General features: G+C 42.9%; 1 protein-coding gene, 1 long non-coding RNA gene and 1 pseudogene across 2 annotated transcripts; all 3 read right to left on the minus strand.

Annotated features, from left to right (window-relative positions):
- Positions 1–5,357: 5,357 nt before the first annotated feature.
- Positions 5,358–29,785, minus strand: LOC147892058 (uncharacterized). The gene is made up of 2 exons (XR_015542523.1): positions 29,407–29,785; positions 5,358–5,786 (listed from the first exon to the last, which is right to left on the minus strand). It is a non-coding gene; the product is annotated as an uncharacterized LOC147892058 (long non-coding RNA).
- Positions 29,786–36,440: 6,655 nt separating this feature from the next.
- Positions 36,441–40,564, minus strand: LOC147892059 (uncharacterized). Its single transcript, XM_087388666.1, has 7 exons — positions 40,163–40,564; positions 38,905–39,830; positions 38,227–38,391; positions 38,048–38,113; positions 37,823–37,888; positions 37,664–37,732; positions 36,441–37,481 (listed from the first exon to the last, which is right to left on the minus strand). Exons 2-7 carry the CDS (start codon positions 39,610–39,612, stop codon positions 36,990–36,992), a joined length of 1,566 nt encoding a protein of 521 aa, XP_087244792.1. The 5' UTR covers positions 39,613–39,830; positions 40,163–40,564; the 3' UTR covers positions 36,441–36,989.
- Positions 39,736–59,966, minus strand: LOC147892060 (uncharacterized; annotated as a pseudogene).
- Positions 59,967–72,089: the final 12,123 nt, after the last annotated feature.

Here is a 72,089-nt window from a genome sequence, read left to right on the forward strand (position 1 = left end):
GGCGATGTAGGGATAGAGTGCATAAAACACATCAATGCCTTCTTAAAAATGTAAATAACAACTTGCAAGTGTTGTAATATTACTGCCACCACAAGAGCAACTTCTAATCCTCCTGGAAAATTAGAAGCACAACAAAAGAGGTCCATAAATCCTCCAACATTGAAAATATTGCAAAGAAAAGAGAGAATGCCTTTGGCAGCTTTCAAATTGGGCAAACCACAAGTAAAACATCTCTAGGAAAATACTACAAAATTTACTTTGGGCAATAAGAGCTTGAAGAGCATATTGATGCACAGAATTATTGAACACTAATAGCATTTGTAATAGTAATGATGATAGATGTTGAACAACCAATGAAAGAATTTAAAAAAATCTCTTGGAATGAATGGCATGGCTGTTGCAAACAAACTTCCATCCAACCAAGCTTCTTGAGAAAAAGGTGCTGACGCATACTTTTAGAGTTAGCTCCAAATGATGAACATTAGGCATATGGCTATTTAAAATAGGTAGATTAGTTGGCCTATAGGAGCAATAACTCATGGGTAGCAAAAAGGGGCTACAAATTCATCTCATAATCAAGATTTTGGCCTTAAGCACCTTGGAGTTCCTTTGTGGTGAGAGTAGGAGCACCTATTCAGTGCATAGAGTACCCTCACCAACTTGCACCAGCAGCTATAGGTGCTCAAGGCCTAGCTTGATCCTCTTGTTTGGGACTTGGCTCTGGTTTTCTCCTACAAGGATTAGTCCAAGCCTAGATCTAGTTGCTTCCCCTTCTAGGTGCTTTAACCTGCCTTTGATAGCCCTAGGTAGCATTTGTTATTGCCCTTTCAAAGTTTTTTTTTAGCTTTTTTTTATAAACCCTCTTTCCCTTCCATTCATCTCCTTTTTTCCTTTACCTCCACTACTTCAAGACAAATGGGAGTATGTCGATGGATCTACACCTAGACCATTGGACAATCCAACCAGCAGTAGCTCTACTCCACCTGTTGTCACATCACTAGCAGCAGGATCTACAATGGGATCTCTAGCTACACAAATAGTTTTCACACCTATAGCAGATCCTGCCATTGCCTGAGCACAGGTAGAATGGGACAAGAAAGACAAGTATGTGTATCATCTGATCAAGCAGAATGGCAAGATGTCATGCTAGGATAGCTCACCACCATCAAGACAATGAAAGAAGCATGGGATATGTTCATAGCTCTCTACGAGTCCAAGAACACTTCCAGGATTCTCACATTGAGAAACCAAATCAATCGGATTTTTCACAACAGCAGCGAAATCAGCTCATGCTTACGTACTCAGGATCAAAGATTACAACAATCAACTCATAGTAGCAGGAGAGACCATGAATCCAATAGAAATGGTTTAAGTCATCCTGAATGGACTAGGAGAGGGATATGAGAATCTAGTCTAGAGTATTGCCATCCAAGGGCAAATTTCGACACTGGAAGTACTTCAATCAATTTTACTTGGTGAAGAACTCAATACTCAAGCCATTCATGCATGCAAAGGTCATTCCAATGATCAAGCATTCACAACTTCAGATAGAAGTAGAGGCAGAGGTAGATCATTCTAGCAAAGTGGTCATCATCAACAACAAAATCATCATCAAAGTCAAAATCAGCATCATCCTCAACAACATCAGAATCAGCAAAGAGGAAATCATTCAAACCAAGGAAGATTCCAAGGATGAGGGATCCACCAATGTATCAAACATTCAGTGCAACTATTGTCATAAGTTTGGACACTATGAAAGAGATTGCCGCAAGAAGCAGTATGACCAAGGTGGTTAATCCAGTAGCAATTGCCTTGGTTGTCTTTCTTTAACTAGTTGGACTTTCATCATTCCTTCTTCTCAAGTGGTGATTCTTATTTATCTTGTAGAGGTGAGCACCCATAGGATATGGCTAGGATCTAGCTTGATCCTAGCTTGGATGCAAAACCTCCATCAGGACTTTAACTAGTACATGGTAGTATCCTTGACTTAGGAGGGCCATGCCTTTCATATTGACAAGGTCTCTGTAGCTTATCAGATACACATGCATAGTATTTTTCATATCAAGTTACATAAGATGATTCTGCGAGTCCAATAAAAACCTCTATTGGTCTTGGTAGAATATAAATTATACACTGTGTGCCATCCGAGAACATGGGGAATTGGATTCTAGAGTTACTTCCAAAAGATGGGAGTTGTTATTCAAGGCATGGTCTGTAGGAGTTTTCTACATCATCATGTCGCTAGAAATTTTGTTGGTTGTATAGTCCCCCCTAGTTGTTTGCCCCTATCCTTGAGACATGAGCTGGATTCTTTGGAGGCAGGCTGGCCTTTGCTAGGTAAGAAGGGGTTTCTCTTTTGTGATTCGTGCTTTTGGGATAGCCGACTTGTATTGTTTTTGTATTTCCAATAGAAAGTTACTTTTTTATTTCCAATAGAGAGTTGCTTTTTTTTTGTAATCACTATAGATGACATGGAGACAAGTCAGCAATCTGTTGTCTCTATGTCAACATGGACTTAAGTGGCTCAGAATGTGTTTGTAGAGTAGTGGCAAAGATCCTCTTATACTTGCATAAAATAATCTCTCTTAAGAATACTCAAAATGCAAGTTCTACATGCAAGTCCTACATTATACATGACACCAACCTGGAATCTTCGGGCGTCCCTCCCCTCGTCATGCTGCCCTGCATCCGGATCACCTCCGCTCGCCATGTCCGTCCGAGATGTCTGTATGAGATGTCCGTCAGTGATTTTTGTCAAAAACTTGTAATTGCCACCTTGATCCTAGTTTTGGACTAAACTCCAGACACGTGTCAACATCCCCGTGGTAATGACAATGGCTTATCATAGTAGTCAATTACCTCGATCGTGGTAATTGACAGGGCCAATCAGCATACCATATAATCAATACCTCAATAGCGGATTTGATGTGACATCCATGCATGCGAGGGATGTATGAACATACCACGATCGAGGTTTCTCTCACACGTATGCATGTGAGGCATGAAGAACCATACCTCGATTGAGGTTTTCATGCAACACCTATGCATGTGAAGGATCCATGAAACGACCACGATCGAGTTTTTTTTTGCCAACTCAGCATGCCAACTCACCTTGATCGAGGTACTTCTGCGACAAATCAATTTTTAAAAAAACCACACAAGCATACCACGTAGGATTTGCCTCGCCAAATGCTGAACATATGCCACATCAACATACCTCGTTCGAGGTAATTGGAATGCCAACTCACTGCCATGGGCGCAAGATGTATCATCCATGCATACCACGATCAAGGTATGAAATACCACAATTGAGGTATAAAATACCATGATTGAGGTATAAAATACCACGATCGAGGTATTTGGCTTGCCTAATCACTGCCACGGGTGCTCAGAGTGTCATGCCCAAATACCACAATCAGGGTTTTCGGATGTGCACGTAGGTTGCCACACACCTCGAACGAGGTAGGCACGCTGAATGACACATAATCACGTTCGAGGTTTTTGTCTACTGAGCTGTGATTCTGCACAATACCACGATTGAGCTTTTTGCTCCTCCTGAACCTCCACGTGTTGAAGTTCGATTGCATGCAGTACCACAATCGAGGTAGTGCAATCATTTATATTTGTGAGTTGGGGGTGTCACACTTTGCCTGGAGTGGTCAAAAAGTGAACACCCTTAGCTTGCTACCACCCTAGAAGCAATGCCTTAATATCTAGAGTGGATGAATTTATACATTTTGAGAAAGGAAAAGACATCAAAAGTTTTGTCCCTTAAGAATTAGATGATTTCAGTGCAATCATCTATGGAAGTGACATCTTATCAGAAGTGGATGAGTTCAGGGGTACTGCGAAGGCAAAAGATTTTAGAAGCGATGTCTTATCTCTACAGTCAATGAATTCACACACGTCGAGAAGGATAAAGATATCGTCAGTGTTGTCCCCTCAAACTTGGATGATTTCAATCCACATCTTATCAGAAATGGATGAGTTTAGGGACACTGTTAGGAAGGCCTACCATTTGATAAAGGACCTTGAGAAAATGCGAGAAAGAGAGAACGGCCTTTATTTTGACCAAATGTTGGTAACAACTTGCGCGGAGCTTGTGGTCTCTTTGAAAATGAGTTTGAATCGGTTCTGCCATGTCCATATTGTGGACTAAAGAAGAAAGAGTTTATGCCACAAATGGACATAGACATCCATTGTTTTGTTCTAGTTCTACCATCGGATGATGAACATGAGAACGTGAAGTTTTGGGTCACAAAAGTGGTGGACGTGAGCATGGATGACTAGGGGAGAGCTAGAACATTTACAACGCTATGGTATAAGCCACGAGATAGGAAGGAGAACCAGGATAACAATATATTGTATACTACTTATTTAAAAAAGGAATGGGTCCCAAACCATGAAACAGTTTCAAAGCTTTCCATAGAGACAGTATTAGTATCCTAGAAATCAAGGACGAAGAAAATAAATAAGCTCATGGGGTATGATGTAGAAGAAAAAATAAAAATACCACAACCAATCATTTTCCACATTACAAAGTTCTTAAAAATTCTCACTAAGGAGGAAGTAGAAGGAGATGCCGCAAATGAAGAATGCCCATGGTAACACCATTCAAGCATCAATAAAGACTAAAGATGACGGTCATCAGATAAGAGTGAATGAAGGTAGCACCCAAGCGACAAGTGACGATGAATTGGACATTCAAACAAGAAAATGTTAGGATTGCCCATTTGTACTTAACTCATTGTGAAGGCAGAAGACTCATCCAGAGCAATATTTCTTATAAACTTATGATAATCTAAAACTACAAGCATAGCTATAGCTATTTTTTAGAGTACAAAAGAGTCTTCCATGTCTCTTGTCTATATAAACATTTTAATTTCTTGAATCATAAAGAGTGTTATAGTTTTCTCCCAGTCTTTTACATTGAAATTTAAGTAGATTTGCATGGATTAAACCAATTTAATGTGTAACAGGGTACGCCCTTTCAATATTGGGCACCCCCTTTTGGACTACCCACACATTAAGCACCAATGAGAGGCTCTTAGGCGGTGTGTAACCAACCTAAGTCGAAGTGTTAAATCTCTCTGACTAATAGGTGAAGGAGGTGATCCTAAACTCTTGGTGCCAAATCAAGACTTGAACACAAGAGCAAGTATATCCATTAGTCATAAGATTTTTGTTACCTTACAATGGATATACCACTGTGTGCTTTTCCTCACTAACTAACTAGATGCCTAACTTCAAAAAAGGACAGATTTTCTTTTCAATGTGAACAAAAATAAAAAGCATATGCTATTTAATAATTACAAATAAGTATTATCCATGCTTCGTAATCCTATTCTCATAGAATCTATAATTGAGAGTCAATGAAATAATCATACTCGTAACAGTGGGGTGTAAAAATAAAGGAAGAGTCGTGTCTAATAAATTGCATAATTCATGGTTATCATACACCTATGATACTAGTACACCATGCAAGAATTTGTTCATGACTATCCCAACTAGAAAGCCTATTAAAAATGATATGTTACATAATTCTTCCAAGTCTTGAGAAGCCACCTTTTATACATATCAATTTCTAGAAAGGTTATGGGATCCAAGAAGAGCTTAAATATATTAAAGAACTCCTACACGAAGTCTACTAAAATTTATTAAAGATCTGCTACACGAAGTCTACTAAAAAAGTACTCATAGGAGCCATTGACTCCATTTGTTCCTTACAAAATCCATGCCAAAGATGTCCTAAAGCAAATATGTTGGAGAAGTGTGTCAACTCTCACCTGCATCCCCCCACAAACATAAACACATTAGAACATGCAAGCCAACGCAAAGTTGTTATCCATGTCCCTGCAACTACATTTGCAATATTCAAACTTTGGCATTCAATGATCCAACAAAATTGGCATTCTAACTAAATAGAGTAAGTGTACAAGAAATCCCAAAGTGTAGACAACTTTAATTAAAATAATCCAAAGTGTAGACAGCTTTTCCTTATACTCACTCTAATATTGCACCAAGGCTAAGGAGATGGATCACATTATTTTCATTCATATGGTCAACGAGCACAGAATCACATCCTTTCCTTAATCCTTCCATATCATTTTTTGTATGGACCTTATAGAATATCCCCAAAAAATTTATTTGTATAGCATATTGCAAAACTTAGGAAGTAGATCATCTTGAACTTCTTTGCATCATAAATCCGCTACTTCATCATTAGTACTAATACATGATTAGTACCAATTAATACATGCTTAGTACCAATTAGTACTAATACATGATTAGTACCAATTACATCATACTCGTAATCTTTCCATGTATTTTCTAAGGTGCAGAAAATCCAACGTGCAGAAACAATATACATTTACATGAGTCCCTCTCTTACCATAATGCAACTCTAAGGAAAAATTACAAACTTGTTACACCATTGGCGTATAATATATAATAATGTTTTAATGTCTACTAATCACGGATTAGTGATTTCTCTTGTCATGACACTCCCTCCTGCTTGAACGGGCAGAAGTCCTCTTCTCGATCCTCTCGTCTCTTTCTCTTGCGTACGCTTTTCTCTTTTACTTCTGCATTTGCATCTCCTCTTCATAATCTACAAATAGTCTTCTCGTGGTAGTACACGATCTCTTCTGAATAAGAACTTAAATTCAAGTTATGGTTCCTCTTGATGTTGAATATTCAAAATGCAGAAGTACCACTGCAATGCCTCTTCAATATCTATTCATACTCAGAATTCTCTTCTGAATACCAAGCTACTGAAATCTCTTTATAGTAACCTGCTCAATAAGCTGAAACATATTCTCAACAAACTGGTCAGTATTCAAAAGATGTTCTCTCACCCAAATGTGTTATTGAACTAGGTAGACCTTGGCTATAGATGACTTTGCGATGGAGAGCTACTTAGTCTATAGAAACTATAGACCTTCAATCTCTTTTTCCAACTCTTCTATTTCAGCTCTATTCCTCCTATCAGATGCTCTACACGGATTTTCCTCCGCCTATACTCTATAATGAATATGTCTACTCTCTATTCAGTTCACACATCCATACACCAGTGTTGGCTGAATGGATAGCATTTACTCTTGGTTCTATGTTCACCATAGAGTCTTGGGATGAGGAGGTAGAAGCCTCACCCTCCTGCTTGGATGCTTTGTCTTTCCGTTTTACAGAATTTGTTTTGGCAATTTTGGCTAATAGAGTGTTTCTTACATCCGAAACATTTACCCTCCTTAATTAGCTTTTTCTTCTCATCGTCAGTCATGGAAGGAAATGGTATCCATCCAGGATATGATTGGTTGTTAACATTTTGTACAATAGCTTTCTCCCTTCCTTTGTTGAAGGGTTTACGAGGATTCAATTTCCTCTCAACAATCTCAACCAATTTAGTGAGGTCTTTCAAGATGGTTGGGTTGAACATTTCAACCTCATACCTCACTTTCGGAGTTTGCTAAGTACTTCTTCCTTCTATCATCCTCGCTCTTCTCAAGTAACTCTAAAGAGAGTTTCCAGAACCTAGCTGTAAATTCAGTGTTACTCTCGTTATCGAATTGCCCGAACCTTTCCCAACAGAATGTCAATTCTTCTTCATGCCTTGGAGGCATGCAAGTGGCCTTAAGCTACTCTACAAATTTGGACCATTGAAGAATAAGCTCTTTTCCCATTTGTGACAAGGACCACCACATCAAAGCATCCTTCTGTAGATGTAGTGTAGCAAGAGCAAGCTTCTCGTGGTCGGTCTTATCTTGGTGGGTAAAATATAGCTCAAAATGGCGAATCCAATTGAGGATTTTATCCGCCTCTCTTGCTCCATCATACTTTGGGAATTCTATTCTCTCTCGAGGTTGAAATTTAGCTCTCTTTGAGGGGGTACTTAAATCATCATCCCTACAATTCAGCTCTCTTAGTTCCTAATTTTGTCATAATAGACTGTTCAATCATATGGCTAAGCTGAGAAACCAGCTTATCAACGGGAGACTCCTCTCTCCCTCTTGCACTTGGATTATAATCCATGTGTACGGGATTTTGAGTTAAAGGCGTAAACTCAGCACCTTGCTCTTGGATGGACTCATTTCTCCCTTCATTTCTGAAGGAAAACTCCCTATCAAGAGATTCTTGAAGGAGAGATGAAGGTAATTCTATACATGGGTTATCATACTCAATATGTGTAAAACTCTCATCTACATCATCCTCTTCAGGAGAAGGTGATGGTGTTCTCTTCCTATCTCCTTCTAGTAGTGGAGGAAAAAGGACAAGTTCATTATTAAATATCCCTTCCCCTTCCATTCTTTCCTTTTAGTAATACAAGAGAGAAAATGACTTGCTGTAATTTCAGAAAAAGGGGTTTATTTTACAGCAAAAGTCAAGTGTTGTAGAGTTGGTGATACTTATCCGACCCCCGCTTCGCTTGTGTCGAAAAACCACTTCAATTGACCTCTTCTTCCTTCTCTTTTAGCCTTTCTTCCTTGTTTTTATGCTGTAAACTGGAACACTCCATTTGGGCTACTTGCTTTGAGCGGATTGGTGCTCTAGATACCGTTGTAGGGGGTACTTGATGGGTGGATCATCCCCTTAAAATCTTGTTCCAATCCGACTTTCCATTGGGGAGAACGAGGGGGTCTCTTTTTCCCACGGTTTAAGGGTTTTAAGGGTCTATTCGCAGGGGGGGAGGGGGGGGGATCTCACCCCGTTCCCCGTCCAAAGACCACAAAATTCGGAGGAAGTCCTTATCTCAAGGCTTCTAAATTTGGGATATCGGTGGCTCAAAGCTTCGAGAACTAGAGCATGGCCTAGTTCGTGCGCAGATCTGCAGGCCTTCATGTGTCCCGTCCCTGTGTCGTGCATGGGTTTGCAGACCTCCGTGCGGGTGTGTCCCGCGTCCTTGCCTACGACCACCACTCCTCACGCGCGGCCTTCCTTGTCCCGTGCCCTTGCTTACGACCACCACTCCTCACGCGCGACCTTCCTTCTGCGTTCTTTGCCTATGCTTTCCATACAGCCTTCCCCTACGCATCGTCTCCTCTTGCGGCTCTCTTCCGCACAACCTTCTCGTGCTTGCTGTCCGTACCTCCGTCCCGCACACTCTTCTTCTGTCCCGATCGTGGATTGTTGCTGCTCTGATACCAAATGTGAAGAACCAGCTTTCGCAAGAATGCAAATGTGTGCAATGCATGCAGAATTTGAAAGCCAATTGGCCCTCCAATGGGAAAGAGCGCCCTAGTGAGAGTACTTGTTTCTAATTCAACCTACATGCAAGGTGTGTGTGAGAGAGGGCGGATGAATGCAAGGTGAAAGAAGAATGCTACGTGAGATTCACAATGAAAGGGTGATACCCTTTCATTAATGTCCCTTGAGATCACTCAAGTTCCATCTTCCCATTTACACCTACCCTTAGCCTATGACCCATGCATCTACCATTCAATGCACCTTAATGCACCCTTCCCTTCCTTTTGCCCCTAGGAACCAGACACGTGTGTGCACATTTTTTACTTACCGCTAAGGTACAGCTTAACTAATACTGAAAAGAAAGTCTTACAAACACTAATGGACAGAATTAGTGATGATTGGCCAACCAGTAGAACACTCAGAATGGGTAATGATTTCAATGGCATTGTGATTGCTTCAGGGAAGGAACTTAGCGAGTGTGCCATTAAGGACTTTAGAGCTATGCCTGAGCCATTCATTGCTGGACTGGCTCGTCAAAAGTGGAAAATGTGGCGCCTTTTGATAGCTGTGAGGTATGGAAATGCAGGCTGCTAAGGAGTTCAAAGGAAACTCCTTCATATAAAATAAATTTTCTGCTTTGGCGAGTTGTGTGCAAGCTTCCAATTAGGGAAAGGCTCTCTAAATGGCACCCGAGAGTTTCGCCCTTCTTCCCTCTCTGCCGTGTAAACAAATAAACTCATAGGCACATTATGTTGGCTTACCTGGCAGTGCGGAAAGTGTGGCGTGCAGTAATTTTTATGGCTGGAGGGCTTTCAGATTCACGCAACGTTAACATGGAAGATTGTTATCTTAGGAGAAAAGGGATCCCTTAATGATGTAGTTCATGAAGTTTGGCAACAAATTAGAGGCTTGATTATGTTGCAAATACGGACCTACAGAAACAAAGTTGTATTTCGAAAAGCTTCACCTGACAGTCTAAATGTCCAAGAGGTGATAAAAGGATGTAAGAGAGACATTCCTGTATTTTGGCAAGAAGCATAAGCAATATTGGGTAATAGCATCGCTAGTCAAGTAGATTTGGACCTCTAGTTAAAGAGGCAGCAATTTTCCCATCCTATATATTTTCCTTTCCTATAAATACAATTTTGAAACTTTTCCCGCAAAACATAAAAAATAAAAGCATAGAGGGGAGATAATAATAATCCGTGTATTTCCATAAAGGCTATATAATAATCCACACATATCAAGAGTAATTGATCCCCTGACCATATAAGTTATTTTCTTGGGGCAACCATTGCTCCAACCTTATGAGTTTTTCAGAGCCTCATTACGACAATCTATGTATGATGGTTGTCGTGAGGATGACTTGGATGTATCTTCTTTGGAGGTGTTTTCCCACTGCTTCTGATTTTTCTGAATAGTCTATTCTGTAGACTATTCTCATTGTAAAAATCTTTTCTAATATAAACACAGTGGTTTCAACCCAAAAAAAATGTGTGTGTGTGTGGTCAACTAATCCATGGTAGTAAAAATATTAACCATTATCAAGTAGCCCTTATGGGGCCGAAATCAAGGAGATCATAATTCTCATTAATCCACAAACTTAATGGGAGACCAAAGTTAGTTAATCCTATAATCATATAGGTCATTTTTTTATATTAGGCTTAGCACGTCGCCATAATTATCCAGTCGGTGCCTTGTCATCAAGCACCCTACTAGTGTAGAGGGATCAAAGCAAGGGGATGTGCGTGTGTGCATGTCTGTGTGTGTGTCTGTGTGTGTGTTGCAACATCTACCTTAATGGACTTACGACAACTTTACCTCTTTAAAAAGCCTTAACTCAACTTTCTCATGTATATAAACATATTCATGCATGCATGCATGTATATGAGATCTATGTTTACATATATGCTTCTGAAAATAACTTTTGGAAAGGTGGAAGTTTACTTTCAATTCACAGTAATACATAGATACACATGTGATCATGACCTATTTGACATGGATATGCATTTCTCTACATACTGATCAAACTCCCAAACACACTGAGCTACACTTCTCCACAGTGTCAATATCGATATATAGGCAGTACATCTTTCTCCGCTTTTACCTTAAGATGTCCCAACGCAAAATATTGAAAAACAAAATCAATTCTGTGCCCCTCCATGAGCCTGCTTTCTAAACCTGTCCCTTCACTCCCCACTGCTGCTCCCCCTTATCCCTCTCCTCCCTCCCCATCCCTGAGACCTCAGGCTGCTAGTCCTTCAAAGCCCATTTCTGTCAGCCCTTTCATGCCCTCTCTTCCCTCTCAAAACAGAAAAGAAACACACACACAAATGGAGGGAAAATTCTGCTTCCACAGGCCATCCGCCCACTCCCACCTCAGACAGTGCCCAGCCACAGTGTCAATATAGATATATAGGCAGTACATCTTTCTCAGCTTTTACCTTAAGATGTCCCAATGCAAAATATTGTAAACAAATCAATTTTGTGTCATTGCTTCCCCCTCCATGAGCCTTCTTTCCAAACCTGCCCCTTCCCTCCCCGCTGCTGCTCCCCCTCAGCCCTCTCCTCCCTCCCCATCCCTGAGGCCTCAGGCTGCTAGTCCTTCAAAGCCCTTTTCTCTTAGCCCTTTCACGCCCTCTCTTCCCTCTCAAAACAGGAAAGAAACACACACACGAATGGGGGAAAAACCCAGCTTCCACTCAGATCTTAGGCCATCCACCCACCCCCTCTTCAGACTGCGCCCAGCCAGTGTCAATATAGATACATAAGCAGCTACATCTTTCTCAGCTTTTACGTTGAGATGTCCCAATGCAAAATATTGAAAAACAAATCAATTCTGTGTCATTGCTTCCCCCTCCATGAGCCTGCTTTAGCTACATCTTTCTCAGCTTTTACGTTGAGATGGCCCAATGCAAAATATTGACAAACAAATCAATTCTGTGTCATTGCTTCCCCCTCTATGAACCTGCTTTCCAAACCTGCCCCTTCACTCCCCACTGCTGCTCCCCCTCAGCCCTCTCCTCCCTCCCCATCCCTGAGGCCTCAGGCTGCTAGTCCTTCAAAGCCCATTTCTCTCAGCCCTTTGACTCCCTCTCCTCCCTCTCAAACAGAAAGGAAATGCACATGCAAATGGAAAGAAAATTCTGCTTCCACTCAGCTCTTAGGCCATCCACCCACCCTCTCCTCAGACCGCACCCCCCTCCCCTCTTCCCATCCCCCCCCCCTTCTGCTTCAGCTTTGTGTCTAATCTTCCCCGCTTCCCCTCCTCACACCACTAGTGGGGAATCCCTCTCTCCTTCAGTCAGTCCTACAGCCTTCTGGGAAAAGCTAAATTGAAGCTACGTCAATTTCACTTTTCCCTTGTCTCTTCTACAATGTCAAGCCTTACGCTATTACAAGACTTAAAAACCGCCAGTGTTCTATGAGTTTATGCTAGGCATGAAGAGGAGTTTTGAAGATCATGGACCATAGGACCAGAGATATTGATAGATCTAGGAGGTTTTAGCCATGAAGAAAAAGATTTCCAAGGATGGCTTGCGAAGCTCACTGTTGATCTTTTGGGTTGAGGATAAGATGTTTCGTTGATAGCATCACGATGAAGGTGAGTATCTTCCCATAATCTTAGGAGTTTGTATCTCCAAGAGATAAATAAAGAGGATCCAGATAAGGAGGGTTCCTACCCTAGCTCCCAAATGTAAAGCTATGAGATTCTTCATCTTTAACCCTAAAAAATGTCTCAAGTGTGGATATACTCTCTCGCTGCAAGTTATCCATTCTTCCATAACTTTTTGGAGCATGTCAAACTTCCAAATTAAAGAAGGCAATCTAGAGCACACAAGGTGGTGTCGTAGCAGAACACCGATCCTAATCTTTCTTTTAAAGATATAGCTGATGCCTTAAACATGACAACTGAAGCAATTCTCATGCTACAAGGCAGATTTGTCATTAAACCCAATCCATACTCTATCCTCATGGTATAAGTGCCTGTTTCGTTTGTTTCAATAAAACACCTTTTTTTATGGTGCAATCAATAATATTGGCATCATTGCGTTTCAAGTAGCATATAAGCCATTCAAGTAATTCCTACAAACTTTGTTGTTCAGATCAAATAACCCAAAATGCAAGCTTCCTTACAGCAGCAAGGAATCACAAGAGCAGGCACGGGAGAAATCAACGTGCAGCTGATAGGAATTTCAAGAAGGTGACCGTTTTCCTACCTCCTAGGGGGACAAAATTCGTCCTACATTTCTTATTTCATAGTTGCAAATATGTATTTCAATCATGGTACATTTCTAGAACCAAGTTTCCACATACCAGATTACATTACATTCATCCGCATTACATTCATCCGCCATCTCTCTCCCACCTTGCATGTAGGTCGAAATAGAAACAAGTACTCTCACGAGGGCGCTCTTCCCCATTGGAGGGCCAATTGGCATTCAAATTATGCATGCATTGCACACATTTGCATTCTCGAAAAGTCTGGTTTTTCACATTTGGTATCAGAGCGGTGATGGTCCACGACCGGGACGAGAAGAGGACGAGAGAGGAACGCGTAGAATCGTGATGGACGTGGTGGAAGCACCAGTGGGAGGTACGATCCGCGACGGCTGCGGACGACGAAAGAGAAGCACAACGGGCGTTGGGAGCAGGCACGGAAGCTGCAGAAGAAGGCGTAGGAGAAGGCACAACCAGGAACGTTAAATAGCAGAAGAACGCGCGCACGATCAAGAAACGCATGCGAGACAATGAAATATTAGACGGGATGCACACATGCGATGAAGAGAAAGCAGCAAGCAATGCAAACAATTGCTCAACAGTTGTAATTCAGATTGCCAATATGCTGCGGACAATAGTCCACCATGCACAGATAGCATAATTTCCGGGTTGTAAACATCTCCTCCTTGGCCAATCCTTAATTCTTGAGGTTTTGAAACAAGGGATTTTTCTGAAAATTTTTTGTCTTGAACGGTGAACAGGGTGTCCTAACGGGGTGACCCCCCACACACATCCCCCCCGCGTGAATGTATCGTTAAAATCCTTAAACCGTGAGGAAAAGAGACCCCCCCGTTCTCCCCAACGGAAAGTCAGATCGGAACAAGATTTTAAGGAGGTGATCCACCCATACCCCTTCTAACGGTATCTAGAGCTTCAATTCGCTCAAAACAAGTAGCCCAAACGGAGCGTACTAGTTTACAGCAGAAATACAAGAAGAAAAGCTTAAAAGAGAGGGAAGAGGAGATCATTTTAAGTGTCTTCTCAACACAAACAAAGCGGGAGTCGGATAAGTACCACCAACTCTACAACACTTGAATTTTGCTATAAAATAAAGCCCTTTTTTTGAAATTACAGCAAGTCATTTTCTCTCTTGTATTACTAAAAGGAAAAAATGGAAGGGGAAGGGAGATATAACAATGAACTTATTCTTTTTCCTCCATTACCCCAAGGAGAGAGAGAAAAAACACCTTCACCCCCTCCTGAAGAGGATGGATTAGGTGAGAGTTACACACATCTTGAGTATGATAACCCACAAATAGATTTACAGCAATCTCACCTTCAAGAACCTCTTGATAGGGAGTTCTCCTTTCGTAATGAAAGAAGCAACGAGACCAACCAAGAACAAGGTGATGAGTTTACGCCTTTAACTCAAAACCCTGCACACATGGATAATAATCCAAGTGCAAAAGGAAGAGAGGAGACTCCTCTTGATAAGCTGATTTTCCAACTTGGCAATATGATTGAGCAGTCCATTATGACAAGATTAGGGACTAAGAAGACTTTAAACTTTGGGGATGAAGAGTTGAGTACCCCTTCTAAGAGGTCCAAATTCCAACCGCGAGAGAGAATTGAGTTTCCCAAATATGATGGGGCAAGGGAGGTTGACAAAATCCTCAATTGGATTCGTCATTTTGAGCTATACTTTGCCCATCAAGACAAGACCGAGCAAGAGAAGCTTGCTCTTGCTACATTGCATCTGCAGAAGGATGCTCTAATGTGGTGGTCTTTGTCACGAACAGGAAAAGAGCCTATTCATGAATGGGCTAAGTTTGTGGAGCAAGTGAAAGCCACTTTCATGCCACCGAGGCATGAAGAGAACCTAACCTTTCGTTGGGAGAGGTTCAGGCAGTTCGATAATGAGAGTAATGCAGATTTTACAGCCAGATTTTGGAAACTCTCTCTAGAGTTACCCGAAAAGAGTGAGGAAGATAGGAGAAAGAAGTATTTAGCAGCCTTACTCCCAAAAGTAAGGTACGAGGTTGAAATGTTTAACCCGACCACGCTTAAGGACCTCACTAAGCTGACTGAAATAGCCGAGAGGAAATTGAATCCTCGTAAACCCTTCAATAAGGAGGGTGGGTCATCATCTAAGACCAACAATATACCCACTTTTAGGAAACCAAACCGGTTTAAGAATAATAAAGGGAAGGGTAAAGCTCTTGTAAGGAATGTGAACAGCCAATCACGTCCTGGATGGGTGCCATTTCCTTCTATGACGGACGAAGAGAAGAGGAAGTTCATTAAGGAAGGAAAATGTTTCGGGTGTAGAAAACATAAGCCAGGGCACGTATGGCATAAGTGTCCCGTTCTCTTGGCTAAGATTGCCAAGACGAATTCAGTAAAAGGGAAAGCCAAGGCATCCAAGCAGGAGGGTGAGGCTTCTACCTTGTCACCCTCGAAATCTACCATGACTATTGAGCCAATAGTGAATGATGTCCATTCAGCCAATACCTTTGGGCCTCATGATCTTTTTAAGATGTATGGATTCGTGAATGGACAGAGAATAGTGGTTCTCCTAGACGATGGATGTAATTATGACTTAGTGAGTGATAGATTGAAAAAATTACTCCATCTTAAACCAAAACCTATAAAAAATATGTCGCTCTCAGGGGACACAATGAAGAAGATACATCCATAGTACGGAATATTCCTTTTCGTATACAAAAATATAGAGATTGAAGGGATTTTCTAGTAGCTCCTTTACAAGATATTGACATGATTCTAGGTAAACCATGGCGGTATAATTTTAATCCTACTATTCATCCTCATACTCATCATTGTTGCTTTGTCCATAAGGATGAAAACATAAGGATCGTAGGGGATCGAGACGTGTATACAATTCCACTAATTACTCCTACCCAAGCGAAAAGATTGGTAAAAAGAGAGGTAGATTGTAATCTTGTGTATATACGGGATTCACGAGATCTTCATATCTTAAAAGAAGATCGGAAGAGAAATGAGTTCCTTAGAGCTTATGAGGATCGATTTTCAAGAGATGACTCATTTGAATTGCCTATGGAGAGAGAGGATGATCATGCCATAGACTTAGAGCCAGGAGCTTCTCCTCCACGTAGAGCCCCATATAGGATGAACATGATAGAAATAGAGGTAGAAAAATTTTTTGAAGATCTATTGCAAAAAGGCCTGATTCGACCAAGCAGTTCTCCACTTGGAGCACCTATATTATTGGCAAGAAGAAGGATGTATCATATCGTATGTGTATAGATTACCGTGCTTTGAATAAACTTACGATTAAGAACCGGTATCCGATTCCAAGAGTGGATGATTTATTGGATATGCTTAAAGGTGCTAAAGTTTTTAGCAAATTGGATTTGAAATCTGGTTATCATCAACTTCGGATGAAAGCTGGGAATGAACATAAGACTGCTTTTCGCACTCTCACTGGACATTATGAGTTTTTGGTCATGCCTTTTGGCCTAACTAATGCTCCAGCCACTTTTAGTAGGCTGATGAGAAGGGTTTTACGACCCTACTTGGGAAAATTTGTCATAGTCTTCTTTGACGACATTTTAGTTTTCAACCAAAATGAGGAAGAGCATAAGGATCACCTTGCTAAGGTGATGGAGCTCCTAAGGAAGGATTGATTGTTCCTAAATACCAAGAAGAGTAAGTTCTTCAAGACAGAAATAGAGAATTTGGGACACATTGTGTCTGCTGAGGGAATTCGGATTGACCCTAAAAAGATCAAGGCCATAATTGAATGGCCAATACCCAAAAATATACATGAGCTGAGATCCTTCCTAGGGATGTGTAGTTATTATCGCAGATTCATTAAGAATTTCGCACGTCTTGCTTCTCCACTAACAGATTTGTTGAAGAAGCATTCCTTGTATGAGTGGGGAAAGGTTTACCAAGTAGCTTTTGGGAAGCTTAAGAGAACATTGGTCACTGCACCAATGTTAACACTTCCGGAAAAAATGTATTTTTTTTCATGAGAGAAAGAGAGAAAGGGAGAGGGGGGGAATTATAGTTTAAAAGGGTTTTTTAACAAAGAGTTCTTTGTTGTATGTACAGATGCGAGTGGTGCCTCGATTGGGGCAGTGTTGATGCAAGGAAGGCATCCCATTGCTTATGAGAGCAGAAAAGTTCCACGGGCTGAATTGAAATATATCACGTATGAGAAGGAGTTACTGGTAGTCATTCATGCTTTAAAGTTATGGAAGCATTATTTATATGGTTCTACTTTCAAGATTAAGACTGACCATCAAAGTATCAAGCACAAGTTTTCTCAACCCATTGTTTCTTCAAGGCAAATCAAATGGGCTGAATATATTCAATCCTTTGGGCAACCAAATATTGAATATCAGCCAGGAAAGGAGAATTTAGTAGCTGATGCTTTGAGTAGACGGCCCCAAGTTAATCACATTTTTGTGATTTAGGAGAAATCATTAGGAGCAATGGCTGAAGCTTATCCTTTAGATGAGGACTTCGCTGACATTTATGGGAAGATTCAGCGTAATGAGGTCGGGGGTTTAGAGGCTTATTCCATCGTGGATGGATACTTATTTTTGAGATGTGCCATGTGTACCCAAAACATTTCGGTATCTAGTCATGAGTGAGTTACATGCGAGCCCATATTCTGGACATAGAGGCATTAGAAGGACCATTTACAATATTGAGAGGTACTTCCATTGGCCTAAACTTCGCAAAGAAGTTTCGACCTTTGTTCAACAATGTGACGTATGTCAGCGCATTAAATCTGACACAAGTAAGACTGCTAGTCTTTTGCAGCCTTTGCCTATTCCCTCTGGAAGGTGGGAACACATTACAATGGATTTTGTTTCAGGTTTCCCCAAGGTTGGTCAGTTTGAGCAGATTTTCATTGTTATAGATAGGCTGAGTAAACAGGCTCATTTTATTCCTTGTAAAAAGGAGTTGTCTGCTCCTGAAACAGCAAGGTTATTCATTAGGGAAATCTTTAGGTTACATGGGTTACCAAAATCTATTGTATCCGATAATGATGGGCGTTTCATTAGCAACTTTTGGACAGCAGCCCTATTAGAGAATCTCGGAACCAAACTGAAATTTACTACAGCCTTCCATCCTCAAGGAGATGGACAAAGTGAGAATGCCAATCAAACCATAATTACTTTACTTCGAGCTTATGTCCATGACCAACCTAGAAGGTGGCCAGAGTTCTTACCCATGTTAGAGTTTGCTTATAATAACACTGTACATACTTCCACCAAGAAAGCCCCATTTGAAATCATCTATGGGCAATGTTTACCCACTCCAATAACACACTTGGGGGAGCGAATTTTTGCTGCTGACCAGTTTGCTGAGGATATGTCACAGGTTATTGAGCAGGTAAAAGAACATATTAAGAAAGCCCAGGTTCAACAATCCAAGGCAGCCAATAAAAAAAGAAAAGAAGTTTATTACAAGGAGGATGATTAGGTTTTACTGAAGATTGATAAAAGAAGAATCAAGTCAGTGAGAGGAAGTACAAAACATGTCAAGTTAGCACCTAAGTTTTATGGTCCATTTTAGATTTCAGCAGCTTTATATCCAGAAGAAGGATCCAAAGCGTATGAGCAGGTTTCAATCTCTTGTTCAACAACTCTCGAGCTTGAAGAGTCCACCTAGTGATGAAGATAAGATGGCTGTCCTTATGAAGAGAATGCACGGGATACCTCGTTTTGAGCAAACTCTAGATGTTCTACGCCTTGCCACTACCACGTTTGATGATATGGTGGCTCTACTCATTGAGAAGGACCGTCCTAAAATAAAGAATCTATTCTTGCCTTCGCTGGTGATCAAGCATTTGCATCCACAAGCAAATGGAAGACCAACAAGAATATTATTTGCATGTTGAGGCCAATTGCTTCAAGAAGAAGGAATAGGAACAAGAGAAGCACCATGCCAATGTTATTACTGAAGACCAAGCCAAACCTGAAGAGCCCCCTGAGGAGATACATGCAACCACAGCTGAGGTTCACGGCCTCTCTCTAAAGGAGTATTATGACTAGGATTATGGGCTTTCTAAGACCTATATGCTGTGTGTCTTTGTGTTGAGTCAATAAAGCTTCTCAGCCTTGAGTAGTCTCTCTAAAATGAATGTATTTGGAGTCAATAAGAGATACTCTGCCTTGGGTCACACACATACCATGTTTCCTTCATGTACCATCTTCAATATGGTTTACTTTCGCCGTCTTCAATATGGACTTGTTTACACCATCTTCAGTATAGTGATGGATCCATAATAGTCACATCCACTGACAGGATGTTGGAAGCTAGTGGATGAGGTGGACAAGTGTATTAAATAAGTGTGTATTGGATAAGGCCCCCCAATACACACTTATGATTATGGAATTACTCCAATTAGATTCCATGGGTCAAATAGCCGCGAACTCCCTTACAAATACACCATATTCCAAGCAACCATGCTCAATTGAGGGGTGAAGGCCACCACCTCCAACACCCCCCTGTGGATGAACCTCAAGGTACAACTGATCAAACCAAAGGAGACCCCCAACCAAAGCAAGGAGGGGCCAACCAAACAAGGCACATGGGACAAATCAAAGTCCATGTAGCCACCAAAGATCAATGTACACGAAAGCCCATGGGAGGCACAAATGAGCACGCGTCAAGGAGTTATGAGAGCCGCCGTCGCTATCATCATAATGTCGCACTTTGAGCCGCCGCACGGATCGCGACAATCCGCTGCCACACAATACAGAGAGCTGCAGAGCCGCCACGCGTCAATAGCCCGCGTGCACACAAGTCCATAGACTTCCCTGCTCTCATACCATGTTGATGCAAAAGGCTCCACGTGTGCACCAGGTATGGGGGTTCCCAAGCCCCTCCCCCTAGCCATGCAATGCCCCTCTGTCCCAAAAAATCCCGGGAGGGATAAAAGAGTGGGCAAATGAGGCCTTTATATCCAAGGCCTGTTGGAAAGGTCACCTCCCCATCTGTAAGCCCCCAAATGAGGAGTGCGTGGGGGAGGGAGACCTAGGGCAGGATGTGCCCAAGAGAGAAGAAAGAGAGAGGGGGCTGCCACATGGGCAGCACCTCACAAGAGAAGAAGGCTGCAAAGGACGGAACCTGTGGAAGGAGCAGAAGGCGGGGACAGCAAGCCCTAGATCTGACCTGGCAGGCCGTGATGACATCAGCAGTGTACGGCGCAGGATACGTGGCTGGGAAGAGGGCCTGGCAGAGGCACAGATATGGCAGGATGTGCAGGCCCAGATATGCAGCAGGAAATGTGGCTGTCAGTGGGCAGGAGGCAGGCCTTTTATAGGCTGGATACCTGCCTTGAATGGAGGGCCAAAGGACCCTGAAAGTTTGGGGCAAAAGCCTTGGGGTGTGTGCCCTTTTAGGGCTGGACCAGTCACAGACTGGTCGGCCAGTCTGTAACAGGCTGGTCAGTTTTTTGCCAGCCCCCTTGGGGCCTATAAAAGGAGAGGCCCTGGGCCTCATTTCACATCACTTGGAGCAGCAGAAAAGCCCCATCTGAAAGGAGCAGCAGGGAGCTTGTCTTGGGCCTCATCACTGGAGGAGAAGAGAGCATACAGTAGCTGCAGACTTAGCTGGGGGTGCTGCCCACCTAGGCTGGTGCAAAGACAGCAAGGTGGAAGGGATCTAGATGGAAAGTCTACTTACGCTCGAGGTGGAGCACGTGGGCTCGAGTCTAGAGATAGCCAGCACATAGGAGAAGGACCTTGTGGTAACATCAGAGGACCACATCATTGGTGGGACTCTGGATCTGTCTCTTTTGTATTGTGTCCATAGTTGTGGACGGAAATATATATATTTTGGTGGTTTCTCTCTCTGGTTGGTTCATTGTCTATTGATGAGTTTGCACATCTATGTGATGCACATTAAGTAAAGAAGTTTGTGATTCCACACCCACACCGCACACACACTGTGTGAGCTCCTGGGCATTACTATAAGTCTTCCGCTGCGTGTACCCTCTGTTGGGTATTTTCTAACATGGTATCAGAGCCCAAGTAGGAGGCTCACAGGTGTGGGAGCCTGAAGGCAGGGACCTTGCTGAAGGACGACCCTGATTCAGAAGCTCTAGGGAATCGACTTCCGCGACTGGAGGATTGTGCCCTTGCGAGAAGGTGACTCAGGTTCAGTCAGGTGCGTTCAGAGTTCTGGTTTACTGAAATTGAGTTTGGTTGACTTTGCTGTGTGGTATAAATAGCAGAGATGTCGACCTCTACAGCCTCTTCAGCCCCTGCTTTCCCTTCCTCCTCCCCCAGTTTTCTCTCTTTCACTACCCCTAATTTTGGAGAGTCTGGGAACCTGGACGGGACTAATTACCCGATCTGGAAAGTGAAGATCCGGAGTCATTTAGTGGCTCGGAAGTTGTGAAAGTTGACCACAGGAGAGGAGTCGAAGCCGGAGGACATGGTGGACAATAAAGGGGAGGTACTCATGGCAGTAGACAGAGAGGAGCTTGAAGCTTGGGAAGAAAGAGATGCCCATGCCATGGCAATAATCATAGGGACTACGGCGGACTCCGTTCTTCCGCATATCTAGCTGGCCGAGACGTCAGTAGAGGTGTGGGCCACCCTGAAGGATCTGTACGAGACAGACAATACCTCCCGGATTGTGCTTCTTCAGCATCAACTCTACAATCTTGATATGGAAGAAGGAGATACGGTACATAGCCATTTGACGAAGGTCAAGGTGGTGCGGGATCAGCTGGCAGCAATTGGTCAGAAGACAGACTCATGCCATCTGGCCTTGATGGTACTGAGGAGACTGCCTCGGAGTTTCAAGAGCTTTGTTACGGCTGTGACAGCAGGACAGAGGACCAAACCTCTGACGTTTGAGGAGTTGTGTCCATTACTGCTACAGGAGGAAGCTCAGGAGAAGCTCTATAACGAGGATAAAGATGACAAGGCGATGCTGGTGAAGGATTCCGCTGGCAAAGGAAAGGGCAAGCCTAACGGTGGCAAGTCCCATAAAGACGACTCTGACGACGAGGGGACTTCGAAGAGAAAGCACAAGAAGAAGTGTTTCTATTGTGATACGCCCGGACATTTTGCAAAGGACTGCAGAAAGAAAAAGGCGGATCTGAAAAACAAACAGGAGTCTGACTCAGATTCAGAGGGAAAGGCCAAAGCCAATGTGGTAATCGAAGAGTTGTTCCTGGTGACATCACCGAGTGTTACCGAGGTCAGATATGTTGATCCAGAAATCACAGTAAGGATGTCTGACATAGAGATGTGGGTCGACGAGGAGTCAGATGCCTTTGTGAAGGTGAAGGACAGCATGGAGCGCTTGGTACCTTCCAGGTGTGTGGCTGTTGACACGGAAACGAGGGTGGATTCCATGGAAAGCCCTGGGGTCTCATGGTCAGATGGATGCTGGAGTTCAGAAGGGGACAGTACAGGATTACACAAGCGCTTGGTGGGTGCCTCAATGAGAGTTTGCTTTCAGAGCGAACATTCAGGCAGTACAACAGTCTGGTATGTATTTGATATTCTGCATTTGAGCCTTTATAGCATGCTGTGGAGAGACTCTGCTCTTCATTTGTCTCAGGTGATAAGAGATTGGAAGGAATTGGCCTTCTTCGAAGGCAGAAGGGGAAGTATTGGTGCTTCTTCAAATCTTGGACGCAGATTGCTAGAAGGTGATGGACAAAAAGTACTGAAGCCAGAAGAGTACCTGCTTGAGAACTCAGCGAGAGTTCATGGTCCAGGTTATCTGGAAATATTCATTGGTTGCAGACCTTGCCAAAGGAAGGACGGGTTGAAACAGACCCTCAGAGCATGGTGCCTGGAAGACTCCAGGTTGTTCACTCATTATGAGGGGGACGACTGGAAGATCGTGACGGCTGGATTGCTCGAGTTCAGAGGCGGGAACGTGACTAAATGGAGGTGGTACCAAGAGGTGCTACCAAAGATGGACCTGTGTACCAGGAAGGTGTGCGGAAGCGGAACCAGACCTGGTGGAGCAGGAGCCACTGGATGAAAAGCCAGGAAAAGATTTCGACATCGAAGAGTTCCAGAGGACTATGACCAGGGAGTTACTGGAGCATCGTCATCGACATGTTGGCATTGGGCTGAGATGTGTCGGTGAGAGGGGATGTTGGAAAGGTCACCTCCCCATCTGTAAGCCCCCAAATGAGGAGTGCGTGGGGGAGGGAGACCTAGGGCAGGATGTGCCCAAGAGAGAAGAAAGAGAGAGGGGGCTGCCACATGGGCAGCACCTCACAAGAGAAGAAGGCTGCAAAGGACGGAACCTGTGGAAGGAGCAGAAGGCGGGGACAGCAAGCCCTAGATCTGACCTGGCAGGGCGCGATGACATCAGCAGTGTACGGCGCAGGACATGTGGCTGGGAAGAGGGCCTGGCAGAGGCACAGATATGGCAGGATGTGCAGGCCCAGATATGCAGCAGGAAATGTGGCTGTCAGTGGGCAGGAGGCAGGCCTTTTATAGGCTGGATACCTGCCTTGAATGGAGGGCCAAAGGACCCTGAAAGTTTGGGCCAAAAGCCCTAGGGTGTGTGCCCTTTTAGGGCTGGACCAGTCACAGACTGGTCGGCCAGTCTGGTCGGCCAGTCTGTAACAGGCTGGTCGGTTTTTTGCCAGCCCCCTTGGGGCCTATAAAAGGAGAGGCCCTGGGCCTCATTTCACATCACTTGGAGCAGCAGAAAAGCCCCATCTGAAAGGAGCAGCAGGGAGCTTGTCTTGGGCCTCATCACTGGAGGAGAAGAGAGCATACAGTAGCTGCAGACTTAGCTGAGGGTGCTGCCCGCCTAGGCTGGTGCAAAGACAGCAAGGTGGAAGGGATCTAGACGGAAAGTCTACTTACGCTCGAGGTGGAGCACGCGGGCTCGAGTCTAGAGATAGCCAGCACATAGGAGAAGAACCTTGTGGTAACATCAGAGGACCACATCATTGGTGGGACTCTGGATCTGTCTCTTTTGTATTGTGTCCATAGTTGTGGACGGAAATATATATATTTTGGTGGTTTCTCTCTCTGGTTGGTTCATTGTCTATTGATGAGTTTGCACATCTATGTGATCCACATTAAGTAAAGAAGTTTGTGATTCCACACCCACACCGCACACTGTGTGAGCTCCTGGGCATTACTATAAGTCTTCCGCTGCGTGTACCCTCTGTTGGGTATTTTCTAACAAGGCCCCCCAATACACACTTATGATTATGGAATTACTCCCATTAGATTCCACTTGTCAAATGAGTGGGCAAATGAGCCTTGAGGCCTTTATATCCAAGGCCCCCCAATACACACTTATGATTATGGGATTACTACCATTAGATTCCACGTGTCAAATAGCCGCGGACTTCCTTACAAATACACCATATTCCAAGCAACCATGCTCAATTGAGGGGTGAAGGCCACCACCTCCAACAATATGTTACCCCGGGTTCTATCCGAGGGTTTGCGTTACTGTTGTAATTGAAATTGAGCATCAATGTAATAAAAATATATACTGGGGATTAGCCAAGTAGGGGGTGCACCTCATTCACACCCCATCAAGTTCCGTACTCTTTTCCATTCTTTTTCCATTCCTTCGTGTGAAATTTGAATGATATGGCTATTTGAAGTTTGTAGTTCATTGAGTACTTCACTGTAAATTGCACTTTCGTATAAGCACAATTCTGACAACCAGTCTTTGTGCAGATACCCTTTCACACACATACCTTTTCAAGATGTCACTCGTCACTCTCTTTTTAAGCTACACGTGACATATGTCGGGAGGATGCTTGCAAAAGCATGATCCCAAACTCAATTAGTGTCTCCTTAACTGTGCATACAGAAGTCTAAAAGATGTAAAATTAAAGAGGGCACAAGGAGAGGAATGGCACATGTCGTGACAATCCCCGAGACAACTTTGATGAGTTCGCCATGCAAGCTGCATATTAGGTTTATCTAGGTCACCTCCCCACTTGTGAGCCCCCAATGAGAAGAGCATGTGGGAGGTGTACCAACAGCACATAGGGGATGCCACATGGGCAGAAAATTGGATTGCCACAGGGGCAAATCCCGGAAGGCAAGCAAGACTGCCAAATGGTCAGCATGCAAGCTGCCATGTGGGCAGCATAAGCAGCAATATCTTGGAGGGCAGTACAAGCCCTGAACTGTGTGGGCAGAAGGGCCCACACATGGGGCAAGATCTATGACCTGGACCAGCATCAAAGGCTGCTTGAAGGTGGGAAGGTTTGGAGCCACAAGGAAGGCTGAGACCTGCTACAGAGACGGGAGCAGATTGGAGCTGCAGGACAGATTGAGGCAGGCTGGAAATAGTCAGCAGACAGGCACAGGCACAGCGCTGCCATGTGGCAGCCAGGCGCAGGGCAAAAAGACAAAGGAGTGTCTGCAGACTGGTTGGCCAGCCTGTGAGCTGGTCGGGTGTTTTCCAGGACATTTCAGCCCTACAAAAGTGGCCTCAGCCCTGGAATCATTCCATACTACAAGGTCTTGATTCTGGGCTGTCTACCAGGGCAGCACAGAAAGCTGAGGACCTTCTAGAAGGTGATCACTACAGTCTGCAGATCACCTACAGGGGTGAAGAGCAGTACCCTGCACTTATGCTTTACAGGTTGTCAGGTTGGCTACAGTTCCAGAGCAGCAAACAGATCTGACGTTCGTGGAGCACTCATCTACAGGTCTTCTTCAGGAAGAGCTGCAGCAAGGAGTGTCCATGGAGTACCACTACACTGCCCACTGAAGCTCTAGGCGTGCACACATGCTGCGAGTGTTTTGAAGGTGCCACAACAAGATAGGAGAACAGTCTTGGAGTCACAGGGGTCCACATCTAGGCAGCATCCCCCTGCTAGATGGTGGCACACTGCACACATCTTTTGTACATGGTTTTGGTCCATCTTTGGGAAATATTACTGTTTCTATTCTCTCTATTGAGCACAGTTCAACTACTGTCTGCTGTTGGAATGGTTACCTCCCCATCTGTAAGCCCCCAAATGAGGAGAGCGTGGGGGAGGGAGACCTAGGGCAAGGTGTGCCCAAAGAGAGATTACCTGGATGTGTGGATCTGGGACAGATCAGGAGCATTCATGGTTGGTGGGGTATCCCAAGGATGAAAGGCTGCATCAGGAGCAGCTCATGTGCAGGAAGATGGCGGGGACACAGTGTCTTGGATCAGGCCTGGCATGAGGCACTCAGTGGACTGCAGCAGGACCCTATGAAAGGCGCAATGACATCAGCAATGTACGGAACTGTACGGCGCTGCATACGAGTGGCGCAGCAGAGGCGGGACAGACCAGCACATGGGTCAGTCAGGAGAGAGGCTGGTTGGGCTGCTTTGAGGCAGCCAACCAGGCCTTATATAGGGCTGACCTAGGGGCTGGGCCCTTGCCTTGATTGGAGGGCCACAAGCCCTAAAAGTGTGGGCCATAAAGGCCTAGTTTTGTCAGCCCTTAAAGGGCTGGTTGGGCTGAGCCAACCAGGTCGGTTGGGCCAGCCAACCTGGTCTGTCCAGTCGGCCCAGATTGGGACAGACTGGTCGGGTTTTCGACAGGCCCCTAGGCCTATAAAAGGAGGGGCTTCATGCCCCATTATTTATCCAACATCCAGCAGAAAGTGGAGCAGACAGGAGCAGCCTGAAGGCATTCCCTTTGGCCTCATCTTGGAGGTAAAGGAGAGTTGAAGGAGTGCTGCAGACTGAGTTCCCTAAGGGCTGGGACTTTGGCTGTCTTCTAGGGCAGCAAAGTGTTGTGATCATCATACCTTCTGGTTGGGCTGCTTTGAGGCAGCCAACCAGGCCTTATATAGGGCTGACCTAGGGGCTGGGCCCTTGCCTTGATTGGAGGGCCACAAGCCCTAAAAGTGTGGGCCATAAAGGCCTAGTTTTGTCAGCCCTTAAAGGGCTGGTTGGGCTGAGCCAACCAGGTCGGTTGGGCCAGCCAACCTGGTCTGTCCAGTCGGCCCAGATTGGGACAGACTGGTCGGGTTTTTGACAGGCCCCTAGGCCTATAAAAGGAGGGGCTTCATGCCCCATTATTTATCCAACATCCAGCAGAAAGTGGAGCAGACAGGAGCAGCCTGAAGGCATTCCCTTTGGCCTCATCTTGGAGGTAAAGGAGAGTTGAAGGAGTGCTGCAGACTGAGTTCCCTAAGGGCTGGGACCTTGGCTGTCTTCTAGGGCAGCAAAGTGTTGTGATCATCATACCTTTTGGAGCAGCCATTCACAAGCAGGTTGGAGCAGTGGAACAGGGACCTGTGTGCTGCAGACAAAGCTTGGCAGGGGCTGCCCACCTAGGCTGATTCACAGGAAGTAAGGTGGAGAACACACTGGACGGAAAGTCTACAGATGCTCGAGGTGGAGCACGCGGACTCGAGTCTAGAGATAGCCGGCAGATAGGAGAAGGACCTTGTGGTGAGATCAGAGGACCACACCATTGGTGGGACTCTGGATCTATCTCTTTTGTATTGTGTCCATAGTTTTGGACAGAAATATATAAGTTTTGGCAGTTTCTATATCTGGCTGGTTCATTGTCTATTGATGAGTCTGCACATCTATTGAATGCACATAAGTAAAGCAGTTTGTGATTCCACACCCACACCGCACACTGTGTGAGCTCCTGGGCATTACTATAAGTCTTCCGCTGTGCGTACCCTCTGTTGGGTAAATTCTAACATCTGCATCTCTGTCTCTCTATGCAATAGTATACATAAAGGAAAGAAGTGCAATTTGATTTAGCAATGTGTGGTTTCTGGGCATACGGTTACACCATCTTCCACTGCAAGAACCGCCACCTCTGTTTTAATTACAAATACTGTGAACGATGCTTGGATGCAGCTTCAAGATTTGCAAAAACTTCCTTCTGAGACAGCTTCGCAATTTTGGCATCAAGATTTCTCAGCTTTTGTTGAGGGTAGACAAAACATGCTGGAAAATCTTAAACTTTTTTCTAATGGCCACAATTGAAGCCTGAAATTTCTCAAAAGACCCAAGATCAAGGTCTGAAGACACTTAGCGAGGCATTGTTCGTAGCCCAACTCATAGTGTTCACTTCCTCCAAATTCAATGTTAAAGTTCCCGCATTACCTCCACTACTGCCTGACATGGAACTCTTTCCGTCCTAAGCATTCTTCCCAAGCAAGTGATAATTAGTTGCCAGATCACCACCCTCCTGTGTCGATTTTACTGCAACAAATTCCGACCACATCAAGAAATATTACCGTCTTCTACAAAAATCTATCGAGTATTTCATCATCCTCCTAAGCCATTGCTTTTGTAATTGAAGCTTGATGCAGAAACAATCCTCTTTTGGTCCTTGTCAATTCGGGAAATCCAATCACCTCATCTTTCAATTCTTTTATCCAAGATCATCAAATTCCTATGCACGCTTTGCTGTCAAATAAAGTAAGGTTTGGATATAATTAGAAGTCAGCAGAATCCTCTTCAGGTGCTTCTGTGGAATTACAGACAGGTGAAAAAACTTTAATTGTTCCCAATGTAATCTTGCCGCAACAGATCGTTCCGGTTACCCTGGGTGGTTATTGGTTGGGTGCACACGGTGCCGATAGCTTTTCAGAACAACTGTTTACATTTCACTGGATTACAACCAGTGCCATGATTGCATTCCAGAAGTATACAATCACTCTCCCTCTTTCCTAATGCATTTGCAGGTTCAATTCATATTGTGACTCTTGCTAACTAGCTTGCGTGCAAACGTGTCCTGGGTACACAGCCCGAGCGTGATAGGGCTTAATAGGGTTTAATATGAGAAATGTGTGCCAAGCTTAGCTGGCCTTGTAGGTAAACATGGCTCAGGTGGTTAGGCCGGGTTGTTGTAAGCCATACATGACCGTTGTAATTAGGCTGGATTTAAGGAAGAATAGACACGCTTTGCCCTTGCAGCTCCTCTCATGTGTTTTGCACTCTTCCTATTTTATGTGGCGTTATACTCTGAGGATACTGATTTGATAACGAGAATTTAAATGTGAATTTCCAATTATGAAGCACAAGAACCCATACCTGTAAGATGCTCTCACTGTAATCGGCGCTCGGACACCTTCCGGCCCGGTGCAGGTGGAGAGGAACAAGAAGACTTGAAGGCTTCGATGTGGACTTGGCACTTGCGCGAGTCTCCATTGTGCTCCTCCAAGCATTTCTTCAGCGCCTCCACCTCACAAGGCGAGATCTTCCGTTCTTGCTGTTGCTTGACCTCCATTGATCCACGCTCTTCCGAACGATGAATGAGCTTCTTGAATGGTGGAGCTTATTAGACAAGCAGCCCCTAGTTATTAATTTTTTGCCATTGGGGTTCATGCAACACAAACGCATGTACCAATGCTTCTTCTAGGCGCTCCTCATTGGGCGGTTTTGAACCAATAGGAGGCGAGTTTTTTAAGGATTGTCGGGCATCTCGTTACACACACGTCCCCAAAAAACCAGACCGTGTCCTCTCCAAGAGCTTCCATGAATACAATGGGCACCCTTCAAATTTGGCATCTGGTTACACCCCTCTCCCCAAGCCCTTCCGTGGACAGCCAAGCACCGATACCCTTCAAATATGCCAATCACCTAAAGATCCCACACATCATTGGCAATTTCCTTTAATTACAAAATCGTCATTAGGCGACGGTTGGGCAATGTGTAAATGGGTGGGCACTCCTTTTTTTTTAACCCACAATGTGTAATCCATTCCAGACTCCACAAGACTCTATTTGGGCGCCCACATGTTGGGAGGGCACCCTTTGGCGGTGTGTAAACAGTTCCACAAGATTTATGCCAACAAAAGCTAGCTATGAGAGTTGCGAATGTTGTAGGTTATTGACGGTGAGTGTTATGAAACCGTAGGAATATTTTACTGCTCTTGATTGATTCTACACAAAGCATTGACGTGTCAATTCATTTAGCCCTTATGTCTGTCCATGTTACTTGTTGCTGGACATTGACGTGTAAATTCGTTTAGCCCTTATGATGTATTTGAAATGTATGGCTCTTCTTTTGAACTCAACCAAGTTTAGGTATACTAATCTTCCCTTTGGCGGTGTGTAAATAGTTCCACAGGATTTATGCCAACAAAGGCTAGCTGTGAGAGTTGCGAATGTTGTAGGTTATTGACGGTGAGTGTTATGAAACCGTAGGAACATTTTATAGCTCTTGATTGATTCTACACAAAGCATTGACGTGTCAATTCATTTAGCCCTTATGTATGTCCATGTTACTTGTTGCTGGACATTGACGTGTAAATTCGTTTAGCCCTTATGATGTATTTGAAATCTATGGCTCTTCTTTTGAACTTAGCCAGGTTTAGGAATACAAATCTTCCCACTCGAACACCTCAAGCTCACGCTTTTTTGTAGTAGGAGGCTCCTCGCAAACAACCAAGTGGTAACAAGGGGAATTATGATACGTAAGAACATTGGCCGAAGATGGCAAGGATGTGCTAGATATAGCAGCAAGGATTGGGGGATAAGCCCATGCATGGATGGGCTTTTTAAAATGTCATGTCCACTAAAAATGGAGGCTTAATGTGAGATGAATTATTAAATTTAAGAATTAAGCTAAAATTAAAAGGTTACATGTTTAGGGTTTTGCAATTGTTTGCCCTACAACCAAAAAATTAAAATTAAAATTAATGTAAAATTGGAAGGATCATATGGTATTTGAATTGTTATTGAAATATTTTCAATTTTATAATAATAATTTGTAATAATATTTCCAAGTTTGTAATAATAATTTGTATGCCTTAGTCTAGGGCCTAAGTTACAGGTGTGAGTCTAGGGCCTGATTCATAAGGTGTGACTGTGTATGTTTTTGTAAGGCCAAGTTAAAACTGGGATAAAGAATAATGTGGAGTGCACACGTGAAAAATGATGGTTTGAACTTTGAATAATAGCAAAAGCAGCCAGCCCCATTACCCAGCATAGGGATTAATAATGTTATGGTAGTAGGGACTTAAATGAAACAGATTGGATTCCAAAGTAATTCAAGGTCTTTTAAGCTCAAATTTCGTCGGATTATTTTTTTTAAATTTAAGTTGTAAGGATACATTGCAAATTTGGCATGTAAAAGGATTTTGATTTGGTTTGAAAAATGTTTTTGGTGAACATTGGAAGTGATGCTATTTCCAATGTTTACGCTTAGCAATCGAGCACACTCATGTATTTTGACTCAACAAAAATAGCATTACATCCACAAGCTCTTATACTCCATCCACAAGCTCATTGTTCAACTAATGCAATGTCACTTCGATTGGCAAGAATCCATTGCACTTAGGATTCTTACATTATAGGAAGATCAATTCCATAGTGCTAATGCCAAGCGTTTAGAAATGGGCTTTTGAGGTAACGTAAAGAGACTCAATAAGGTGCAACCATCCTTGTACAATCTAGCTATATGTGTGACTACTTTTTAAGGGATTCATATTAGAGACTTGGGAAAAAGCCAATGCTTTAAGCATATTTTGACGATTTAGAAGCCAAAATCTATAGAAATAAGTCGATTTAGCGATTTTTAAGAGAACAAAGAAGGAGAATATAATTCACTAAAAGTAAAAGGTAGGTGGATTACCAAGATTGGTATCAAGCAAAAGTGACATTCATTGAAATCTATAAAGAGATAAAGATTTGCTAAATCAAAGAACACAAAGAAAGAGAAACTAATGCACTAAAAATAAAAGGTAGGGGATTACATTGGTATCAAATGAATGAGACATTCGTTGAAAGCTATGAAGAGATAAAGATAGCAATACTAAGCATTGAGTGGCTAGAACACGATTTGATAAGTTAATTTAGTAATCAAAGGGGAAAAAGAAAGAGAATCTAACGCAGTGAAAATAAAAGGTAGGTGGATTACCTAAGGATTGGTATCAACCAGAAGTTACATTCAATGAAAGCTATGAAGAGATAAAGACAGCAATACCAAGCATTTAGAGGCTAGAAGAGGAGCTATAAGAATCCATTTAGATGGTACTCATGTAATATTCACTCTTGCAAACAAGAGCTAGTAGAGTTCATTTTCTTAGACAATCCAACAAACTATAAGGCACAAAGCATGGATAGCAGAAGAGCTCACTAGATCCAAACTTAAGAAAAAGGCCACTAAGTTAGTGAAGGTCAAGGTAGGTAAAGGAGCATAAGTGGGTTGTTTGCCATGAGGCAAGACTCTTATTGGGGAGTTCATATTGAAACATATGTCTATAATTGCACTCTCTCTCTCTCTCTCTCTCTCTCTCTCTCTTCCCCCTTAATCTAGCCTATGTTTTGTAATAATATCCTCATTTTGCCTGTCAATTTTAGTGACATAGTAGCTAGAGTCACAACATCATAAGTCTTCACACAGAAGTGAATTTATTTTTGTACATTAGATCTAACCACTTTGTCCAAAGTGGTAGGAGATCCATACAATTCTGTCAAAAGTATGTCATGGTGGTCTGATCTGTATACATCCTATGAAGGTCTAATTCATATATATGCAGCACATTCATATTATATGGGAAGTCCCCCTCCCGTTGTAGGCAGCATAGGATTATCGACATCAAGACATTGTGGCTTTGTGGAGTCACCAAGGATATCATAGGGATTCCACTAGTCTTGATCTCAGTAGAGAAGAGGCATGGGCCTAAAGTCACAAGTACAAAGTAATTAATTGATCTTATAGCATACACATAATTGCAAGGGTTTAGAAGTTTACATACATTGTATCATCAATTTCCATGGCCTTCAACCTCCTCCTCATACCTTGATCGAGTATATGAACTTTCCTATCTTGCAAGCTCTATCTAGTTCTCTTGCAACCCATGAAAAAATGCATCACATCATGTGGTTCCATAGTTTAAATAAAGAAAGCAAAGGAAGAAATGAGAAATAATTTATGCTTATTAGGCAGCTAGCTTGTGAAAAGAAACAAGGGCTCACCTGAAATCTTCATGAGAGGAACCAAACTTGTGCATGTTTCAACTTCCAAAAGAGTCTAAGGAGCATGGAGAGCCATGGGGGAAATGCCTCGATGAGCAAGGAAGTGAGGGAAATAATATTCAAAATGAAGCAAGAAGGGAAAGAAGTCACGAATGCAAGCAAAGCAAATTTTGGGAGAATGTTCAAGTGGCAAGGTGAATGGGGTAGATGACCAAATGAGAAAGTTATTGAGCTTGCCCTCAAATTTATGCACACAATTATAGCACATTGTTGGAGACTCCTCAAACCATAGCAAATGTTCTCAATTGGTTTCCTCCTTTGGTTTGTGGGAAGATGAAGGAATGGACTTTCAAATAAACAATAGCTTCTATATATGTGTATAACAATGATTTGATGTTTTAAATTTTTTTGGATATCCTATACAATCCAAGTTGCATGCTTCATAGCATTTGCAATAGTTTAATGATCTCATTCAAGATGCCAATTTTGTAAAATTTTTATCTCGTTTTCAAGTTCAGAATTTATATATTATTTTAGACACCGAGTTTGTCGATTCCATTGAGAAATGCATAAGTTACAAATCCAGCAAGTTAGCCATATGCAATATAATACCTGAACTTCACCAAAGATGGTTTCGCCCAATCATGCATTGGAGCCCAACCAAATAAGACCTATTGCATAGATGCACAAGAGATTCATGTCGCTTTCTTCAAATGTATCAAAATACCCTCCACCAACCTATTTAGTTTTGCCTTCCATCCTCCAAGTAGTGACACAAAGCATTGGAAGTGGGTTCTTCAAGTGGTGGAAGCAAAATTTTATCCACATTACATTGATCATCTTTCATTGGAGGAGTGGTCTATCCCATTATTTGAAGGAAAAAGGGGTAGGCCACTCCTCCAATGAATGCCAATTTGTGTATTGAGTGTTACAACCTGTCACTTTGGGTTCCACAGAGTGGGATCCTCTAGTTTAGGCTGAACATTTAGTGCTCTTATTTTCTTTTCCCTTTTGCTTAGAGTGCATTATCGTGTTTTTGAAATACAACACCCTTGGATTTAGGACTGGTGTTCTCAAACCTGAGACCAACACATTGGTGTAGCCCATCCATGCTACCCAAATACTGTCAGTCTTTGGTTTGTAGCTCTCAACAATTGACATCCACTCCTATCTTCAATATTCAATTTCAAACTCACTTTTGCAAAGTGATATTTGCTGAATGCAAATTGCTAGCATCTATGCCCAAGGAGGCATATGCTCATTGGCCTTATAATTTTGGGAGAGGAAGCATGCCAATTCTCCCCAACCAAACATATGGTTATGTGCTAAATGGAAAGTGCTATGTGCAGAATTAAAAATGCTTACTAATTATATAATACAAACAAATCTACCCTTGTTTTCTATATTCAATTTCAAGATCACTTTTGCTATGTACTAAATGCAAATTGTTGCGTGTCGAAGGAAGGGCACGCTCCTTGGACTTATAATTTTAGAGAGGAAGCATGCCAACTCTTCTCCCACACAAACGTGTGTTTATGTGCTAATGTGCTAAATGCAAAAAAGTGAATGTGTGGGATGCAAAATGCGTTCCAATTATCTAATACAACAACATCTATTCTTATTTTCAATATCGAATTTCAAGCTCATTTTTGCAAAGTGCTATGTGCTTAAGGGCCATCACACGATCAAGTGTAGCTTATCACCAAACTATTTGTCAAGCAGTTTTCAAGCTGCATTGTGACACGTTGGTGGGCAAGATTTCAAATTTGGGGCAGGTTGGTGCTCTCGTTGAGTTTTTCCACGACTTTTTCGACCATCTTGATCTGAATGTTGTTGGAGCACTCCGATGGCCCTCCAAACCACATCTAAATGGAAGGGTGGCCTTGGTTTCTCTTTGTATATACCTGTATATTAATCTAGCCATAGCTTGGATGAGTGTAAGGCCTTGTTGGAGAATTGTTCATTGTGGCAATCCATGGTTGCTAGCATTTTCCCTAGTTTGAAACCTAGAACAAGAAGCACATGTCAGGGGGAGACCTGGGCTGAGAGTAAGCTTCTTTTTTTTTTTTGGCAACCTCATGTAGACATATTCTAAAGGGCTCATTCCGATGGAATTTGGCAAGCACATGAGTTGGTAACTCAACTAGATGGCGGTCAAGCGTTGTTAGAGAATTGTCCATGGTGGCAATCCATGGTTGCTAGCATTTTTCCTAGTTTGAAACCTAGGACAAGAAGCACATGTCAGGGGGAGACCTGGGCTGAGAGTAAACTTTTTTTTTTTTTTTGGGGCAACCTCATGTAGACATATTCTAAAGGGCTCATTCCGATGGAATTTGGCAAGCACATGATAGACGGTCCATTCATAGTGAAAAGCAACGATTTTAGGCTTGAGTGCAACCTAAGCCACATACCTCTTTTAAGGGTGTACAATAGGGTTTTATATTGAGAGTAAAGATTTATATGTTTTACCTCTTTTATTAGTTTGTCTCATATGAGCTCGACTTTATTGAGGACTTTGGTCATTTTTCTTGCTCCTTGTGGTACAGCCAACCTTTTGGTTAGGCCTTATGATGAATGACAAAAGTCATTCCTTTCTTTCACTTGTGAAACAAGACGAATTTCATTCATGTGGCCTGCCCTAGATGTTGAGCGGAAGAGGGGGCGAATTGCAAGCTCTGAGAGAGAGAGAGAGAGAGAGGGGAGAAAAAAATGGAGGATTTGAAGGGATGAAGAAGAAGAAGAGAGAGAGAGAGAGAGAGAGAGAAAGGTGGAGAATTTCATGGGATTTTCGTATGCTCCTCCCATCAATGCCAAAAAAAAAAGTGAACATAAAACCATTATTAAGGCCTACCCATTTCGGCAGGCCAAAAAAGCTTTGATACATAGGTGACAATTTACGCACACTCACCGATTCTCCTCTCAAACTGCCATGCTCATCCCTAGTTCGTGATTTGTATATCAACTTAAATCTTGACAAAGGTGCATGAGCACGTAACCTGAAGTTCTCAAATTATCCTCTTTTACGTAGCGTGTAGATTTAGAACGAATCCTTGCTATCTAAGGAAAATAAAGCGATCTGGCTCTGGTACAAGAAGTTGAAATGTATGTTCGCAGTAAATACGAGCATATAATGCTGATGAATGGATGAAACCATGTTCATGAAGGCCTCATTATAGCATATGCAGGATAAAGACATTGTAAGTTTGAAGAGTAGTGTCATCATTACCATACAAAGCTTGACCAGTTCGAAAGAGAAATCGCCACATGCTTAAGTTTTGTGAGCGCCCGCCGGATTACATGCGTCCGATAAGAGGTAAACTGAAGGAATAGCAAAGTTGGCCCTAATGATAAAAACGTGAATTTCAGCCGGAATTTCATGAGCTTGCGTGCCCTAAAATCCCTACATATTACAAGCTGGACTCAAGTGATCTCCCATACCAAAAAGAATGATGACAACGCTATGCCTGGTTGACCGGTACATAGAATTGGCCTGCAACTGAGGCTAATATGAAGAGCAACGCTGCCATAGTTGCTGCTCTATGGATCTTGCAAACACAGTAAAAGAAGACACTTCTGTCTATTGTGTACCACGTTCATGACGTCTTTAGGAGGTTACCTCATGCATACCCAACTTTGCCATACCTTCAGTCTACCTGATTGCATTGAGTTCAACTTTGATTATCTCCCTACTTTTCAATCCCTATTTTTTGGCTCACCCTTCAGTGTACTAGAAGGCAAGCCAAGGGATGTGTTAGATATTTTGTCATTTGCATCATCATCTATGAGCATATCTTTTATGGTTCTAGGCATATTGCCGCCTGGTTTAGCAATGTTTTCATTCACTGTTGCAGTAGCACCATTGCTAGCAAGTGCTGCAATCACAGCTGGAGTATTGTTACCACTTGAAGCCGCACCCTGCAATTCCATAGATTGCTCCTCAAGTCCTTGACCATCAGAATCCTTTGCAGGTGTGGCCTGCTGCCTTGCACCTGTGCTTGAAATTGCTGTTGCTAAGGAAATAGGCATCAGGCAAAGCCCTTTGCTTTGCAGATACTGCATGGCTGCACTCATATCCTCATCCATAAGTCGAGCCACTTGACGCTCTGCAAAGGCTATACCATCTTGAGATGGGCCAGCTGCCCCATTGGCTTGAGCAAGGCTTGCTGCCATGAAATTACCAGCTCCCTGGAAGGCAGCTAGAACAATTAGGCATCTCTCTCTCTCTCTCTCTCTCTCTCTGTTTATTTATCTATTTAATAAAAACCTGAAAGGAATACTCCATGAATTCGCTAATGCAAATAGACTAGTAATTTGCATGCATTGGAGGTGAGAAATGCATTCACTTAATCCAATATGAATATGATTACCTCAGCAGGGAGATCAGCAAACAGAGGGGCAGCTGCCCCAGCGCCACCAAGCCTGAACATGCTCAGACACTGAAGGAAAACATAGGTTATCAGTATGTTCTCTTTACACGTAAGGTTCCAATAAAGAAGCATTGGAAATCTGCAGAAATAAAGACCAACCTTCACTTGCATCTGCAAAAATTTGACATAACTGATAATTTCGTCCAGCATTGACGCTTTATCAGTCTGCACATGTTATAAAGGTAGTTCAATCAGTAACTACTTTATTAAAAGTACTAGAAGAAACTGTTGAGTATTCTCCCCCACAGCCAATGCTCAATGTGAATTATCTGGATGCTCATTATATCATAGGTAGCAATTTACAGTAGCTGGGAAGAGTCCCACCTTATTAGCATCTGGAACAAGCTCTTGAAGAGCTTTCATCCTCTCTGCAATCCTTTCTCTGCGATTCTGCCATAAAATGACATAAATTCAACCTAAGGTAAGGTCCTGAATGCAGCCTAAATATCCCCTTGGAAAGATCCTGCAGACTTTAAAACATTACAAAGCAGCATATATCTGACCCGCTCAGCAATGCTGTGTGGATCTGTAGCTTGACCTCGCCGGGCTCGTACACGAGGCTTTGTGCCACCATTTGCAGCAGCTCCATCAGGATTCTGACCAAGAGGTGACTGCTCCCTGTAGCCTTGCCCTGGCTGCACTAGCCCTTGTGATTGTGCAATATGAATCTGTGATTGAAATGGATGCCATATTACTCATGAAATCAAGAAACGACTCGGGAATTTAGTTAAAAAAGCTGCTTTAACTCACTTCTACCGGCCGCCCTGCTTCCCTCCTCCCAAATATAAGATGTGACGTAATTCGTAGTTATTTTGTCCCCATATAGAAAGTCAGCATTATGCCAGCCAATTGTTTGTTTGGCCTAGCCCGTAAATGTAAATTCTTGAAAAAGATGGAGTATATTTAAGTTTCTCATACTCCCTCGCTGGGTGTGCTTTCTCGTGAATTTCGAAAAGTTGTACTTCTCTAACAACAAATTGCGACTTTCCCCCCCCCCCCCGCGCGCCCCTTCTCTTTTCTCTCTGCGACATTCAGACACCCAGCTCCCTTTGCCCCGTCTCACCCATTTGGATGTTCAAGATTGAGTTCGCATATTCAGAGTAAGCTACCTGTTAAATCAACAAAATGCCATTTTGTTTAAAGACAGAAAGTTATGTATGATTTTAATGAAATCTCCTCACCATATTTCCCAGCCGATTTTCTCGTAACATATCTTCATCATCTCGGATTCTTTTCCCTAAATGCACTTCATTATTCACTCCTTCTTCATGCAATAAGAGGGTGTCTGGCTGCCCCTGGCCTAAAGCTGAAGGTATCGGTGGCATATTGCCAGGGAAGGGTTGTCTCCACGCTGGTGCCATCAAGTTTGACGATTGCAGATTGTGAGATGTCGAGTGATAACCAGAACCTTCAAAACCATTATTTTTCAGCACAGGGTGTCCTCTTGACGAACCTCCGCCAGAAGACAGAGGTTGTGAGACACTGTTGTTGAGCTGCAAAACAACCGGTCCGTTTGTACCTGCTCCTGCCTCGCTAAGTCTTGGCAATGAAATGTGAGTACTCTCTTGGGCTTGTGATCGAGATGAGTCATACAAGGCATCTCGATGCTCGAATTGGGGAGACAACGTACGATATTGTGTATTCTCTCCTGCATGTGCACTTCCATTGCCTTCTTGTGGAGCGCTATTTTTTTCCAGAGCTCCTACCAAATGGCCAGAAGGCATCAACGGCATTGTAGACATTTTTGATAGACCCTGTATTCCCCCGATAGAATCGATAATCATACCATTTACTGAACTCACAGCAGTTGCATCCCAAGTGCCTCTGTTCATGCCAACCCCATCTCCCCATGGCGTAGCAGAAAGCATCTGCTCCAAGAAATCATCCATGATTGTGTCGATTCTCTTTCAATATTATCGATTCTTCAGCGCATCTAAGACTAGGACGCGAGAACCTTTTGGTTACTTCGAGATGTTGGGGGCGTTCACAAATGTTTCTTACAGGATAATTTGCTATATACCAGCCAGCTTTCCTATATCCCTGAACAAAACCAGTACGAGAGTGCCTTGACCTCCCGTGTGGCTTTGATCAAGCGTTTTGGAAATGCCTGTAGTCACCAAAAGCTACAATTAGACGGCATTCAGCAGAGAGCGTACATCGGCTTCACAGAAAGCCAGTAAAAAAGCATTGTTAGAGGGGAGTTGCACCGAACAAAGAGATACCACTCGCTTCAGAAAAAGTTTTGGACGAAAGCCCAAGCAACAAATATTGTCAAGGGAAACAACAGGTAGAGACACGTAGCAGTTCCGGAACTCATGATCGACCTGCTTTTCCCATGAAACAAGCTATACTGCAGCTACAAATGCTCATCTCTCGATACCTTGAGAACTCGTTACCATGCATAAGTTTCAAGCTTTAACTTCGAAAAGAGCAACTTACAAAATGAGATTTTGTGCTAGATCGGGTGATCCGAAACGAGATAGATTGCTTCCTGGCATAATTCAAACCTCTCACCCTGTCGGTGGTGGAATCGGAGATAGTAGAGTGGGGGCAATACTACATTGCAGCTATGGACTCTCGTTTTCCGCCCCCTGAAAACAGCTTTGGACGTTTCGCTCCTTGGGAAATTAGAGTGTGGCAACCCAAGAGCAACAAGGCAACTGGAGTACTCGAAAGCAAGCTCTGGCGAGCCAGCTAAGCCACAAAATCCGTGCGGCGGGTTATCGGGAAATGATACAAGTCGATGGAAAGAAACCGTGGTGCCCTCTAGAGATACAAAAATGACTAGAGAGGCACTAGAAGGCAAGGAGCGAGGAAGAAATGAAAGGGAGGGAGGAGGGGGGGGGGTTTAATGAGGAAGGGAAGATGCGAAGGAGGTGGGGGAGGAGGAGAGAGGAGAAAGGTGGGGAGTGTGTGAAAGGAGGAGGGGCCAAGGAAGGAAGGAGGGAGAGAGGGAGGGGGAGAGAAGCTGAGATGTATGTGTGTGTGTGGGAGTTACAAGGCAGGGAGAGGAATGAGATATGGAGAAGCTGAGAGGGAGATGAATGAGGTCAGTTGTGTGATCCAAGGAGGGAGGAAGATTGGGAGAGAGAGAGAGAAGAAGAGGGGCGGGGGGGGGGGGGCGTTGACTGTTGTGTGATGGGGGGACAATAGAGGGTTAAACGAGAGAAGAAAAAATTAAAAAGTGAAGACCACGTACCCCCCCCCCCCCCCCCCCCCCTCCTTCCCGTCCCCTGTCGCTTCTTATTATTACTTCCCACCTCGGCACCTTTCCCGTCCGTCAAGTCTCCCATGCCTCACCCCCCCCCCCCCCCCCCTCACCACCTTGTCGCTCTTGACGTACTTCTTTCAGATCCTTCCTCCGTCACTCTCTCTCTCTCTTTTCACCTCCCTTGTCTTCTTGTTTTCGGCCGTCTTTCCAACCTTCCGGCCGTTTCCCCCCCTTGCCGGACTTGATGGGCTCCGATGTGGCCCGGCTCCCGGCACCCCCGCTTGACCGGATCGCTCTGCAATCGACGGAATTCCCCCGCCACCCCCGCTTGATGCGATTGATGGGCGCTGCGTTAATCAATCGACGGACTTGATGCGCGCTCTGACGCAATTCATGGGCTCCGTTACCTTGATTGGGAATTTGGGAACGTAATTCGTCGGATCCGTCACCTGTAGCCTTTCGCTCGTCGATCTCTGCCGGAATTCATGGGCTCGACACCCCCGCCTGACGGAATCAATGCGCGCAGTGACAGATTTGATGACTTGATTCATTAGATCCGTCCTCCGTCACTCCAGCAATTCAATCCGATCCCTCACCCGTCACTCCATTTGGACGTACCTTGCTCCTTCATTTTTGGCCCTCCGGCCGTCGCCCTTCGATGGGCTCCGACACCCCCGAGTGCCGGAATTTGCTGGGCGCGCAGTGACGGAACTGACGCGCTCCGTCACTTGATTGGGACCTCGGAGCAAGAATCATGATGCGCAAGCCCTGCCACGGTGGAAACTTCTTCCGGCAAAATCGCCGTCAACGGTAGGTAATTAATGATATGCGGATCCAGCGTTGCGTTTCGTCACATGATGCGAGGGTGATGAGGAAAAAGCGGCGGGGGGCGAGGAGCAGGCGATCGCGATCAGCGGTTGGACGGAAGCCAACAGGAGAAATCTCTCACAGATCGTCATGAGCTCTCAGCTGGCCAGGGTCAGAGCGGAGGGGAGAAGCGCACGCGTGCGATCTGCATTCATGGCTTTGGAAGCACCGTCCCGCCGCATCGCCCAAAATTCTCCCTGCCTTCTTTCCCCTTCTTTCCGTGCTGCGTTCTGCTGGAGCTTGGGCCCTGCAGCCTGGACCTTTTCCTTTCCTCCGACACTCTTTTGACCAGTCGGACCTCGCTGGCAATATCCCACCGTCCGGATTCAACTTCCAACTCCCTCCCTCCCAGCTCATCCCCCCGCGTCTCCCTCACCATATTCCCCTTCCCGTCACTCCCGTTCTTCTCGTGCTCGCAGACTCGCAGGCCTAAAAACCTTGTTTCCAAGCCTCCTCATCTTCACGACAGCTTTCCAGCCAAATCATGCACAGTACTATACATTTACCCATATCGTATATCGGTCTCTTTACACATATGCAGATTCTAGAATACATAATACAACCAACTTCATTTTGACTCGCTCCAAGAAGCTACCCCTTTTTCATGAACCTAAGCTAACTACAGCTCACTTGTTTTTCAGCAAGGAAATACCTTCTTGGTTTGCCCTTTGACATCTCCCATCAAGTGAGCATTGATTAAATGAGTAGCATGACCTCTCAGGCCTCTAGATGGGAACTTAAAAATTGTCAAGACACCCTCCACCACATAGGCACCACTTCGCTTTCAGCTTACTCAACGATTCGGCTAGATGAGCAACCATGTGATGTTGATGAGGGGCAAAGCATTCGCAAAAAAAATCATCCCCTCCCGCCCCAAACCACACTCCAAAGAGACATTCACTCTCTCTCTCTCTCTCTCTCTCTCTCTCTCTCTCTATATATATATATATATATATGCCAATGCATGCTTGCACACATACATACATAAACACTCAAACTTAGGAGACGAGCGCACACACACACACACACACGAATTTAGGCTCACTTTCTACCCATGGTAGCTTTTCCCTAATAAAAGTATAAATTAAATATCTTGTGTGTATGTGGCCTCGATTGTGCAACACACATGTAATTTTTTTAAAAATATTTTCTTTTTAAACATGCATGAAACCTTTTTTCCAACTAAAAGCAATGCTTAGGCTTTTTAAACATGCATGAAACGTTTTTGGCAAATAAAAGCAATGCTTAACGAACATCTCATCCAAAAATCACTCAAAAGAATTCAACTAGGTTGGGTAGGCCGTCTTTAGGTTAGAGTAGAAGACTAATTGTGCCATCAACAAAGCACAACACGAAAAAAGAGACAATAACACATTAAAAAAGAAGAAGATTATGGCTCTTGAAATGACTTTTTGAGTAGCGCAATGCCTAAGAGATGCTCACAAATTGCATTGGCTTATGATCACATCCTTTGTTCATCATTCATTCATTGATCCTGCCTATATTTCACAGTCTTTGGCATTCACTCATTATGCCACCTTGGGCTGCTCCCTATTTCTACTGAGACTTTTTGTTCTTTTTTGGCAGTAACATTTTTTGAAAGGCGCTTGATGTGTCATTATTTGCTTGGGTGTAGCTATTTTTTGTGAGGTTCAGGCAATTTTCTATATATAGGTATTTGCATGACCCATAATTTATGCATTTTTCAATGGAATTTGATAAAACTTTGTCTTCAAGTTGTAATACAAATTCCAAACTTGAACATGAGACAAAAAAATTATGGAATAATGATTTGGAACGAGACAGTTAAAGCATTACAAGTGTTATGTTGCATGTGAAGCATGCATCCTAAAGAGTATAGGAAATAGTAATTTATTTAAAAACATCAAATTTTTGTTCTATACATACATGCAACCAAGTAATCATTCAAAAGTACACTATGTGAGCTTCTCCTCAACCCAAGGACACACCTAAATGAGAACATTTGGTATGGGTTAATGGGCCTCCCGATGTTGTGCTAAAGTGATGCACACCCATTTGAGGGCACGCTCCATAACTTTTTTTTGTTTTATTGAAATTGAAAATTTGGAATCTAACTAGTGGAACTACTACATGGTGGTCTTAAAACATTGATAGTTGTTGATATTGGTATATAGATTCACCCTAAACTGAAAGATGTTAAAAATGTGCAATTTGTGCATGTGCAAAGATCTTTTAATAAATCCAACACTATTTACAATTTTGAGTTTTTCCTTTTTCCATGCACTTGTTTGCTATATGGCTTATAAGCATGCCAAAGGTCATTGCATTTCATAATACACAGCATCAAATCTGATAGCATGCCCTTTGGCCTATTTGTGTTTTGAAGCATTTTAGGCCACATTGCACTTGTTTGGAATATCTAATTTTGTGTATCACCGGAGGGGGAAAACCTAGCAACTGAAAATTTGCTACTTCCGTAAATTTTAAATTTTCACACTTCCCACTCATCAATTCTTGGAATAAGGTTTCCAAGGTGTCAGAAAAATGCCACGTGGCATAAGATAAGATGTAACTATGGTTGAGTTTGTAGTCAACTAAAGGAAACCATGGTTAGGGTAAGATTAGTAATTAAGTGCCTTTTAAGCACACAGCCTCTTGTTAAGCACAGTTTGAATTCTACATGTGAATCCCTGTGCCACATCATCAAGGCCCCCTCTTCTTCACAAAAGCTTCGACAAAGCGTAACTTCCAATCCAGGAAGAATTTGCACACGCTCCAAAAAGGAAAAGTGATTGTCTTTTCGAGCTCCGCGCATTTGTTAAATCAAAATCATTTTTAGTAATTAGACAATACCAATATTGAAAGAAATCAACTGGTAAGACCTTTGCAACAAATAGAAAAACAAAGTATGAATGCACACATTGCTGTCATAAGCATGCCAAAAGCACAAGTGTATGAGCCATAGCACAGAATATGGCATCCACACATAAAGCATTACATGGAAGAACAAAGCATCATGCATCAAGCAAAGAAGAGAACGCCATCGACAACATGTATTGAGAAAGCAAAAGCCTTACCACCTTCAACCCATATGTTTGTAAATCAAGCTTGACCACTTGAGAGTAGCCATGTAAGCACCCAGGGGAGGATTTGATCTTGTAATACCCACACTTGACCACCTTAAGTAGCAATGTATGCACTAAGGGGAGGTGATGGAATGTAACTCACATTTGACCACCTTGTAGTAGCCAAAGGATCATGGCACCAAGGGGAGGTGTTGAGATATGGTGCCATGAGCGCATGAATTAGAGGCAAAGGTATGTGCTAAGGAATGTATTAAAGTAGCCACCCTAGGATGTAGACTACATGATGTGGAGATGTGGATTGAGGATATCCACAAGGAGAGATATGGATTAGAGGATCCCACATGTATTGACTATTCAAAGGGCACTCTCTATATAAGAGGCCTATCATGTATTGTTGAGTATAAGTGAAAAATGCACATTCACTCAAGATTCTATTTATGAGTCGAAGCTAATCTATCTTGGTAACTAATTGACTTGAGGTACATGTCATAAGCATTCTCTTCATCATGTCTCCACATAGGTTCCATCCACCTTAGGGCGCTCCATGGATCCTGAGGCACACATGTTTTCTCAATTGTTTTGTTTTCCCATAGGTGGAAATTAGATTGCATTTTTGCACGTACTATGTTTTGTTTTGTTTTCCTCATAGCACTATACTGTTGCTCCCGCATGTTCGTGGGTCAGCAAATGGAGCTGTATCTCAAGTTTATGGATCATAATCTTGAAATTTCAATTAGGCAGAGGAGATTTGAGCATTGTAAGCCTTGGCACGTCAGGAAACTCAAAGACATGAATGCTTATTGTTAGACTTTGACTTGGACCAGTAAGCTATGAATGACTTAAGACCTGGTCGTGGTGGAGCATTGCTCCATGGGGATTAATGACCATGTCTTCCCGATGAATGCACGGTCTGTAGGCCACTTGGATCCTCATCATGTGTTGCAATGGAGACTAGGGTTTGTAGCCTAAGTTCTCTATGGGAGCTAGTGGTTTGTCCAAAGGGAGATCGTGAGCGGCACCGCATTGAATACATTTGTGGCACATGCAAGCATTAGAGTCCGAAGATAAAGAAGAGGCAATTTCATGTCTGTCCAAATGAAATGAGGGAAGATAACCCTTTTGCTCTAAAATGGAGGAGATTTGAAAATGTTAATGTTGAAGGATCTGACAAAAAAAGATGGCTACTATCATATAAGAGCACTCAGGCGAGGAAGTCTATAGGTCACTTGGTTCAATCCATCCCAAAATATTGTCTTCATAAATTCACAGCCAACTGGCAGGATAAGCAATTCATGATGTGCCTTGCCAATTTCCCCCATGGCACTATTGTCCCTCCATAGCATCATGGCCATTGTAGGGCTAGCTGGTGTCACTCGTCCCCAAGTAATTGAGAATGAAATCATTCAGCCCTCTCTTCTTAGGCAAGCCAAAGAGGGTGTGAAACCTAGCAAAAAGAAGCATAGGCTAGAGTGAAATGTGCCCTAAAAAGTTGATCCTTGTAAACTCACTCCGAGACTACAATTTTCAATTGATTTCTTTCTTTTCTATTATTACCTTTCTTTGAATTGCATGTAATTTAAATTGAGGTTGCAAACACAAAGGCAAAATATTATTTTTTGTTATTATTTCTTTTCTTTGAATTGCATGCCTGGTGGTCCATGCCCATGGTTGAACCAGCCCGATGTATAAGGAAAATCTGGGGCTCATTTTGGGGCCCTCAGAGAAACCCACTTAAGAATATTCTCTCAAAAAAGGGGGGGCATATAATTTTTTTTGCAAATTAGCTAAAAAATTGTTGGACTTGGCATATTTTGAACCTACTCTTTGAGAGCTTTCCAATCTTATAGGAATCTTCCCTGCATCTTTCCATTCCCATGTCCAAACCCCATCATGGTATATATGATTGGAAACCTCTCAAAGAGTAGGTTCAAAGTATGCAAAGTCCAACAAGTTTTGAGCTAATTTGCAAAAAAAATTACATGCCCCCCTTTTTGAGAGAATATTCTCAATTGATAAGGCTAAAAGGCCCAAAATGAGCTTCCTTTTTTCCTATTAGGGTTGGAACTTGTTATATCTTAATTAATAGTTATTAAATATTAATATTTAAAGCCAGCACGGTGGTTGGGACAACATGCTTAAAATTAATGTTTTAGACCAACCTGGTGGTTGGAGCGTGTTTAAAATTAATGTTTCAGTTAATCCTAAAACCACCGTGCTCGTTGTAGTTAGCTTATCCAACAAATCATAGACTTATTGTGGTCATAGTGCTAAAAGAGTGCTAAATATTGGTCAAACAATGTGTTTAAAATGAATATTTATCCTAAAACCACCATGCGGGTCGCAATTACACTTATCCAGTAAATCATAAACTTATTGTGGTCAAATAGTGCTGATAGACTTACTAAGAAAAGTGCACAAAAGTGCTTCAAAAGTGGTTGACAAGAGGATCTTAACAAGATGAATTTCTTTCATTAGGCCTTCCCTAGGGAAGTTGTCAAACATAGTATAGTCCAAAATAGGGGCAAAACCCGAGAGGAAAGAGAGAGATTGAGCACTGTTAGTGCTAAATATTGGCCAAATAATGCTAGGAAAGTGCCCAAAAATGGTCTTAAAGATCTTTAAAATGTTGAAAGATGTGAAGATGGAGAGGCTTGAGAGTGATGTAGAGAGGAAAAATGTATGATTGGATGGAGATGATTGTGATAGCCCATGATTGGGTAGAAGCATTCGGAAGGAGGAGATGGATAATGTAATTTGCCTATTTATAGAGGCATCACCTAATGGAAAGGTACTTGCTTTCTTGGTTCTATCTGCTCTGTTATTTTCCACTCCTTTTATCTTCCTTAGCTTCTAGGTTTTCTTGAGCCCAGAGTACTTGTTCCTCTTAGTTTTCCCTCTTAGCCGTTTCTTTGCTACCTTATGTTGGCACCACTAAGCAAGCTCACATCTCTGTATTAGAGCAAGGTTATAGGTCTTGGCTTCTTCTCTGAAGGCCGATTTCTTCTTTTGCTATTGCAACTGCCAGTCTACAGCTTGATTCTTCCTCGCAAATAGTGCTCTACAGTCATGTAGCCAGTGCTACTTTGGAACTGCTGCTTCTATTCTTATTTCTTTTTGTGAGTTGCAACAATAGGAGATAGTTCTTTTTTTTCTTTCTATAGTATTGTGCAAGGTAGCCAAGTACACATGGGGAAATTTTTATTGTGAGCTTTTTAATGAGAGCTTTTTTTGAAATTTATCAAAGTTTGTGAGCTTTTTTAGAGTCCCATAAAAAAAGGCCTACTAACAAAAAAATAACAAAGTAATTACTTATCTTGTATCTATGGATTTATCCTAGGAAACACCAAAGCAATTAGCAATTCTATGGACTAAAAAAGACAAAGCTATTAATCCAAGTAATTTATATTGCAAGTCAGTATCAAATGATATCATATATAAAAATGAGCCATCACAATACCAACAAATATGTATTATGCATTCAAGTCTATGGATTGTTGCTAAGGCAACAAAGGTTTAATGAAACTTCAAGTAAGCATATGCCAATTTTCATGTAGTTCTATTATTTGAAAAGGCCAAAGAAATTAGTAAAATGTTCCACATTAAGAACATTGTGTTGACTCAACACAACAAATTTTGAGCAATATGTATTGCATGTCGATGCAAAAATAGTGTCACATCAAAAAGTGGGCTATCATAACACCAACCAAGTTTATATTTTGCATTCAGGTCTATGGATTGATCCTAGGTCGGCTAAGGACTTATGAAACATCAATAGTGGAAAGGGTTGGTTGATGAATAAGCATATGTTGATTTGGATCCAATCCCAATACACAGATGAAGATGTAATAGATATGTTTGCATGCCAGGTAAGGTTTTTGACCCAACTCTCTTTTTTGAAAATCTGGACATGTACACATGGGTTCAGTCTTGATGTGCACATCATAAGACATCCGAGCCTTGTCAGACCCTGTTGTTCTCAAATGGAAAATACTATGATGAAGAAGCTCCACTGTCATTTCTCCCATGACAACAGCATGCATAGATTGAGCACTAGCTATTCTTTTTGCAGCCTCCTTAGATATGCCATGCCTCCATTTTGTGGTTCTTACCAATGTGTGTTGAGCTAGATTCCTTGGTATGGATGTCGACCCTCCATGTGCATCACAAAAATTAGTTGGCATCAGTGCCGATCCTTGAGGTACATTTGGTGTCCTCCAATTCACATGGGCTTGATCCACTATTTGCAGTCAAAAACCAGCCTTGATGAGATTGCCTATCTCCTCACTTGTGATGTTTGTTTCCACATCCACCTTCCACACAGATGGACGTTCAGGAACATGCATGATATTATGATCTGGGTGCGTATGAGTTATATCATCATTACAAAACCACATCCATTGTGCTTTTGGTCCTCCTACCCTTGGATGCCGCCGTTCAGAGTAGAAACAGGGTGCCACCACTCCTTGTGAATTGCTTTGTATATATCGATTACAATTAACCTTTCCATCTATGAATCTAAGACACTTCACTTTAGAGTTTTTGGAGGTCCTTCGAATTGCCCAAAAGGTACGGTGGATAGGCACCTCAACAATAGAGAGGCCACTAGGAAGGCCTCCTTGTCTCATAGGTGGAGCCGTTGGGGCTTGTTCTCTTGTGGGCATGGTCTCATTCTAAGATCCTTCAGCTTCCCCTACAGTGCCATGTTTTCCCCATGATGTTTTTGTAGACTCCCCTTGAACTCCACCTTGCTCCATTGTGGAAGCCCTAACATCCACTGGTTGGGTATTACCTTACGGTTTTATTGAATGCCAATCTCCACCTTCTATCTCGAACCTAATTTTTCTCAGCCGCCCTCTTTGCTTACGATCTCTGGTCTCCATCACATACCCTGGCTTATGTGAGGTGTTTTCTAAATGTATACTTGATGACTTGCTTCTCTTTCTTTCAACTGTTACCTTATCCCCATGTAATGGTCTTGGTTCTTCATACATTGGTGTCCCTACAACTGTTTCATGCACCATTTGTGCAACTTGTGCTGGTGAAGGTGTACTCCTTGAGGTCACTCTTTGCATTAAGGCTTCCAAGTTAGGACCATCCCCAACATGCCTGCCAATCATATATGCATATTGTTTGGCACTTTGTAATAGGGCATTTGCCATGTCCGAAATGCAACAATCATATAATTGTATCTTTGTCTTAAACCCTTCTCCTGCTAGCCAACTACCATGCATGCTTTCAACTAGATTTGACCTTGGAGTGTGTGCCTCCTCCAAGGAACTCTTTGTTACCTGTGGTAAAAAAGGAGGTGATTAGAATTGGATTATTACATTTTATTTAGCTTACTACATTTATCTACAAAATACATATTGCACTCATGAGATTCCCCCAATGGAAAATCCGCACATCCCACCAACTAAAGCATATGTCCATTGAAGGAATGTTAGCCTCACGGACATGTCCTGCATGCCACCACTTTTGAATGAGATTTGCTTGGTTGGTTCTTGCTTTGTCTTACATAATCTCCAATTCTTACACATGGTGATATGCTCATTCCTCATATCCTCTTTGACGAATTTCCTTGTGTGCTTATGCAAGCTTTATTCCCAATGGAAGAGACATGAGCGCTCTCTCCCAACAATTATATTGTTTGGACCCCCATTGAAAATAGTTCTCACAGCTATCAAATTCGCTCCAGCTTCATTAGACATGAAACCATGAAAATCTGCAGGGGGATACCCACATTGTTTCATTGTGGCATTCAACATCTCCCAAAATAGGTTTTGGCTTTCAGCATCTTCATCTTTCATCTCACATGTGACGATGGTCATTAATTCTTGCACACTGGTAGACAAAGCCAACATTATTAAATATTATACCACAACTCTCTTGATGATAGCAACATGGATACATAAGGATGGAGGGAAGTTATACCTAGGATCATAAACATGACATGCCATTGTGCTCCACCCATGCAAAGAGCATCACTAATCGCATGATGCCCTGCATACATAGGTTCATCAAGGAGCTCATCATCACTCACTCAATGGATGTGATCAAATTGTACCCATGAATTCCTCAAATCACCATTTCCTCGTCTTCTCATGCGATTGACAAGATCCACACCAGATGCTGGAACATTGGTTGACATTTTAAAAACAAAACATTTTTCATTTGGCAAGCCTTGCCCTGGAAAACGACTTCCATGGAAGAATGAATACATCGACCTTTTCTTTAGTAAAAGAAGGTTGTCATAGCCTTTCCCAACAGGTAACCTTGCCTTCTTCTCTTGTGCAACAATCCATTTGAATCAATAACATCACAAGTCAACTATTTAGAAGCTCCCTATGCCATTCTAAAGTTAAGTAAACTAAAGCAAATAGTTTACTTATAGTTTTCATCATGTCCAAACTGAGAGGTTGTGTGCTATGGAGTAAAAAGGTTGAGTGCAAGGGATTCTATAAGGGTGGCATCCATTTAAGTAAAATGTACCACCAAGCTTGCATGCATAGTAAGTAGCTGGCTGTCATGCATTGGATGCAAGGGGGAGTGTGCAAGAGCGACATCAGTTTAAGAATGTTACAAGTCAAAATTTGAGAAAGTAATGATTATTCAAAGTGAAATCACAAGTATAACAACTAGGCTTGCATGCAAACACCACCGAGCTTGAATGCAAAGTAGAGTGAGCATCTATGACAACCATCAGGCTTGCATGCATAGTAAGTAGACTGATCCATTACCAGTCAAGATGACAACCGCCTAGCTTCATATAGAGTAAGTAGAGTGAGCCATCACTCTAGCTTGCATGTAGAGTAAGTAGAGAGAGTAAGTAGAGTGAGCAGCTAATTGCATGCAGAGGAGATGCAGAGTAAGTTGAGTAGGCCAGTACCAGTCACATGATAACAACAACCAAAGCAAGTAGAGTGAGCCATTACTAGTCACAATGACAACCGTTGAGCTTGGATGCAGAGTAAGTAAAGCGAGGTGTCACTTTAGATCGCATGCAGAGCAAGTAAAGTGAATAGCTAATTATCGATCATCAAGGCTTAATTTGGCGACCCAGCCATTGGGAGTGGAGCCACTTGGTTGGCTTGCATTAGACGCAAGTATATGTCTCAAATTGAGTTTGTGCAAGGATGGCGTTAATTCAAGAATGTAATGATGATTCAAACTGTAACCATGATGACAACCATCTGACTGGCATGTACCACCGAGCTTGCCTGTAGAATAAGTAGAGTGAGCACTTAATTACCAGCCATTGAGACTTGATTTTGCATTATGAAGTAATCCACTGGCTAGCATGCCTTGGGCGCATGAGTGATCGATTGATTCATTAAAGGCAACTCATAATTAATTGGACATGCCACTAGGCTAGCATGTGACTAATTCCAAGGCCATTTTAATTGTTTAAAGGCCATTAATAATTTTTTGGACATGTCGTATTCTTAGAATAATAGAAGAGCAACCATGTCTTCATGCATTTAAAGATAGCATCTAACACTATTTCTCCAGTGCTCATTTGCTCCCCTCTTATGCTCCCACTGTTCATCGTCCAAAATTCTCTCGCTCTCTCGAATGCTATTTCTACATTGCTATTTCCACTTCTCATTAGCTCCCTTGGTGGTGCTATTTCTCTAATGCTATTTTTCACTTCTCATCATCAGCTCCTCTGGTTGCCATATAGAATTTTAATTCTCATTGCCTATTCTCCACCACTTGCTCCCTTATTCACCATGTGTGCTCTTATGTCAACTCCTGCTGCTACTATTACCTACATCATCCCTATTTTATCTTCTTCTTTCATCTAGGTGGTCGACCACATTCTAATGCGATATGTGGTGTTCAGGCTTCATGTTCAACAACGGTTCTCGATTGGTCTCAAGATCTAGGAGTTGAAATGCAAATGGCCTACATTAGTCCTTTTCTATGGATCCCATTCAAACACATCGATGAAGTAGTTCAAAAAATTTTGGAAGAGTTTACTCATTTGCCTCTTATGCTCATTAATGTCCCTTATTTATGTCCGACTAGCTTCAAGGCTTGTATGGCAGGGAAATATTTATTTTCTTTGGAGTGGAGCTTCACTAGTGGCCCTCTTCAAAGGGTTGCAAGGCAGGGCAATATTCCTTTTGAGCTAGAGGTGACCTATTTTATGTCCAACCTCCTTTAGGATGTACCGAGAGATGCAAATGACCAAAATTTCATATGTAGGACTCAATTATACACCTCATGATGCAAACGGCCAATTATCCATAGGGGCCAAGGCAGCCAAAATTTTGTCATATTTACAAATTTTGTAATAATACAAACATGTTTCCTCTTTTCTCATATTCTCTCAACACATGCCAAATGGTGAATCTACTTAGACTATTGTGATAAAAATGTAATAGTAGATTGGGCGTGCATGGCTGCCAAAATTTTGTAATATTTAGAAGTTTTTTAAATAGACAAACACATTTGTCTTTTCTCATATTCCTCAACTCGTGCCAAATTGTTAGATTGTTGTAAGAAAATTTTTATAATAGATTGGGCCAAAGGCTACCAAAATTTTGTTATATTTATAAATTTTATAATAATACAAACACGATTCTCTTTTCTCATATTCTCTCACCAAGTGTCAAATGGTGAATCTACTTAGATTCTTGTAATAATTTTTTTATAGTAGACTGTGATTTTGTAGTAGAGTATGCCACTATTGGGGTGCTAAGGAATTTCTAATATACCCTTGAGCACACATGATACTAGATAGTCTAGTTTTTGACATAAAATATGAGTGTCTCCATGCAATCATTTTTTTGCTTTGTGTTAGTCTCTGTGCGATCATGATAGTGCTCTAAAAGAGCTTAAAAAGTGCTCTAAAAAGTGTCCAAATTTGATCAAACAATGCTAAAAGTGCATTCCATCCACCACCATGGTTGGGGTGCTACTTGGGGTGCTAGGTTTGCATATTTGCCAGCCCTCCTAATGGTCAGTGAGATGTATCCCCATTGGGTTCCCATTGTATACTAGTTTGTAGGTTGGGATCCTCAAGGCAACATTTAACTTTAGAATTTTTTGCTTTATGCAACAGAGCATACAAATCGTGGCTTGATATAATGTTTGATACAAATTTTTCTTCTTTATGTAATGGGGCATACAAATACTTGCTTGATATAATGAACTTGATTTACTTCTTTGCGCCAAAATAATAAGCTCTCAAGTCCAACGCTCTAGTTTAAATCTTAATTCTAAAGTAGCTCTCTTGTTGAACAAATGCAATGGTCATTGTAAGCCAATGTGGTGGTGGTGCACAAGAACCAATAAGCCGATTTCACTATTTTGCAGACCACCATGTGTCATACAATATATTGTTGTCCAATAACGACATGTATTCCTATGTTCCTCGCTAGTAAAGGTAGTGGCACATGTATTTCTCTACACTATGCTTAGAATGTCTATATGCCCGTGGATTGCCATGTGTCAAGCTATGCACCATGTTTGGAATGGATATATGCTCATGGATTAAGGCCTGGAGTGACATGTGTCGAGCTCTACATGATGTTCAGAATAATCACACTAGCAAGTGTTGACAGGTCGTATCTGACTATTACGCTGATGTGACATCGTGGAAAAACTTAGCGAGAGCACCAACCTGCCCCAAATTTGAAATCTTGCCCACCAACGTGTCACAATGCAGCTTGAAAAATGCTTGACAAATAGTTTGGTGATAAGCTACACTTGATCATGTGATGGCCCTTAAGCACATAGCACTTTGCAAAAATGAGCTTGAAATTGGATATTGAAAATAAGAATAGATGTTGTTGTATTAGATAATTGGAACGCATTTTGCATCCCACACATTTCACTTTTTTGCATTTAGCACATAAACACACGTTTGTGTCGGAGAAGAGTTGGCATGCTTCCTCTCTAAAATTATAAGTCCAAGGAGCGTGCCCTTCCTTCGACACGCAACAATTTGCATTTAGTACATAGCAAAAGTGATCTTGAAATTGAATATAGAAAACAAGGGTAGATTTGTTTGTATTATATAATTAGTAAGCATTTTTCATTCTGATCTTGAAATTGAATATAGAAAACAAGGGTAGGTTTTTTTGTATTATATAATTAGTAAGCATTTTTCATTCTGCACATAGCACTTTGCATTTAGCACATAACCATATGTTTGGATGGGAGAGTTGGCATGATTCCTCTCCAAAAATTATAAGAACAAGGAGCATACCCCTCCTTGGGCACATGCTAGCAATGTGCATTCAGCAAATATCACTTTGCAAAAGTGAGCTTGAAATTGAATATTGAAGATAGGAGTGGATGTTATTGTGTTAAACAATTGGGAAAGCATTTTATATTCTACACATAGCTAAGTAGACACTCTCCCACACAATCATTGAGAGTGTAGAGGAGGGGGAACGGGGAAGGAGAAGAAGGCCACGGAGGGCAAGGTGAGAATGAGTGGAAAGGGGGGGGAGAGGGTAGAGTGAACTAGGTAGGGGAAGTGCACAGGAGAGGAGGAGCAGAAGTGATGTAGATTCGATGTCAAATCAATACGTACCTTACAAATCTTTTGGGGTTGACTTATATAGTCCCCCACAATTCCCTTCCTATTTTCCCACCTATTTCCCACATAAAAACCGTCCTTTTCCCACCTTCATTACAGCCATCCCTTCCCAAAGAATTTTGCCCTAAAAATTTCCATGAGGCTGCCTAAAATGGAAAAATACAGCAGAACCCGATCAGCTTTGTAGGAGATAGGGGTAGTCCTGCACAATGCTCTCGAGTTGCCAAGAATTCTCATCTTCAGATAAACCTTTCCATTTGATGAGGTATTCTATGTAAGCCTTGTTCCTGAGCACATGATCTCTGAAGCCTTTGATTTGCTCTGGCACATAAATGATGTGGCCCTCTTCATCCATAGGCGGCAACTGAGGAAGAACCTGGACATACTGTCCTACATGTGGTTTCAGCAAGGATACATGGAAAACATTATGGATCCTGGAGGTCCTGGGTAGTTCCAACTGATATGCTACCTTCCCAACTCTGCAGATGATTTTGTAGGGACCATAATACCTATGGGCAAGCTTTGTGTTGGTATTACCTTTCAACGAGGCTTATCGATTCTTATGGAGACGTAAATGCACATAATCCCCTTCTTCAAAAGATAAGTACCTACTTTGTTAATCCGCATACTTCTTCTGCTTGGCTTGGGCATCCTGCATATTCTTCTTAGCCAACTGCAGAAGGGCATCCATACTCTCCAAGTCATTTCTTGCTTGCTGATTTTTCATAGCCAAGTCTGCAACCCTAGAAGGCATTCCCACTTTGCATCCATACATTGCCTCGAATGGACTCATGCCAATAGAGAGGTGTTTGGTGCTGTTGTAACAAAATTCAGCCAATGCTAACCATTTGTCCCAAGACTTTTGTGTGTCATGACAGTAATGCCTTAAATATTCCTCCAGCCATTTGTTCACCCTCTCTGATTGTCCATCCGTTTGGGGATGATAAGCAGTACTAGGCGCAAGGGAAGTACCAACTGTAGTGAATAACTCCTGCCAAAAGTGACCCATAAACTTAGCATCCCTATCACTAACAATCTCTTGAGGAAAACCATGGTGCTTGAACACATTCTCAATGAATTGCCAGGCAACCTATGAAGCAGAGCACCGAGTCCTAGTCGGTAAGAAATGGGCCTGCTTGGTCATCCTTTCAACCACTACGAATATGCTATCCCAACCCTTATCTATAGAAGGCAAGCTTGTAATGAAATCCATGGCAATGTGAGTCCATTTGCCTTCAGGAATGGTAGCAGTTGCAGAAGGCCTGCGGGTAACCGGCTGTCCACTTTATTTTGTTGGTAGGGCAAACATTCACTGACATACTTAACCACATCTCACCACAAGCCATCCCACATAAAGCTTTCTTTGACCTTCTCATATGTTTTGGTGATACCCGTATGCCCTGACATAGGAGATGAGTGCATTTCCTGTAAGACCAACAACCTGTACTTGGAGTCTGGTACAAGATAAATTCTATCCTTGCACCATAACAGTCCATTGCAGAGCTGAAATCGAACATGTTCTTGGCTGGACGGACTCTGTAACTCCACAAAGATAGGGGCTGCATCAGAATTTTGCATGTATTCCTCCTGAATCCCAAGTATCCACTCCTGATGAAGCATGGAAATGGCAGACAGTTTGCATGACCACATCTTGGACAAGGCATCAGCAACCACATTCTCTTTCCCTTTTCTATACTCAATGTCAAAGTCATAGGACTGAACTGCAGCCAACCATCTCTTCTGCTTCATGGATAAATTAGGCTGCGTTAAAAAGTACTTGAGTGTCCTGTGATCCATTTTGACCTTAATCTTGCTACCGTACAGGTAGTGGTGCCATTTTGCAAAAGCATGCAAGATTGCCAGCATCTCCTGATCGTAGACATGATAATTCATTTCCCTGGCATTAAACTTCCTACTCTCAAATGCAATCACCCCATGCTCCTGTCTTAGGACAGCCCCTAAAACTTTGCCACTGGCATCCATCTCAACAATGAAAGAACGTGAGAAATCAGGGCACACCAATATAGGTGCATTGCTAAGGGCATACTTGAGATTCTCAAAACTGAGTTGTGCTGCTTCTGACCATTGGAAGGCATCCTTTTTCAGCAAATCAGTGAGAGGGGCAGCCCTTTTGGCAAAGTGTCTGATGAACCTCCTGTAAAAAGAAGCAAGACCCAAAAAACCCCTGAGCTGCGTGGTATTATGTGGTTGCGGCCACTCCTTAATGCATTTCACCTTAGTTGGGTCTACCCTGATTCCATGCCTGCTTACAACATGTCCAAGATATTCAACCTCATCTGCCATAAATGTGCACTTACTGGCCTTGGCATAAAGCTGATGCATCCTCAAGATTTCTAGCACTTGTCGGACATGGCCTATGTGTTCTTGTGCATCCTTATTGTAAATGAGAATGTCATAAAAAAATACCAGCACACATTTGAAAAGAAGGGGGTGTAAAATCTTGTTCATGAGTGCCTGGAAGGTGGCTGGTGCATTAGTCAAACCAAAAGGCATCACCTTGAACTCATATAATCCTCTTTCTATACGAAAGGCAGTCTTATGCTCATCACCCTCTTTCATCTTGATCTGATGGTAACCTGACCTCAAATCAATCTTTGTGAAATACTGAGCACCCTTGAGTTCATCCAGTAGGTCATCAATCCTGGGAATAGGAAACCTGTTCTTAATGGTGGTCTTATTCAAATCCCTGTAATCAATGCACATGCGGAAAGAGCCATCCTCCTTCTTCACTAGGAGTACTAGAGATGCAAATGGCGAGGTGCTATGAGCAATGAAGTTTTTCTCAAGCAAATCTCGCACCTGTGTTGCCACTTCTTCCCGTTCAACCTTAGAGAGTCGGTACGGGGCCTTGTTTATTGGTTTACTACCATGTTCCAGGACTATGGCATGATCAACATCTCTTTTTGGGGGCAACTGAGATGGCATATTAGCAAACACATTCCCAAATTCTAAGAGCAATTTTTGCATTTCACAATTATCCACATGGGGAATGCCACCTTCCTGAGGTATAGAGACATTCAATGCATATATCGCACTTTCTTTCTTGAGCTCCCTGCAATTTTCGAGTTACCACGCCCTGCAATGTAACCGATCTACCCTTGTGGCAAAATTCAAGAGATAAGGCATTCAAATCTATGGTGATTTTCCCCAATGATTTCAGCCAATCACACCCCAGGACAGCATCTATTGGCCCCATATCCAATGCCAGAAGATCACCTGCAAACTCATAGTCTTCAGAGAACTTGATCTTGGCATCCTGGCAACAATGTCTGCTGATCATATGCTGTCCATTAGCTATCTGTACTTTCAGGCCATGGTCTATCTTAGTAGCAATCAATCCCACTCTTTGCAATGTCCTGCAATTAATGAAACTGTGAGTGCTACCACTGTCTACCAATACATGAACAGATCTGCCATTAATCATTCCTTTCAACCTAATTGTGTCAGCACTTTTGGCACCCATCAAGGCATGAAGTGAGATGGTATACAGCTTAGACTGGGCATCCCAATAAATCTGCTCATCATCCATAGGAACATTACCATTAGCATCACCTCTGACATGAAAAGGCATTGTAAGTTGATGCTCCATCTGAGAGAATGTTGGCTTACAGCCTTTCCTGCTACATGTAGGCTGAATATCAATCTCATGCAACACATGAGTGGCTTGCTCAATAGCCCCACCCGGGTCAAAGGGAAATGCAGTCCCCTTTGTGGCTGCTGTGTCAGGAGCTTCATCTGCATCATGAGCTCCTGTCAATTCCTCATGAGGGACATCATGGGGGTCTGCAACATCAGTGACTTCCTCATCATCTGAGAATTCAATTATCATGCTGAGTTTGGCTGAGCTGACATTCACACATCTCGATGCTCAGGTGTCCATTTCTCTCCACATCTAAAGCATAGATTAGCCTTTTTCCTGCTGTCCATTATGGCCCTGGAGTGTTGTTTAAGATCTGATTTGTCAGAACTTGCACTGGGTTTGACACTTGGCATTGCGTCCGTGGGCCGGTATGGCTTGGCATATGGCATTTTACTCCCTGTAACCGTTGGATATCGTGGAAAGGGGGTAACTGCTGATTTCCTATCAGCCCAATCAGCAAACTTTGACTTCTTGTTAGCCTCATAAATAGCACCATAAGAGCTACTTGACACAAGCTTGTACTTGCCCGCATATTTTGGCTCAAACACCTCAGCTAGCTGGGCTGCCCGCTCAATGGTTTGGGGATTATGAGCTCTCACATCAGTAGCCAGAGGGGAATTTAAGCCTTGATTCATAAAACACAGCAGCTTCCCCTTCTCAGAAATGTCTTGTACAAACAAGGAAAGTCTCCAAAAACGCTGCAAGTACTCCTGGACCGTACCCGTCTGAGATAGTGCATAAAACTCAGCAAGGTACTGCTCGAGGATTAGGGCCGAGACGAAAGTCGTGACCATAAGCTCCTTGAAGTATTTCCATGTGGTCGGCTTCTGAGGTGACTCTCTCATGTACCGCCACCATGTATGTGCATAATCCTGTAAATGCATACTAGCAAAAATGATCCTGTCCTCATCGTTCTTAGGGTAGAACCAGAAATAATCTTCCAGCTTCATGAGCCACTCCTCCAACTCATTGGGAGTGCGAGTGTCCCCTTTAAACTTGTGCACAGAGAGCTTGTCTTTCACATCTTTGGCTGCATTATTCCTGAAGTGACCACCAACATATCTAGCATCCTCATGCTTAAAGCTTACATATTGTGAAAAGGGCATTTCATCACGTACATCCTCAGGCAAGGCCCTGTATGAATGTAAGGCATCTAAGAACATATCATCCATGTTTGCATGCTGCCCAATTCCAGCATCCTGCTGGATAGGAGAACCACTCCCCTGATGCACAAAATGCGTCTGGCTAAAAGCATTACCTCCCTGATACACAGGCTGAGTTTGACTGAATGTGTTCACAGGAGGTGTCATCGAAGCATGCAATCCCTGCTAAGTTTGTCTACCAAAAACATCACGGTGAGTGGGTGGCATAGAGAAAGGCTGAGAAGAGGATTGGCCTCTCTCCCAACTACCTCGAAAACCAACACCCAATCCAGGCATGCTCGCCGTGGGCGGAAATGTGCCAGTAGGCCGGCCCAAAATGGATGGCTCAGCCAATGAAATTTGCGAGCCAAATGGCAGCTTGGCATCAAACAATGAAGTGCTCGGTAGCACGGGCAAGGCATCACCCATATCAACATAATCCCCATGCTGGGGTGCATGCATAGAACCAGAATCATAAGTGCAATAGGCATCAGCCATAAACCCCCTGCGCGGGTCAAGAAAATCACCCTGGCTATCCGACTGATCCCCTTGCTGGGGTGCGGGCTGCTTGCCCTTATCATGCATAGTGATGGCAATAGTGATCTACTGCCCAATGTGCTAACCCATCTGGGTGATAGGTGTATCGTGCATAGCCATAGCAGTGGTGAGCTGCTACCCCAACTACTGACCCATTTGTTGAAAAGCCCCCTGAAGCATCGAGGCCAATGCATCTAGAAACTGTGTGTCGGTAGGCATACTAGAAACTGGCTGTGAAGGAGATACACCCTCTGTAACTGGCATCTGCTCTTGCTGAGCAACATCATCGCCATGCTGAGACGTCTCATCTGATCGGGGTGCACACTTGGGGGCCATGAGTGCGCGATGTAGTCGATGAAGAGGCTTGAAGAAAACTTGGTGAAGGGGATGGAGAGAATGCTCGAAATGAGCCAAAAAAAGTGGCTGAGAAGGACCCAGAACAGGGCTGTAGAAGTGCCCTAAAAGAGGTTTTTTTTTTTGGGAAAGCCCTAGGACTGTCCTAGCCTAGCTAGGACTGCTAAGACTGTCCTAGCCTATCTAGGACCGTTAGGACTGTCTTAGCCTAACTAGGACTGTTAGGACTAGACTAACTAAACTAACCCACAACTAACGAGTTAACTACCCCCCAGGTTAACTAACCTTACTAACTTTAGGAAATAGATTAGAAAATTATTCTAAGGTATGAAAGCGGTGGTGGAAGCGGTGGCCAGCAAGAGGCGCGGGCAGGTGACGGAACCGGTGGTGATGGAAGGGGGAACAAAAACGGGACGACGGAAGGCGATGGCTGTGGCGGAGGAGATGCACGACGGAGACGGAAACGGTGGGCACGACGGAGGCTGTGTGGCTGTGGCAGAGACGGCGGAAAGTGATGGTGATAGCTGTGGCAGAGACGGAAAGCGATGGTGATGAGATGTGTTTCGTTCGACGATGGCGGAGATGCGATGGTGGAATGACGCGAGGGTGGTGGAGATGTGGAAATTCTCGTGGTTGTCTGTTGGCCCGTGTCAGCTTCTACGACGAAGCTATGCAATCGAGCCTATGTATGGAGAGGTGGCGAGGAGAAAAGAAAAACGAGCTTGAGCTGGAGCGATGGACGGTAGAGTTGGAGGCGCAACGGATGGCAGAGTTCCATCTTCCCTTTTCTGCTTCAGCTTATCTCCTTCATGTTCATCAGCACCACGATAACCTGCGTCTCTTCCCGCGAAGGAGAACCAAAAAGAAGACGGATGTCGATTGGGTTACGGTGTGACCCTGGCAGTATAAATGAAAATGACATCGAAGTATGCAGCACTTGAGATGTCTTCTCCCACAATAGGCCCGAGAACTGCTCTGATACCAATGTAGAGGAGGGGGAACGGGGAAGGAGAAGAAGGCCATGGAGGGCAGGGTGAGAATGAGTGGAAAGGGGGGGGAGAGGGTAGAGTAAACTAGGTAGGGGAAGTGCACAGGAGAGGAGGAGCAGAAGTGATGTAGATTCGATGTCAAATCAATACGTACCTTACAAATCTTTTGGGGTTGACTTATATAGTCCCCCTTATTCCCCACAATTCCCTTCCTATTTTCCCACCTATTTCCCACATAAAACCCGTCCTTTTCCCACCTTCATTACAGAGAGCTACAAAATCAAAGAATCTAACAATATTTGGGTAGCATGGATGGGCTACACCAATGTGTTAGTCTCCTCAAGGCCTAAATTGAAGGCTACTAACTTGATGCTTAACATCACCTGATTTTGTGATATTAACAAGGCTCTATATTTTATTGAATTTGAGATGCAAAAGGTAGGAAAAAACATTTGAGAACACCACTCCTAAATCCAAGGGTGTTGTATTTCATCAACATGATAATGCACTCTAAGCAAAAGGGAAAAGAAAATAAGTGCACTAAATGTTAAGCCTAAACTAGAGGATCCCACTCTGTGGAACCCAAAGTGATAGGTTGTAACACTCAATACACAAATTGGCATCCATTGGAGAAGTGGCCTACCCCTTTTTTCTTCAAATAATGGGATAGACCACTCCTCCAATGGAAGATGATCAATGTGATGTGGATAGAATTCTGCTTCCACCACTTGAAGAACCCACTTCCAATGCTTTGTGTCACTACTTCGACGATGGAAGGAAAAACTAAACAGGTTGGTAGAGGGTATTTTGATGCATTTGTAGAAAAAGACATGAATCTCTTGTGCATATATGCAATAAGTCTTATTTGGTTGGGGTCCAATGCATGATTGGGCAAAACCATTTTTGGTGAAGCTCAGCTATTATATTCAATATGGCTAACTTGTAGGATTTGTAACTTATGCATTTCTCGATGGAGTCAAAAAGGCAATTTTTTGAAAAAATGTACATACTTATGCAACTAGTGCATGGTGGTCTAAAATTTTTGATATGTAGCTTAGTTTACCCATAAATGGATGCACTAGGAAAAACTAAATTCATACATGTGCAATGCTCTTTGAATAAATCCTACATTTTTGCATTGATTTATTTTAGAGTCACTACCTTGCAATGAGGTGCATAAGCAGTCAATGGTGGTTCCATTTCTTAAGTCACAACATCAAACCCACTAGCAAACCATTTTTCCTTTTTCTTTTTTAGCCAATTTGGGCGTCTTTGCACTCATTTAAGGGGCACAAGTTGGTGACATTACCATCGGAAGAGGTAAAACATGGCAGCCAAATTTTTCCAAATTTTGACAAATCTTGCTATTGAATTCAAAATTTTTTTTAAATTTACTTGTCTTGCAGCGGTATGTCCTAAATAAAGTACACAATGCACACCCATGTATCACTTGTGTCTTGCCCCATTCACCCTGCCACCTGAACATTCTCCTAGAATTTGATTTGCTTGCATCCACGTGACTTCTTTCCCTTCTTGGTTCATTTTGAATATTATTTCCCTCACTTCCTTGCTCATCGATGCATTTTCCCGTGTGGCTCTCCATGCTCCTTAGACTCTCTTGGAAGTTGAAACATGCACAAGTTTTGATTCCTCTCATGAAGCTTTCAGGCAAGCCCTTCTTTCTCTTCACAAGCTAGCTGCCTAATAAGCATAAATCATTTCTTGTTTCTTCATTCAATTCCTTTATTTAAACTATGGAACCTCATGGTGTGATGCCGTTTTTCATGGGTTGCAAGAGAACTAGATAGAGGCTACAAGATAGGAAAGTTCATATACTCGATCAAGGTAAAAGGAGGAGTTTAAAGGCTGAGGTTGAAGGCCATGGAAATTGATGATACAATATCCAAACAACAACGGAAGACACATTTGCAATGAATGCGAAGCGAGAGAGAATGCTAGGAAAAATGCCTCCTTGCTGTGAGCAGCTAGCCTCGGAGGTAGTAGAAACACCAACTCAAGTAGTGAAATTAAAACAAAGAACATGACCTGTGGTTTAAAAATTGCCAGAAGCATTCAAGGAAACAACATCAGGTTATTTGGGGGCTCGTGTCCTAAGAAGCTTTACCCTACACCCGAGGGTTCACTGAGTGTCCCCTCTTCTAATGCCTTGCGAGTTGCATGCCTAAGAAGTCATACTCTCTAACTTGAGGGATGGCCTCAACAAATTGAAAGGGGTGCATAGCTTAGATTAGGTAGTTGCAAACACAATGACATTAGCTATGTTATTTTCATTTAATACAAACACCAAAACATCTTGGGCACACAATGTCAAAGATGTTGTCAATTAGAAGGACAAACATTATTCCAACGATTGGCCATTGAGTGGAACGGATGCAGCATGATCGGTGGTCATCAATTAACTGCAAGAAAAGGAGAGATTGCCCAAGTGAGGAAGTCATTACTTGCAAGAAAAGAAGAGACTGCCCAAGTGAGGAAGTAATCTCTACAATGACATTGTTCTGGCATAATAACACGAGAGCTTTTCCAAACAAGGACATATGTAGGCTACAGATTGGATCATGCATGTAGCAAGAGGAGCACATCATAACACACTTAACACAACATAGGTCAATCAAACTTTTAATGCCATCTTTAGCTATCTTTGTTCTTCGCAAATCATTATGTTGGTACATTTTCATTTGCATCTTATTAAAGAGAGAGAGAGAGAGAGAGAGAGAGAGAGAGGCAATTTTTTTTTCACAATAGTAGTTCGTGATGATATGATAGTTTTTGATGATGTAGCACTACATGATGACATGCAATTTTTGATGATGTGGCAATCCAAATGTCATGGTAGTCTTGTTGATATGGTATTCTAGAGGGCATGGTATTCTTGATGATGTGGCATTGGGGGTGATGATATGGTAGTTTGGATAATGAGGCTTAGATGATGTGGTTGTGCTAATGTCCTTTCTAATCTCTTTTTGATGTGGTTGCATAGATGTGGAAATAGACATGGTTGCACAAACATGGCAATCGACATGGTAGTATGTGGATTATTGTTGATTTTTTTACTACAATCTAGACCAATTATCTATTCCCTAGAGTAGATTATAGGTGCAGAGAGTGTTTGAGACCAAGATCTTATGGGGTTTAGACTTATCAAAGTGTTAGGACAATAGATTGATACTGCAAGATATCAGACTATTTGCATTGTATGCTTATAGGTAGAGTAAGATAATTTTTCACAAAGGATGCCACATGGCACTATGTGGGACTATTTGGAACCTATGATTGTAGCATTAGGTGGGTGCATTCATAGCATGATATTGCACACATCATGACATGGCACAACATGTAGGCACATGAGCATGAACATGGCATGAGATGCACCTGTGGAGAGGGGAAGCAATTCCAATAGAGATGGATGGCAACGACTTTTGTGGGGTGGTTGTTCAGTTTTGGCATAGCTTCTTGTCCTGCTTGTGAATTCATTGCATGCTTTGAGAGTATGGAATGAAAGTGTGTGATGCTATTATTGATGCAATCTATTATGTGCCTATGCAAAATCGTGTGAGTGCACGTGATGTGTCTAACTATATGCTTATTTGTGGGATTTAATAGGGAAACTAAGAATCAATCATCCCTAATACGAAATTGATTAGGTCTTCCTAAATGTGCAAAAACGTGCATATGCCAGTGAGTGTGCGTGTAACAATCTAGTGCAAACTATATGTGCAAAAATGTGCATATCCTAGTGAGTGCTCATGATACAATCTAATCCTAACTAAGGAAGACTTGGTTTCCCAAATCTTTGTTTTTGTTGGGGGTGGCTTGCGTGTTGAAGTAGTAGCACTTCAGTCGGCTCCCATTTATTTTTGTGTTGAATTGGACTCCATCCAATGTTTCCCTTGGAAGTCCTCCTGCAATGCCTTCATGGACTTCACTCAGGATTGACATGATCTCATGAGGCATTACTCATCTTAATATCTGGTTCTTGCCCATCTTGTACAATTGTCCTGCAATGAGTTGATAGGGTGCAGCCTTTAGAATCAATTTTTTGGCATCTATTGCTTTTATTTCAGGGGGTGGTCTTCTTGCCATTAAGTACCCAATGATATCTCCACGCCACTCTGGAACAACAAATATTTGAAATAGTGTGGCATCTGGTAAGTCGTCTTCTACTCGAGTGGCCTCTTCTACTGACTTGACACGAGACATGTGATCGGCAATGCAGTGTTGGGCACCTTTGCGGACCACTATTTTGAAGTTGAATTCTTGAAGCAAGAGGAGCCATCTGGTTATTCTTCCTGTTGTACACAAACAGTTCACAAGATAAAGCAATGCTTGATGGTCGGTGTAGAAGACAAAATCATTTGCCAGGAGATAGTGCCAAATTGTCTTTACACTATACACCATTGCTAGGGCTTCTCTTTATGTGGTGGTATAGTTGATCTCTGCATCATTGAGTTGTCGATTGGCGAAGTAGAATGGGTAGTCTTTCTTATGTTCACCAGGTTGACAAAGCACACTCCCAATTGCATACTTGGATCCATCAGTATGAACATGAAAATCAATATCCCAATTGGGAGATATAAGGATGGGTGTTGTGATTAGGTGCCACTTTAAAAGCTCAAAGGCTTGGTCGCACTCTTCGGTCCATAAGAATTCCACTAATAATTTGTAAAGTGGTCTAGCTATCATGGCAGACTGTAATATAAATCTTCTATAATAGCCGGCATGTCCCATAAAGTCCTGTACACCTTTGGAATTTGTAGGAGGAGGCAATTCCATGATGATTTTGATTTTGTCCATGTCAGTTTTGCAATCCCATGTTGAGAGACAATGTGTCCCAAAACAACTCCGTGGGTGACCATGAACTGGCATTTTGTTGGATTTAGGGAGATGCCATACACCCTGCATTTGATTAGTACTACTTCAAGACATTTGAAGTGGTCTTTTTTGTTTGAATGGGTGCACAAATCATCCAAGAACACCTGTAAAAACTTATTCAGAAATGACTTGAAATCTGTGAACATGACTCTCTGGAATGTGGCCGGGGCATTACAAAGGCCGAATGGCATGACTCTATATGCAAAAATACCCCATTCTGTAGCAAATGCTATTTTTGATTAGTCTTCAGGAGCAATTTGCACTTGGTTATAGCCACTGAAGCCATCCAAGAAGCTATATATTTCGAAACCTACCACCTTTTCCAACACTGTTTCTGTTAAGGGTAGGGGAGAGTGATCCCTAATTGTGGTGGCATTCACATTCTTTAAGTTTACGCATATTCTGAGCTTCTTGTTGTGTTTAGACACAATGACGATGGGTGAAACCCAATCAGTGTGCTCTATCTCATAGATGAATCCGGCATCTAGGAGTTTTCCAGCTCATCATAAACCATGGTGCCATATTTAGGATTTGTGCGATAAGGTCCACATACCTTAGGGTGAGCACCTTCCTTTATAAGTATCGTGTGTACTGCCACTTCTGGTGAAATTCCTTTCATCTCTTTCTATGACCATGCTAGGCAGTCACGGTATTCCATTAGGAGTGCTTTGAGTTTGGTTTCATCTTCCTGTCGAAGTTGTTTCCCAATGAAAACCAGTTTTTCTTCCTCCCCTTCAAGGGCGAGGTTTATTATGCATGTTTTTGCCGATCCCTCATAGATTGGAGTTTCTCCAATGCTATAGATTTCTTGAACTTCAGATTCCCTTAGTGGTCTTGGCATTGCTATTGGTGCACTGCCACTTGTGTAATTCTTGAAGTATTCTAGCACTTCTCGAAGATCAGCCTCTGATGGTGTCGAACTAGCTTGACATGTGCCATGTGTACTGGGTGGCATAGTTTCATTTACCAATTTGTTAGGTTGTTTTTGACTTTCTTTTTCTGAAGTCTCCTGATCGAGCTTCATCCGCACATGTGGCTTATATTTTCGAAACTTCTTACATTGGGAACTGTGGGTTAGCTTTTCCACTAGTAAGGTGTTTCCAAGTAAGTGTTCATTTGCTGAGCATACTCCTTCCAATCCCTCAGGGAAACATTCAAGAGGCAGTGGTTCTGATTTTGAGGAAGCTAGTTTTGCAAGGTACAATTCGACGATCCTTGTTTGGACTCGTTCGAATTCATTGAAGTGTTCGGCCTTGGCTTTTCTGCGATTTCCTCCTTCAGCTTTCTTGCGAGATCTTCTGCTATTATTCAACTTTGGAGGTTCAACTTTTGGGAGCTCAACTGCCATTAGGGCATGCAGAATGGCTAAGTCATTATCAAAGATTTGATCTTCAATTTCAGCATTCTTAGCCTCAGTTTCAAGGTCCCAAGGAAAATCTGAGTTATCATTGGTATGGGTACCTTCTTCAGGTTCATTATCCCACTCGAGATCAGCCATAAAGAATGGCAACTCTAGATCGATTGGTTCTTCATATTTGAGTGGAGGATCTACTTGTAGCACCTTAGCATCTATCTGTGAGAAGATGGGGTCTAATGAATGGCAGTAGTTGATGGTTGCCAATGTTTGTATCCAGTTATTGACATTACTTTGTGAATCACCCGCTATGGCGTGCTGTTCGCAAGGGAGCTTATTTGCTTGAGATTGTCGTGGAAGATGTGTCATCCAATGCTCTAGGCACAATTGGTTTTATAGCTCCTGTCCCACATTCACCCTGAATGCGGTGTCGCGATTCGGGATTGTTAGTCTATCAGTTCCCCAGTCATGGAGGACTGATGCTTCCCATAACCAAGGACATCCCAGTAAGATTTGATAGGATTTTTTTGGAAGATCCAAGATTGTGAATTGAAGGGAAAAGCAGACTCATGCGACCTTTGTGGACACGCCATTTACTATTCCCAAGGGTTTAGCCCGTGAATCATCAGCAAGGCGTATGTTGAAATTAGCCTTTTGCATTGGTGGGGGACCCCATTCTTCGTAAAGCTCCGTTGATAGGACATTTACACCTGCTCCACCATCCACTATGGCTTGGACTCCATTATATGCCTTGTGGATCAAAGGCACAATAATGTTGCATATGTCATCTCTCTCATCCATCCGCACAGGGATATCTTCAATGTTGTTCATAGGTGGAGGGGGATTTGCGAGTTCAATCCATCCTTTGAAACTCTCCCAGAGATTGGGACAATTTCGTAGGAAGATTCCGATCGGATTCCTTCAAGTTGACATAGCGGTACATTATGTTGTGGAGTCTGTTGTTGGAATAGAGGCTCGAGTACAGTATCAATGCTTTGTGGGGCCAAGTCATGGATTGGGTCTTGAGCTTGTTTCTCAGCCTCAAATTGAGCTTGTTCCTTTTGTACCCATTGTTGAAGTGCCTGAAAGTGAGCCTTCTCCACCTCTGCATCTGGGTATGTAGCTTCTTTTATTTGAGGCTCAGGCGTTGATGTGGATGAGCTCGGCTGCTCATTGCTTGGCGGAGGTGGAGGCACTTGTGCTTTCTTTTTAAGAAGTCGCTTTGGTTGGATTGGAACGTTAGGATCCTTGGTGGCCTCTTTCTGTTGGCGTGTAATTACATTTACAGGTTGTGATATTATACTTGCCGCCGCGGACCCAGACTTTGATGGTCCACCCCAACGATGCCGATTGGGACGTCAAGCTTAACCTCTATTTGTTGTGGAACTTTATTTTTCATGGGACAATCCATATAGGCATGTCCTATGCCACAATCTCTGCAAAGTGGTTGGAAAGTAGCGGGGCTACCACGATGAGGACACTCTGCAATCCAGTGATTTTTTCCACAACCATAGCACTTGATTGGTGCTCGATATATGTTGGGACGTACTTGATTTGCATAAACTAGTATTAGACCCTTTGCACCTTCTACATAGTACACTGGGTACTCTGTTTCATACTCAAATGACGAATCTACTTCCTCAGCTTGTAATTGATGTATTGGAACTGCCTGAGGAGCTGGATTTGGTGCTCTTGGATATGGTCGTGAATTCGGATTCCTGAGTAGTTGTGGAACTTGTGTCCGAATGGGAACATGATTTAGCCTCGAAGCTGGGGGTGGTTGTGCAAGTGCAGGTTGCCTGTACACTGGCATGGGTGCCGCTTGGTATTGTTGAGGTCGAGGCGGGTTGTTGCGCATGTTGAAGATGCAATTGTTTTCATCATGGCCGTCGACGACGCAGTTATGGCACCACAACCTTGGTGGTGGATTTGCTTGTGCAGTGATCCTGGCTCTTAGGACCGGGCACTCATTTGCTGTATGATTGGCCATGCAATGTGGACACCATACATTTTCTCGCCATGGATATGTTTGAGTTGGCGACGGCTGAGACAAGTGAAGTTTTTGTTCCATGGTATGCATCATGTCTTCTTTCAGCTTCATGGTCATGGCCTCTAGGCGATCTTCATTTGATGTTTCAGCAGTGGATTTGGATTTGCCTTTTTTCGAGCGCTTATCTCATATACTAGATTTGCGATCATCATTGTTAGTGTCTGAGTCGGTCATGCCATCCTCGATGTCAATGGGCCTGCTGCATGAGCAGCACTGAACGTTTCATAGTTGCTTATCTTTTTCATATCCTTTCATATTTTCTTTCCACCGTGAGATACTTTGCATGTGGGCGTGGGTCACATTTGGCGATTAATCTTTTCATCTTGCCCAGATACGTGCGTACATCTTCTTGACGGCCTTGTTCGATCTTGCTTAGTTGGAGAGTGGGATCATCTTGTAGTCTCTCCATTTGAAAGCATCTTTTAAATTCTATTTAAAGCAGGTCCCATGTGGCGCGCTTTTCCACTAGAAAGTCTAGGTACCATTCAGACGCTTCATCAGTTAAGGCCATGGGAAACCAAGCCACCTTGGTTTCATGGGATTGATCTCCACTTGCTCGGCATGCGACATCAAAATGCTAGAGGAATCGGGCTGGATCTCCCCTACCATTATATTTGGGAAGTTCCAGTTTTTCCAAGGGATCGATTAAAGAAATTGCTATATCGAGGTCGATATCCCCATCATTGTCGTGACAACTTCTAGCCATGTTGTGGCATGGAGGAGTTAAAGGAATTGCTTGATTTTCAAGAGGGATTCAGGGTAGAGGATTGTTGGAGGTGGTGGTTGCAACGGAGTTGTATGCGGATTTAGCGAGCGTTGAAGTCGAAGGCGTTGGCCAGATTGTAGCTGCATGCAGATTGGGCAAGATTTGCAAAGGGTGTCTCTGCCACCGCAAGTGCGGGTGTTGATGTAGTTTTGTTTGAGGAGAACCTTAATGGCTGTGGGAGTCGAGGGTACTACCATAGAGCCCCTCTGGCCAGACCAAGGGTCACCACCAAGATTTTCTTTCACCTTAACAAGCACAAATGCTCCCACTGCAGGGAGGAAGATGAGGAAAAGGGGGGAGGGAGAGGAAGAAGGGCGTCTGAGGGGGAGACGAAGGTGAGGCGAGGTGAAGAGGCAGAGGAGAGAGGTGGAGAGGTAGAAGGGAAGGTAGAAGGGAGAAGGGGAGGGAGAGAAAAAGGAGAAGAGAAGGAGAGAAGGAGAGAGTGAAGGAGTGGAAGGACGGCGGGCGAAGAGAGCCTGCGAGGGGAGGAAGAGGGGCAGAGAAGAGGGCGGGAGACGCGGGGGAGGTGGAGGGGAAAGATGGAGGGGGAGGTGAAATGGGGGGGGGAGGCTGGAAGTCAGGGGGAGGTGCGAAGGCGGAAGGGATAGAAGGTGGGGAGGCGAGCTGGCGGGGAGAAGAAGGGTGGAGCAAGGGCGGAGATGCAGTGTGGGAGGGTGGCTGTGAGGGGGAGAGGCGACAAGACAAAAAGGGGGCGGGGCGGAGGAGAAGCGGGCAGCGGGGCAGTCAGGCCACCGTCGACAGAGGGGGGAGCTCTCCGACTGAGGATAGCCTAAGCTACACCCGGATGGTGACTTTGGGTGGGGGTAATGCTGGAAGTTCTGGAACCTGTTTTGTAGACTGTGGCTTGGTCTCTTCAAAGATCACATCCCTACTAATAAGGATCTTCTTCTAGTCCAGGTCG

This window comes from Dipteris shenzhenensis, chromosome 17, assembly GCF_047967505.1.
Source record: "Dipteris shenzhenensis isolate YYH24624 ecotype China chromosome 17, Dip_SZ_1.0, whole genome shotgun sequence".
Taxonomy (NCBI): Eukaryota; Viridiplantae; Streptophyta; class Polypodiopsida; order Gleicheniales; family Dipteridaceae; genus Dipteris; species Dipteris shenzhenensis.

Excerpts from the sequence above, each read along its gene's own strand:
- LOC147892059 (XM_087388666.1), bottom strand. The coding sequence starts at position 39,612 with ATGGATGATTTCTTGGAGCAGATGCTTTCTGCTACGCCATGGGGAGAT. Across the intron at positions 38,392-38,904 it reads AAAATCGGCTGGGAAATATG|ATTCATATTGCACAATCACA; the intron begins GTGAGGAGATTT and ends TTTCAATCACAG. Across the intron at positions 37,482-37,663 it reads TTGCTGATCTCCCTGCTGAG|GGAGCTGGTAATTTCATGGC; the intron begins GTAATCATATTC and ends GCTGCCTTCCAG.